At 33.2% G+C, this 72,089-nt stretch overlaps 5 protein-coding genes across 10 annotated transcripts; 2 read left to right on the forward strand and 3 right to left on the reverse strand.

The window, feature by feature from the left end:
• Nucleotides 1-18,974: 18,974 nt before the first annotated feature.
• On the forward strand, nt 18,975-21,621 carry LOC105252172 (E3 ubiquitin-protein ligase RNF14). Of its 2 annotated transcripts, none has more exons than XM_011259445.3 (5): nt 18,975-19,510; nt 19,590-20,466; nt 20,544-20,772; nt 20,930-21,102; nt 21,168-21,621. In XM_011259445.3, exons 2-5 carry the CDS (start codon nt 19,606-19,608, stop codon nt 21,432-21,434), a joined length of 1,530 nt encoding a protein of 509 aa, XP_011257747.1. In that variant the 5' UTR covers nt 18,975-19,510; nt 19,590-19,605; the 3' UTR covers nt 21,435-21,621. The 2 variants fall into 2 exon arrangements, with proteins under 2 accessions (XP_011257747.1, XP_011257749.1); XM_011259447.3 differs by having other exon boundaries at nt 19,603-20,466.
• Nucleotides 21,622-22,418: 797 nt separating this feature from the next.
• Nucleotides 22,419-25,578, reverse strand: LOC105252173 (tubulin alpha-1 chain). The gene is made up of 3 exons (XM_011259448.3): nt 25,376-25,578; nt 23,994-24,216; nt 22,419-23,642 (listed from the first exon to the last, which is right to left on the reverse strand). Exons 1-3 carry the CDS (start codon nt 25,376-25,378, stop codon nt 22,513-22,515), a joined length of 1,356 nt encoding a protein of 451 aa, XP_011257750.1. The 5' UTR covers nt 25,379-25,578; the 3' UTR covers nt 22,419-22,512.
• A 2,195-nt stretch (nt 25,579-27,773) lies between these two features.
• LOC105252174 (protein arginine N-methyltransferase 9) lies at nt 27,774-32,132 on the forward strand. Of its 4 annotated transcripts, none has more exons than XM_025407390.1 (7): nt 27,774-28,458; nt 28,540-28,666; nt 28,807-29,208; nt 30,193-31,182; nt 31,298-31,445; nt 31,617-31,718; nt 31,785-32,132. In XM_025407390.1, the coding sequence occupies exons 1-7, from the start codon at nt 28,302-28,304 to the stop codon at nt 32,130-32,132; spliced, it is 2,274 nt and encodes a 757-aa protein (XP_025263175.1). In that variant the 5' UTR covers nt 27,774-28,301. The 4 variants fall into 4 exon arrangements, with proteins under 4 accessions (XP_025263175.1, XP_011257751.1, XP_025263176.1 ...); XM_011259449.2 differs by having other exon boundaries at nt 27,774-28,448; XM_025407391.1 differs by having other exon boundaries at nt 27,774-28,448; nt 28,825-29,208.
• A 2,739-nt stretch (nt 32,133-34,871) lies between these two features.
• Nucleotides 34,872-45,253, reverse strand: LOC105252178 (DNA (cytosine-5)-methyltransferase PliMCI). 2 transcript variants are annotated; one of them, XM_025407387.1, is made up of 17 exons: nt 45,161-45,253; nt 44,790-44,878; nt 43,578-44,150; nt 43,107-43,470; nt 42,696-43,019; nt 42,455-42,607; nt 41,840-42,296; nt 41,554-41,747; nt 41,054-41,471; nt 40,511-40,834; nt 39,244-39,395; nt 38,773-39,107; nt 38,560-38,671; nt 37,230-37,379; nt 36,991-37,157; nt 36,072-36,312; nt 34,872-35,816 (listed from the first exon to the last, which is right to left on the reverse strand). In XM_025407387.1, exons 1-17 carry the CDS (start codon nt 45,161-45,163, stop codon nt 35,421-35,423), a joined length of 4,452 nt encoding a protein of 1,483 aa, XP_025263172.1. In that variant the 5' UTR covers nt 45,164-45,253; the 3' UTR covers nt 34,872-35,420. The 2 variants fall into 2 exon arrangements, with proteins under 2 accessions (XP_025263172.1, XP_025263173.1); XM_025407388.1 differs by lacking the exon at nt 44,790-44,878 and having other exon boundaries at nt 45,161-45,241.
• A 7,135-nt stretch (nt 45,254-52,388) lies between these two features.
• On the reverse strand, nt 52,389-54,692 carry LOC105252177 (protein ANTAGONIST OF LIKE HETEROCHROMATIN PROTEIN 1-like). Its single transcript, XM_025407389.1, has 3 exons — nt 54,327-54,692; nt 53,349-54,075; nt 52,389-53,257 (listed from the first exon to the last, which is right to left on the reverse strand). Exons 2-3 carry the CDS (start codon nt 53,838-53,840, stop codon nt 52,556-52,558), a joined length of 1,194 nt encoding a protein of 397 aa, XP_025263174.1. The 5' UTR covers nt 53,841-54,075; nt 54,327-54,692; the 3' UTR covers nt 52,389-52,555.
• Nucleotides 54,693-72,089: the final 17,397 nt, after the last annotated feature.

The following is a 72,089-nucleotide window of genomic DNA, read 5'->3' on the forward strand; positions in this document are numbered from 1 at the left end:
CACGATCGGGTTGTCGAATATAATCCATTGACTAATGTAGTCCGCAAAATTACATAGGTCAGCAAATATCCCCTCCATTGCACATGAAGAAAAATATAAAAGATTGAGATGTTTGACGATCGACATCAGTCTGCGATCGGATCTTGTCATCATGACTGCGCCAACCTTTGTGGATCTGCAAGGATTTATCGTTGGGAAAAATTTTGTCGTAAAGGAAGCTGCGGTTTTGAGAAAAGGATCCATACTTTCTCATTACATTTTTACATGTCCGGTACCATGGCACACGCTCACAAAATCTGAGAGATGCCAGGTTTTATGGCTTAAAAACCAGCATGGATTATCGTGGAATGATAGACACGTTTCATATTGGAATTCGAAACGTTTAATCACGACGGCGGTGATGGGTGCAACGGAGGAGGATGATGCGTCACCTCTCGTGTACGTTAAAGGCCATGAAAAACGGCAATGGCTGACCGATATACTGGACGATGATGCGAGAAACGATGTCATTATCGAAACTTTGGATGCAGACTATGAGGATGTAGCTTCTTTAAATAAGTTAGATGTTAAGAATACTATGCGTTGTGAAAATCATGTAAAAAATTGCGCTCTACAAAATGTATTTAAGATTTATAATTGGTGGTTGAAACATCATGATGATGATTCTTCAAATCCATACTTATAATAAATTGATGTTGCGATATATTTTTATCGTCTTTCTTATTCTCTCCTTTCTTTCCTCATCGCTATCTATGTATGTATCATGTTTTCATATGTGACACAGCTGCCACATATATTGTATTTCGATACTACATTGTGATACATTGTAATACATTTAAATATTTGTTCGATAATTGAATATAGTTTTGCGTTTGATTTTCGTTTAACGAGTGTTGATTTACGTTCATTTCCGTTTGTTTCCGTTTGATAGCCGTTCGTTTCCGTTCAATTACCGTTCATTTCCGTTCGACGACCGTTTGATAGCCGTTCGATGGTCGTTCATTTCCGTTTGATGATCGTTCGACGGTCGTTCATTTCCGTTTGATGACTGTTCGTTTCCGTTCGACGACCGTTTGATGACCGTTCGACGAGCGTTTTATTTCCGTTCGTTTCCGTTCAACGGGGCGTTTGATAGCCGTTCGATGGACGTTCGATGACCGTTCGACGGGCGTTCGACGATCGTTCAATTACCATTTGATCAGCGTTGACGCATTATATTATATCGTGCTAATTTGCATGGGAACATGCATACTTTTGTCTTACGACGCGTTTTTGGTAAAGCGATAATGTTACGTCCCTCTTCTAAAGTTTCGTACCGTTTGTCTGCTCGCAAAGTCGCGATATGATAATATTATATTATATTATACCGCGCTGAGTTGCGTGGGACCGTGCGTACTTTTGTCTTACGACGCGTTTTTGATATGGTGATAATGCGGCATCTCTACTATAAAATCCCGTGCCGGGACCTCGTTGCCGCATAAAAATTTATAAAAAAAAGTTAAAATGGATAGTATTCTTGAAAATTGTGCTGGATGGAAGCAATGCTTCTACGATCTACTGTGTGTCCTGCTGGTTAAGCTGGCCTTCCATTGGGAGGTAAGTATTGCATTTGCTAATATTTTATTTTAAAAAATGTGTATTTATATTAATTATATTTTTTATATTTTTTTATATAGTCTCAGTATGATATTGAAATCCCAGGCTTCGTCAATATACGTCGCCGGCAATGGGTTCGGGCGGAGCGGCGGAGGAGACGATACGACCTCTCCTTCATGTGGGGTGACACCCCGGAGAGTCCGCAGGATGAAGAAGATATTTTCGACCTGCGGCGGCTCTTCGGGGAGGAGCCTTACATGGAGGAGGAGATTTGGGTGCCCGGGGAGATTTTGGCACCCAATGGTGTACATAATGGTGTGGATAGATGTAAGTTTTTTTATAAATCTTAACTCTCTCTAACTACGCTTGTATTAATCCAATATCTTTTTTTCTGTTACAGGAGCGGCCCCCCCCCATATTATTAAATTTTAATTATTATATTTTATTTTATATTATTATTATATTTTATATTTAAATTTATATTTTATATTTTATATTTAAATTTTATTATTATTCTTATTATTATTCATAATTTTAAGTACACACACAGACACACAAATTGTAAAATACATACACACACACACATTCTTAATAAATTTTATATATATTTTAATTTAAAAAAAAATCTAATTATTTATGTGCCTCTCCTTGCGTTTTCATCCCTGCGTCTCTCTTGCGTCTCTTTCGCGCTATAGTTATAAGTATCGTTCTCTCTCTCTCATGCATTAATCTCGATTATCGTTCTCTCTTGTACACGTCGTCTTCGCGCTATCGTTCTCTCTTTCGCGTGCGCTAATTGTAAGTCTCGCGGTATTATCGTTCTCTCTCGCACGCGTTGTTCTTGCGCTATTGTTCTTTCTCTCGCACGCGCTAATTGTAAGTCTCGCGATATTATCGTTGTCTCTCTCGCACGCGTTGTCTTTGCGCAATCGTTCTCTCGCACGCGTTGTTTTTGCGCTATCATTTTCTCTCGCACGCGTTGTCTTAGAATATTATCGTTCTCCCTCTTTCATATACTCGTTGCTCACTTACCTTTGCGTTGTCCTTTTCATACCTATGCGTCGTCCTTGTCCCACGATGACGCCATCCTTGTCGCATGCTGATGACATCCTTGTCGCACTCGTAGCACTATCCTTTTCCCACACTTTGCGCTGTCCTTTTCCCACACGTAGCGCTGTCCTTCTCACACCACCGTCTTCTTTCCGCTGATCCCCCTTCACTGCGCGGACTCCCTCGTCCATCGCGTCGCGGATCTCCCTTGCCCGCAAGTGACGTCACCCCCCGCGCGCTGCGGTTCCTCCTTCTTCGCGCGTGACGTTACTCCCCCCGCACCACGGTTCCTCACCCCCCCTGAGAGGACCAGGGTTAAAACCCGCCTTGTATACCTACTTATATTATATATATATATATATATATATATATATATATATACACTTTTCGCAAAAATTAAGGGAACAAAAAAAAATTCCAAATTTTTTAGTAATTTTTGACAGGCTGTAAGTCAGTGAAAAATGGTTATATCGGCAATCTAAAAAAAGCAATCTGAAGCTTGAAGATTCTACTTTTTAGATCTTGCAGTCAAAAATTTCTACAAGTCGCAGTTCCCGTGCAATCCTTCAATAAAGCACGGAAAAAAATTTTTGCAAATTTTACACATTTTATTTTTCAGTCCACGGGCATGAAAAAATTTTTTCGAGCTTAGCCAATGCATGAATCAAATAGCCTGTTTATTCGGCTTCAATTTGGTTTTTTTAAAATTTGGATACGACCTTTTGTCTCCGAGATATTGAATTTTGAATCCAAAAGGATCCTTTTTTGTTCAACCGCCAATATCTCGGCAGCCATTGGTCGTACAGCAAATTTAAGGGCAGTTTTGAAATCTGGAATAAATTTCCTACAAGATTCTGTCATGATTTTCTGGAAAAAAAAATTTTCTTTTTCTACACATTAACATGAAGAAAGTAACGAAAAGTAACTTTTTCCCTTGTTTTGGAAAATCGACTGTATCTTTGTTCATACTGGCAACAAAGCTAGGGTTTGAAGGTCATTTTACAGCTAAATGTGCCATTAATAACCCTGTAAATTTTCAGACCGATCCACTGAACCGTTTTTCTGGACCGATTGATCGAAATTTCGAAAAAAATTAAAGGAACAAGGTTTTTGTTGCTAAACTTAGCGTAATCTTCTTAGAAATGAAAAAATTCATTTTTTCATGACTGTTTACACAATTCTTCGTCCATTACAGATTAATTTGGAAAAAAAAAAAAAAATTTTTTTTCGAAAAATTTTTGAAAAAATTTTTTTTTTTGATAATTCAAAAAATTGAGAAAAAAATACTCATTCATTTTGAAAGCAGTAGACTCAATTTGTATCTCGATTTCCGTTTTTAAAATTTAATTGCATTAATTAAAGTTGATACCCCTAAGATGTACCCAATACTCTTTCTACGAAATTTCGTGCAATAAATGTCTGAAGTCCTTAGCAAAGCTCAAAAGTGTTAAAAAAACAGTTTCTCTGAAAACTTGGCGACTTTTTTGTCAAAGAAAACCATTTAACAGTTTTTTTCAAAACTAACCTTTTTTTGTAAACTTATTGAAAAAATCAAATTTTCTGTAACCATCAATTCTCTCACCATGCTCCAGCAGCATTTATCTGCCCCACAAGTCGCTCAGCTTGTGACTCTTGTTCAAGAGAGTTACACATATCGGCAGGTTGGTGAACGATTTGGCGTTAGTCCTTCAGTTGTGTCCCGTGCCTATAACCGATACCTTGAAACAGGTGGGTATGAGCGACGCGCTGGACAAGGTCGACATCGGGTAACAACTCGTCGGGACGATCGGGCAATCATCCTTGAAGCTCGTCGAGAACCTTTTGTTCCAGCTAACATCATCGCTCAACAATTCCCGAACCGTCAACAGCAACAACAACAACGACGACGACGACGACGGCTACGAAACGTTTCTCGATCAACGATTAGGAATCGTCTCCGGGAAGCTGGATTGCGTGCCAGGACAGCTGCTCGTGGACCGATGATGAACGTTAGACATTGTAGAGCTCGTCTAGCGTATGCTCGCGAACATGTTAACTGGCGCATGAGGGATTGGGATAACGTTCTTTTCTCTGACGAATCTCGATTTTGTTTGTACGGTAACGATAGAAAACCTCGAGTTTGGCGTCGTCAGGGAGAGCGTTATTCACAAAACTTTATTCGTCCTGTGGCCGCCTACAATTGAGGATCAGTAATGGTTTGGGCAGGAGTTTCACGAACATCTCGGACTCCTTTGATTATTGTCCGCGATAACCTTAATGCTAGGCGTTACATCGATCAGATCTTACGACCTTATGTGGTCCCTTTACGGCGGAACAGGAGAAGATTTATCTTCATGCAGGATAATGCTCGCCCTCATACAGCGAACATAACCCGTCAATTTTTCCAGAGAAATGACATCACGTTATTAAGGCATCCTGCGATGAGCCCTGATCTCAATCCCATTGAGCACGTTTGGGATATTTTGGGCCGTCGATTGCGTCAAAACTACCCGATTTTAAACAATTTAGCCGCATTGGAGCGCGCTTTAATCACAATTTGGCGTAGGATTCCACAGCGGATGATTCGCAATTGCATTTCGAATATGCCTGACAGGTTGCGAGCTGTGATTCGGAATAGAGGCGGGAACACTCGATACTAAACACGACAAACACTTTTAGGAAATAAATTTGGAGTCTTTAAATACTGTGGAGCTGACGAACCACGGGGTTTCATTACTCCTAAAGATTCACACAAACACACACACACACACACACACACACACACTTTGGAGAATGAGTTTAGAGTCGTTAAATACTGTGGAGCTGACGAACCACGGGGTCTCATTACTCCTAAAGATTCATTTATACACGTGCATAAGCACAAAAGAAGCATAAATCCGACCGTGCAACCTCCACGTGGTATGTTTTGGGTAACGCTAATGCCGGCGGTCAGGAATCGACGTTTTTTCCGAAAAGTATCGTTTTTTTCTGCTTTGAAAGAAAACTTGGAAAAAAAATTTGAAAAAAAACAAAAATTTTTTTTGAAAATTTTTCAAAAATTCAAAAATTTTTCGAAAAAAATTTTTCTTTTTGTTTTTTTTCCAAATTAACCTGTAATGGACGAAGAATTGTGTAAACAGTCGTGAAAAAATGAATTTTTTCATTTCTAAGAAGATTACGCTAACAAGGAGAACACCAGAATTGGCCCCCTCCGATTTGGCTGAATTTTATATATATTATAGTTCAGCCCTCCCACTAAATCGTGGTAAAAGGATACGATGCGCCTCTCAAGTATTCGCGAGAAAAACGCGTTCAAAGATTTCTATGTTGGTAATGTACCGAACGGTTAGTGTTGTTTGACGAGCAGCGGCGTGGTGTAGTGAGTAAGGCCTCGGACTAGAATGTTACATGTTGCTGGTTCGAATCTTACTTTTATAATTTTTTTTATTGTATTATATTGTATATGTTTTATTTTTAATATTTAATTCTAAAAATTAATGTACCAAACAATTTTACAAAATTTAAAAATATTATTTATATTTTTATACGTTGCGTTTCTTAAAATTACAATTTAATTAACACACACACATATTTATTATTAATTGTAAATTATCATGCAATTTATATAAAATGCAACATGCAACATTCTAGTCCGACGCCTTACTCACTACACCACGCCGCTGCTCGTCAAACAACACTAACCGTTCGGTACATTACCAACATAGAAATCTTTGAATGCGTTTTTCTCGCGAATGCTTGAGAGGCGCATTGTATCCTTTTACCACGATTTAGTGGGAGGGCTGAACTATAATATATATAAAATTCAGCCAAATCGGAGGGGGCCAATTCTGGTGTTCTCCTTGTAAGTTTAGCAACAAAAACCTTGTTCCTTTAATTTTTTTCGAAATTTCGATCAATCGGTCCAGAAAAACGGTTCAGTGGATCGGTCTGAAAATTTACAGGGTTATTAATGGCACATTTAGCTGTAAAATAACCTTCAAACCCTAGCTTTGTTGCCAGTATGAACAAAGATACAGTCGATTTTCCAAAACAAGGGAAAAAGTTACTTTTCGTTACTTTCTTCATGTTAACGTGTAGAAAAAGAAAATTTTTTTTTCCAGAAAATCATGACAGAATCTTCTAGGAAATTTATTCCAGATTTCAAAACTGCCCTTAAATTTGCTGTACGACCAATGGCTGCCGAGATATTGGCGGTTGAACAAAAAAGGATCCTTTTGGATTCAAAATTCAATATCTCGGAGACAAAAGGTCGTATCCAAATTTTAAAAAAACCAAATTGAAGCCGAATAAACAGGCTATTTGATTCATGCATTGGCTAAGCTCGAAAAAATTTTTTTATGCCCGTGGACTGAAAAATAAAATGTGTAAAATTTGCAAAAATTTTTTTCCGTGCTTTATTGAAGGATTGCACGGGAACTGCGACTTGTAGAAATTTTTGACTGCAAGATCTAAAAAGTAGAATCTTCAAGCTTCAGATTGCTTTTTTTAGATTGCCGATATGACCATTTTTCACTGACTTACAGCCTGTCAAAAATTACTAAAAAATTTGGAATTTTTTTTTGTTCCCTTAATTTTTGCGAAAAGTGTATATAATATATATATATATGTGTGTAAATATATATACATATATAATGTGTGTGTGTGTGTGTGTGTGTGTGTGTGTGTGTGTGTGTGTGTGTGTGTGTGTGTGTGTGTGTGTGTGTGTGTGTGTGTGTGTGTGTGTGTGTGTGTGTGTGTGTGTGTGTGTGTGTGTGTGTGTGTGTGTGTGTGTGTGTGTGTGTGGTGTGTGTGTGTGTGTGTGTGTGTGTGTGTGTGTGTGTGTGTGTTGTGTGTGTGTGTGTGTGTGTGTGTGTGTGTGTGTGTGTGTGTGTGTGTGTGTGTGTGTGTGTGTGTGTGTGTGTGTGTGTGTGTGTGTGTGTGTGTGTGTGTGTGTGTGTGTGTGTGTGTGTGTGTGTGTGTGTGTGTGTGTGTGTGTGTGTGTGTGTGTGTGTGTGTGTGTGTGTGTGTGTGTGTGTGTGTGTGTGTGTGTGTGTGTGGTGTGTGTGTGTGTGTGTGTGTGTGTGTGTGTGTGTGTGTGTGTGTGTGTGTGTGTGTGGTGGTGTGTGTGTTGTGGTGTGTGTGTGTGTGTGTGTGTGTGTGTGTGGTGTGTGTGTGTGTGTGTGTGTGTGTGTGTGTGTTGTGTGTGTGTGTGTGTGTGTGTGTGTGTGTGTGTGTGTGTGTGTGTGTGTGTGTGTGTGTGTGTGTGTGTGTGCGTTTACGGCATTTATCAAAAGTATTTATATTACACATATGAATTATACTTCAAGATATTCTCAGTATTTACTATTAACCAAAATAGGCGGTCATTAGAGCAATCTTAGTATATTATATTTAATATATCATAGTATGTATCTCGAATGTTCTGAGAATATATGCATTGTACTTTTGCGATATTCTTCGAACATTCTTAGTATCTACATGTGCTGTTAGGGACACATTTAAGATGTCCTACGAGTGATGCTAAAAACTTAAATACATTATAATTTTTTGCTTTTCGAGTTGTTACCTGTTGGAAAAGCTTACAATTTTTATACATATATAATAAATTAAAATAAACTATTTTTTTGCTTGCTTCGTATATATTATACTCTTTTTGTTATATATTTCTTCACTTCTCCTCTTTATTTTCTTGCAAATACTACGCAAATAATCTCTTCTTATGATTTTACTCTGGGTTATGTACTTTACATATATGTAGAATAATAGCCAATGAAAAGTGCTCACACTTTACCTCGTCACCCTCCCCGCAATGGTTTTCCCCTCGCGAGTTCACGCTCCATCTCTATCTTACTATTATAAGGAGCGTTCCGTGTCACGCATGATGCGCAGAAAACCTATAGGGTGCTTTCCAATTGAGATATCCCTAGACACTTTTATGCACACGGCGACACAAGTCGCGTTCCAATTGCCGTAACTGCCGACACAACTTTACACATCCGTACTCAGCTCGAGGGCTACTAGTCAACTTGTGTAACCTTCTGTTTTCTAGGGACAAATGAAATATGCGGTTACAGACTGACGGCGATTATGTTGGCAATTTTCTTTTCGTTTTATCCTTTTTAATTAAAAGACAACCATTAAAGTACACCATACAAATACAAAAATGGACAATAAAAATATTAAAAGTATCATTGAAGTAAGTAATTCAAATTAATGAGTTTTTGTACAATTAATTTTTTTATTATATTTAATAAATAAAATAAAATTGTCTCTTTTGCATATTTGCAGGTTAGATATATTACTGATTAAATTTTCATTCATATTTATATATTAATATAATATGCATTTATATATTTTATTTATATATTATTTATATATTATATAATATTATGCAAAATTACCAATGAGATACTAGCAAAAGAGACAGACATAGGCCTCGCATGTAGTATCTCTCTCTTCACCGCGGGCTGACGCCTGTCTACACGCAATGGTCAATCCATTTTATATATCGATGCTATCACCCTCAGCATGGATTAAAAAATATCAAGATGGACATGGTTATGAAGAATCCTAACCCTCCACTCGAAAGTCGCACATTAACTTTGTTCCAATTGAGTCGTGCACATCGCTACACTTTGTGCCTTCCTGTGTATGTTTGTGTTAAGATGTGTTAAACAATTGGAAAGCACCAATAGTTTACGTTACGTATATTATAGATTTTTTTTACATAATGCATGAAACGGAACGCAGCCATATCTATATATGGAGTAAGGTGCTGTCTCCGTCACTTCGCTGGTCTGGAGGGGGAACTTAGAGGAGTGCGCACCGCGTACGGCCGTGCCAAGTTCCCCTCTAAATTCCCCCGCCATACCGGCGGAGTGACGGAGACAGCATCTTACTCCATATCGTTCTGTCCTTTAGAAGACGCGGACAACTCCACTCACAAAATGCTGGGCCTATATTATATATGTTTATGATTTGCACCAAAGTTTGCACTAATTCAGTTCAGTCACAGTATATACAGTAGCGCAACTCTGGCAATTTCAGCGTGGGTAAAAATGAACTGCACATGCGCGGACTTGGTATGTAACCAATATCATTCTGTCTCGCTTGCTCTCTCTTTTTCTCTCTTTCTAACCTATTATACACACACTATACAGGGCGAGACATCTGACATACACTATACATCGGAACATATATTATGCTAAGTGACTGATTTGAAATTGTATATTCCAAATGAGTCATCCAGTATAGTGTATGTCAGATGTCTCGCCCTGTAGTGTGTATGTATAAAGGTCATTCTACAATGGCCGTAGCATAAGATTGTAAGGCGTAAGGGCCTATCCAGACAAACTGCATAGGTGCATATACATAACATAAGACCATATGGACCAATGAGCATCGAGTATTAAATCGCTATATTGACTTACATAACATAATACTCGATGCTCATTGGTCCATATGGTTTTATGTTATGCATATGCACCTATGCAAGTTTGTCTGGATAGGCCTAAGATTTAAGAAATTGATCAATTACAGTCAAATATTTAAAAAATACTCGACTGTGATTGGTCAATTTTTTGAGTTTTACGCCTTACAACCTTATGCTACGGCCATTGTAGAATGGCCTTAAAGCGTCGTCTACACTACAGTCTACAATAGCATCTACAATAGCCATTGAAATATATACCATACTGGAAGGCGCACAGGCTACCCCCTCCATTCGACAAAACGGTCAGACAAGGCAGTGACTCGGTACCGGATTTCTCTTTCTATCTCGTCTACTCTCTTAGCTGAAAACATTCGCCTTGCGCACACATATATACATATAAGACAATTTGTTATCTGTCAAGCATGGGAAAAATTTGTGGCCTAAAAAATTGTTTAAACAGCAACGATAGCAGTATGGAATTTTCTTTTCACAGGTATTAAAATTAAAACTGATAAATATATTATTTATGTTTTATAATGTATAAATATATATAGATATATATGTATAATTATGTGCGTGTGTGCATGTGCTTGTGTATGCAAATTTTATAGTATTCAATAAATATTTTTCAGCTTTCCTATGAAAGATAATAAAAAATATAAAAAATGGATAATGTCTATACCAAAAGATTTGTTGGACTTGCCCCTAAAACAGCACACATATATATGTAGCAAGCATTTTTCACATGATTCCTATGTATTACGAACAGCAAGAAATGTATTATTCAAAGATGCAAGTCCATCAATTTTTTATGTAACATCTAGCAATGATGCAGATAAAGAGAATATTGAGGTATGGTTTATTGAAAATATTTGAATTTATTATTGTAAAAATAAATTTTTTCCCAGACACTGTCTATAACAGACACATTTTCAGGATCTCTAGGATCTTCTTTCAATTTTAGATATATACACAACTTTATGTATATTATATATATTTAGTTACGCTTTTATACTTGTATGTACATATTGTAAGTTGGTAATGTAATATAATTAGAAGCATAAAAGTAAATATATTTGTCATTAAGGTTAATTTGTCATTCATTGCATCTCACAATAGACTACTACATTTGATGTCACTGAGAAATGAACAATATTGAGAATATACACAATATTGTTTATCCAAAGAGACTGGAGTTTATTTTATGTTACAAATGCTTTGAAATGTGCTTTTTCTCTTTCTTTTCAATAAATAGAAAAGCAGTGAAAGAACGCTTTAAGGCATTTGTAACATTACGTACAGATGTGTGTGATAGCTTTAAATATTTTAATAATAATAGCTTAAATATCTTAATATTTTTAATATGTGCGTGTGTGTATAAAATATTTATTTAATTTGGGCAGAGAAAAACAACTAAAAAAATATTAGATAAACAAGTGGATATTTGCATGCTTAATTCTAATGTAATAAAGACAGCAAGAGAACAAGAGCGAAGAGAAGGTGAATTATTGAAAAAAATACACATTTTACAAAAACGTTTACATCGTCGAGAAAAAACTATTAAAACAACACAGAACATTATTGAAACGTTAAAAACGAATCATGAACATAACACAGATCTGGAAAAAATATTACTGAATAATTTTAGTGATTCTAAGTTACAAATTATTTTAAATGAATATCATAATAATAATGTTGTTTCAACGCAAAGACGATACACGCAAGAAATGAAACAATTTGCATTAACACTATATTTTTATAGTCCTAAAGGATATGACACGCTTCGAGAAACATTGTGTTTACCACATCCGTCGATGTTACGAAAATGGCTTGGAAATTATAATTGTGAAGTAGGTTTTCTTTCGGAAATTTTTAAATATTTAGAAACAGAAATACCACAAAAGCAATTTTTGAAAGATGTAGCTTTAATATTTGACTCAATGGCAATTCGTACTCAAATTATACATGATATAAAAACCGATAAAAACAGAGGCTATGTTGATTATGGTGATATCTTAAATATTGATTCTCAAGATTTAGCTACAGAAGTATTAGTTTTTCAAATAGTTTTATATACAAATAAGTTTAAATGCCCAATTGCATATTTTTTTATTAATAAAATAAATGCAAATATGCAAGCACAACTAATAAAATGTGCAATTGAAAAATTATATGAAGTAGGCGTAATAGTACGTTCATTAACATGTGATGGAACAAAAACAAACCTTTCAACGTTTAAATTACTTGGATGTAATCTATCTACTGACAATATGAAAACCTTTTTTGAACATCCACAAAATAAGTCAAATGTTTATTGTATAATGGATCCATGTCACATGGTTAAATTAGCACGTAATGCCTTAGCAGAAACAAATATTTCATCTAAAGCTGGCTTAATCTCATTCAGTTATATAAAAAAGCTGCATACAATTCAAGAAGAAGCAGATTTAAAACTTGCTAATAAATTAAGTTATAATCACGTTAATTTTTCAAATAAGAAAATGAATGTACGTTTGGCAGCACAGGTATTAAGTAGTAGTGTTGCTGATGCAATAGATTTTCTTAGAACAAGTGGAGATAAAAACTTTATAAATAGTGAAGCAACAACAGAATTTATTCGTGTCATTGATAGATTATTTGACACGATGAATACAAGAAACGGTTTTGGTACAGGTTTTAAGTCACCTATGACGATTAACAATTTAAAATTAGTCAAACAATTTTTTTATGATAGCATCACATACATTTCAGGTTTAAAAATGAATGACATTAATATTTTTGTCCATTCTCGAAGTACCTTTGCACTAGGATTTGTTATAAATTGTCAAAGTTTTTACAATTTAGCACACGATCTATTGTACAAAAAAGTAAACGCTTTACGATATTTTTTAGCATATAAGTGTTCTCAAGATCATTTAGAATTATTTTTTTCATGCATAAGAGGACGGGGTGGATGGAATGATAATCCTAATGTATTACAGTTTAAATGAGCTTTACGGCAACTTTTGTTTCGTAATTCTGTACGTGCTAGTTTTAATGCAAATTGTTTAGGTGACACTTACGAAGTACCTGCTATTTTAAAATTTCGAACGCCAAAACGTACAATACATGATGATAATTGCATAAATATAAATGAAGAAGAATTGCAAGCCCTATCAAATTCAATAGATAATGTAAATTTATCGTTTCTTCAACAAAATATTTTATATTATATAACGGGTTCTATTATTCGTACACTTCTTACTGAAATACATTGCCATCATTGCATAAATATTTTAATAGAAAGAAATATGGAAAGATGTAATACATTTCATACTTATGCAATTAATATCAATAAATACAATTCATTTACTTCTTTTGTTAATCGAGGAGAACTTTATTATTCATCAAATGCAGCGTTTCAAATTGTTCAAACTACAGAAAAAGCTTTCAAAATAGAATTGGCTTCAGGTCACATACAGAATAATCATTTTAAACAAAATATTGTAATCAGAGTCATGCAATTATTATTGCCTAAAATAAAACAATTATTTATACCTGAACATCCTCTTCTTGATAATACGGGAAGTGAAGACTTGCATGAAATTCAAATAATTAAAGTAATAGCAATGAAGTATATAAAACTTCGCATTTTGACTTTTTGTAAAAAAATGACAGAACGACATTTAAAAGAACGTGGAACAAAATGCGCAAAATTGCATAAAACTATTTTATTTAGTCACGTATAATCGCTTCTTGTTCATCTTTATTTTGCTTCGTTTTTCTTTAGTCACAATGTGCATTGTGCAATATTTTAATTTTAGGCAATTATGATTTGTTATTTGATTTTATTTTAATTATATATTTTATTTTAAATGTATATTAATTTTGTTTTACTTTAATTTCAATTGTGATTTAATTGTGATATTATAATTAATAAATGTAACAAAATTATAATATTTAAACAAATAAAATATAGAAGTGTTTAAATGTATTAAGTTTTTTTATTTAATATATATGTATACATACATGTTATATATTAACTATTTTTATTAAACAATATACATTGTTTTTATTAAATAATTTTATAATATAAAAATAAATTTCAACATATAAATTTTATAATTATCCAACAATTTCATTTTAAAGCATAAAATTTTCTTTTTATGAAGGCGAATGTTTGTAGAACTAATAGTAGCTGTGAACACGTGACCGAGACTGTTGGTTAGATAGAGAGATCCGGGTCTGAACAGCTATCTCCATCTGACCGGTCGAGAACAAAGGCGTGCTCGTTCCAGTATGGTATATATTTCAATGACAATAGCAGTAGGATTAAAGGCTTTCGCCAGAGAGAAGACTGAGAGGGGTCACGCTGTCCTTTTTCAGGGAACGCTTTTTCCCCGCCATAAAGTGGCGCTAACTGGATCCATTTTACGGCCGGCGGTACTACGTGGCTGGATCCACTTTTCGCTGGCACGGTAAAACGACCGATTGGTTCATGTCCGTGCTAGATCCATAATTGTGGATATCAAAAGTACGAAACATATCATACATTTATTAATTTTTATTACATATTATTAACAGCGCGTGATCTGTTTTTACATGCATGTGTTTATGCATGCATATATATATATATATATATATATATATACATATAGTGTACGCGGGAGTATGTGAACAAGCGAGAAGGTAATAAGAGGGAGCGAAATGGCAATAAGAGTGAGCGAGATAGGAATAGAACAAGCAACGAAGACTCGAAAATCGAGTCTTTCTTGCAGTCTGGCATACTATTTCTCTCTCGCTCGCTTCTGTTATTGTTTCACTCGCTCTTACGTACTCATATACTGTCATATTCATCTCGTTATCAAGCTTGCCGTTGGCAAGCGACCGATGACAAATTGTGAGAAATAAATAAATTAATCATTTTAAGATATATTTATAAGGGTATGCGAGTAATTGTAATGGAACAATGAAAATTTTGCGACAATGACGACAAATTTTAAAACAACATCAAACGCGGTATCAATCGGATAAATGTAGTTAAATGTATATAATCAAAATTTTTATTATCAGACCAATTAAAAATTATTCGATTTATGTCGTGTTTGATATCATTTTAATCGCAAGAATCTCAATAATTCATTAAAATTACTTTCAAATAGATAAAATAAAAAATAGGCGTTTCAGTTTTTATTTTATAAGATGTTTACATTCGCGAGGAAGCCGAGTCCGCTTATCTTTACGACCTATCAAGTGCGAGAGCGATAGCGAGAGCGAGCGAGATGACCTATCATCAAAGAATTCCGAAGTCTCTTACAATCGGCTTCTTCACTTTCTCTATCCATTCGCAATTTACGAGATAATAAACTGTAAACTGAAACTCCTATTTTTTATTTTATCGATACGAAAGTAATTTTAATGAATTATTGAGATTTTTACGATTAAAATGATATTACTTTTGATGAAAATAATTACTTTTATGTACAAAATAATGAGAGGAATCAATTGGTGTAAAGAAAACATACAGTTGTTTTTAAGAAAAAATATGGAATTGTTAATTGCAAATTACATATTTTTTCTTAGAAACAACTATGTGTTTTCTTTACACCAATTGATTCCTCTCATTATTTTGTACATAAAAGTATGAAGGTAAGATAATCGAAAAATGAATGGTTTACTAGATATTTTATGGTTTATGTAAAATTAAGAAATTATTTCAAGCCTTATAACTCAAAAAGTACTTAATAAAAAGGTACTTAATTATAGTGTTTTGGAAAACTCTCGAGATAAGCTACAAGAATATGCAATGAAAAATAGGGGGTTCCATTTAAGATTTCAAACTTGCCCCCCCTCACCGCCCAGGGGGAGGGGTGGAGGGGCTGATTTTAACGTCATTGTACGTCCCCCTCGAAATGACGAAATTTTGATTTTAACCATTTTTTCGTAGTGTGCTTATTTTTCGAGTTATTTGGCTGCCTAAGTTAAAATGGGTCACCCTGTATATTGTATAATAATATCTATTTTTTATATTGTATAATAATATCTATTATATATTATATATATTAATACATTTTCTATGAAGAATATACAATCTACTTATCTCTACGGTATCTATTAAATTTTTATTACTAGACATTGTATTAGCGTCAAGATGCTGGAATTTGCCTGTTTAGAATTATGCGCAAGGGTACTGCGCACTTGTTTTTGACGCTCGACGCTTGACGCTAAACCCTTTCATCTAAAGATGTCTTAAGGCGTCTTTAGATGGAAGCGTTTAGCGTCAAGCGTCGAGCGTCAAAAACACGTGCGCAGCACCCTTGCGCATAATTCTGAACAGGCAGATTCCAGCATCTTGACGGCTAAAACCGCTAAAACAATGTCTAGTAACAAAATTTTAATAAATACGGTAGAGGTAAGTAGATTGTATATTCTTAATAGAAAATGTATTAATATATATAATATATAATAAATATAATAGATATAATAGATATAATAGATATCATTATACAATATATATTATAGAATTGCGCGATTAGTAGCGTATTACAACATAACCAAACAGAAGGAATAATTGGCATAAATATATGTTTTCTAAATACAACATGAATATTATTTATTACAATGTATTCTTTGTATAGGATATAACGTGTGGAGTGTGCACGTAACTTTTTTTTGTTTCTTAAGATGCGGCCTCATTGACGCTAAAAAGTAGCGTCAACCATTGGTTGAACAATGAAGCAACTATACTTACCTCCTTGTTCAACCAATGATTGACGCTACTTTTTAGCGTCAATAAGGCCGCACCTTTATATTCATAATTAATAATGCTGCTGCATTCTAATAATCATTGATGATAACGATAATTAACTGACATTTTATTGATAATATTTGATAATAATGATAATATTGATAATATTGATAATAATGATAATATTTGATAATATTCCGCAATTTAGATGATTTACTGACTGCTCCAGCGTTTCAACAAATCACTAGGCACACTGCGCATGTCACACTTTTTGACGCTTTAACGCTCGACGCTAAAACGCTCCCATGTAAAGGCACCTTTAAAGGCCGCTTTAAGCGGCCTTTTCATTGACGCTAGAAACCAGCGGCAAATGGGGATCTAGTGACTAAATTTGCCGCTTGCCTTAATGGAGGGAGAAGTGGCGGCAAAATATGCGAGACAAACATACTTTCTTTCACTCTAACTAATTGCACTAGTGTAACAGTGCAGCTAAAAAGAACAGACCCACAATAACACATTACTACACTTGAATTTTGCGACACGCTGAAAAAGTTGAAACTGTCTGAACTTTATTTTATTGACGTTGAATCTAGAAAAAGTCTAGTGATTTTAATTTGCCGCTAATTTCTAGCGTCAATGAAAAGGCCGCTTTAAGGTTTGTTCTTTTCAGCTGCACTAGTTCTGCACTAATTCTGAACTAGAACTGACGAATACAGTAAAAATTTCATTGCGGAAATGTAGATAGAAACGAAAAGAACGCTACAGAGTGTAGAAATCAACATGGCGCAACATATGATTCCGGATATTGATTAATATTTAGATACATAATTTTAAGGGTGGCACCTGATTGACCACGTCGCCAATTGGCCAATTCAAAATAGGATTCTCTGATTGGTTAATCGTTGCTGGTTACCCTAAGGCACTAAATATATGAGTATTCTATACTCCGCCATTTTTAATCCATCTCCCCACCCCATATAATCTCACTAACCTATCTACTATAATCTCAGCTTAGCGACGAGGCGAGTGACACGAGAAACAAGGAGGGGGAATGGATTAAAAATGGCGGAGTATAGAATACCTGTATATTTAGTGCTCTAGTTACCCTAGGCACAGATCGATATAATTGGCTGTGGTCAATCGCAACGTGGTCAAACGGGACGCTCCCAATTTTAATACCTTCCAATTTACAACTAATATTTCCATCTTTATCAATTAAAATATTTCCAGCTGCATCTCTTGTAATATATGCGACACTTCTTTTCTCCATATCGATAAAACTTTTTTTTATACGACTAAAGTTCTAATATAATTAATATAATTAATATAAATTAAAAATATAAATTCAAAAAGCTAAAAAAACATATATACCATATATTCTCTTTATATTTACTTTTTTTTAGTTATGTTAATAATTAAGATTTTTTACTATATATGTTTATCTGTCGCTATTGTTATTGCGTATATAAAAAATATTATTTATCACAGTATTTTATACTTCTATTAGGGTGCTTTCCAGCAAGCAACACAGGCGACACTGTGTCGCTACAGTGTCGATACAAGTGCTTTCCAACTACGACACAAGTCGACACAATCGTACACAGCAAAAATGCTGTGTTCGCCTGTGTCGTCGTTTTGTAGCACCCCAGTGAGTGCCAACATAACATTTCATATTTGGTATCATTAATTTTTTTAAGAATGGTATTGCGTGATAGAAGATAACCAAACTTTTATATTCGCTAAAAAGACGACTTAAAGACATCTAGACGTCTTTAAGACGACATAATGTTGTGTGGGAACGTTCTGAAAATTTAGACCTAGTGACAACTATTAAAAGTGACTGCCCTGCACTCTAGTGGCAAAATAAGAAAGCTAAAAAGCGTTCCAGCTACAAGTCGACACTGTGTAACACTGTGTCACACAGTGTATCACTGTGTTACCATAGCTGGAAAGCACCCTTAGATTACTAACAATTTTATATATATATATATATATATATATATATATATATATATATATATATACAAGTATATGTAAAAATATTGATCAATAATATTTTTATATGCGCAAAAATAATAGTAAAAGACGAATATAGAGTGAAAAATCTTAAGTATTAACATAACTTAAAAAAGTAAATATAAAGATAATATAATTTTTAATTTTAGGTTAAACTGTTATTCTCGTTTTACCTAAGCTGCCATATTGAACTGCACTAACTCAAGACCTGGGGCAGGCAGTTCAGTGAACTGCTGTACTCAGTTCTGTTTGCACTATTGGAAAGAACAGTCATCTTTGACGTCACTTCTGCTAAAAAGAACGCCTCAGTGTACACTTTATGAACTAATACAGAAAGTTCAGCTGGAAAGAACAAACCTCTAATGTATATACTGTGGTTCAGTGCAGTGTATCAGTTCGGAGCGTGGAATCAGTTTAATTGATCTTTAAATATATGCACGAATTTTAGCTATTTATTCATAAAATATTACTCGATGTCATTTTCTCATTTTTAATGGCATTTTCTGCACAATTATTAAAATTAAATAGTTTAATTATCTGTAACTAATTCGCGAAAGTTCAGCAAATTCAAATTATCCAAAGACCGATGAGCGCATAACCTTCTTAAAATATCATTAACAGCATGTATCATTTGTCATAATTAAATCACAAAAAGTGCCACAATTGAAAGACTTATACTTAATAAAATAAACGTTTAACTTTTATCGTTGGTAAGTGAAAAAAGCATGCATTTTTCTTTTTTACTATTGGATCAAGTAAGAAATATATAATCATAATATAATATATCAGTTTCAACTTACAGTCAATGGATTACGAGAAACAAAAAGATGAAATTACTGCATTGGAAAGTATCTATAATGAAGAAGAATTTTCATATCATGAGGAAAACAGCCGGTTTGATTGTACTTTTAAAATTTTTGTAAACCTTCCAGCAAAATATCATTTAACATACAAGGATTTGAGACATGAGACAGAATCTAAACAAGAAGTACAGATATCATATTTGCCACCCTTAACATTACACATTACATTGCTGGAGGATTATCCATCTGCATCTGCTCCAATGTTTACATTATGTTCCTCTTGGTTGCGCCCAATAGTACTATCTAAGCTATGCAAAAAGCTCGATTTATTATGGGAGTATAGCAAACAGGAAATTTTATTTACATGGATGGAGTTCCTTCAAAATGAAACACTCAAATTTTTGAAAATAAAAGATCATCTAAATATGGATTATATGTATACATCTTACAAAAAGACATTGGAAAAATTACAGAATTTACAAATAAATAAAGAAATAGACGAACAATGTAACAAACAATGCAACAGTGGAGTCAACAAAGAGAATAGGGAAAATATATCAAAGAAGACCAATGTCATTGATAAGAGAGCCATTTTAGATTGTCCCATCGGTAAAAATCCTATTCAAGTATTGATCGATTACAATGAAAAATGGAAACAAATTGAATTTAAAAAGAATTTTTATACATGTAACATCTGTTTTACTGACAAGTTGGGAGAGCATTGTACCCAGTTTTTGCCTTGTACTCATACTTTTTGTAAAGATTGCATTAAAAGTTACTTTGAAGTAAAGATTAAGGAAGGAAGTGTACAGAATATCTGTTGTCCTGAAGAAAAGTGTAAATTTGAGGCTACGCCTAATCAGGTAACTATTTTTCTTTATATATTTTTGTTGCTTAATATTGAAATTCTGTCATAAAACATTGATTGCATCTATTGTAGATAAAAGACTTAGTAAGCTCAGAGTTATTCTCAAAGTATGATTCTCTATTGTTAAGTACTACATTAGACACTATGACGGACATAATTTACTGTCCAAGACGACACTGTCAATATCCAGTCACTTGCGATCCCGATGATCACATGGCAAAATGTCCCGTTTGTCAATATGCATTTTGTGTTCGTTGCAAGATGGTTTATCATGGAGTAGAACCCTGCAAGATTAGTTCAGGTATGCATATAATCTTACTTAAAATAATTGTATTGTATAATATACAAAATATCCATATTATTCGTTTTTATATCGCTTAGTTTCAAAAAACTTGTACATTAGAGAATATATTATATTAATTTTATAATTCAGTAATTTTATGATTCGTTAATAATAGCTGAAAAACAACGATTACTCAGTGAGTATCAATCAGCCAGTAATGAAAAAAAGGCAGAAATGGAAAAACGTTATGGCAAAAGACAACTTCAAACAATGATAGAGAATACTATGTCTGAAAATTGGATTAATGACAATAGTCATAATTGTCCTCACTGCAAAACTGCGATCGAGGTATTAAATTCGATTTACGAAAAAATTTGTTGCAATCAATTATACATCTTTGTATATTGTTACAGAAATCAGATGGCTGTAATAAGATGACCTGTTCGAATTGCGGCACATATTTCTGTTGGTTATGCGGTACGCGGCTTAATCCCGAAACACCCTATATACATTTTCGAAATCCAGACTCCAAATGTTTCAATATGTTGTATCGCGGTGTAATACCTGATGAACCAGACGATGATGATGATTTCGATTTTCACGCCGAATATTTAGATTATTATTCTGAAGATGAAGAATATATTTACGATGAAGATTTCATCTTGGAGCTGGACGATTGAATCAATTTCATTAAATTTTGTAAATATGTGATCCATATATTTATGAAATATATCTCATAGATATTGGAATATTTTCTTTTCAGTTTTGTCGTTATAATTAATTAGATATTTTGCGCAAACTGCATTGTAACAAATTTTAGTTAATTTAATTATCTCAAGATTGCTATTGTAAAACTAAATATTGCAAAATACAAATTATTTTTTAATTATAATCGTTAGTATTTTTATATTTTTTAAACTAAGAACAGGCTTTAATATTTTATAGAAAGAAATGATACAAATGATACGTTGACGAGTTGTGATACAAATATAATCGTATTGATTCTTTTTAAATTTTTCTTTATGTATTCAATTAGAAAAAAGTAAAATTAAATAAAGTATTCGAAAATATATAAAGCTACTTTTAAAAATTTATTTTGATTGATATTTTATTATTAATTTATATAATTTTATTTTTTTAATTTTCATCTAATTTTTTCCCTTAATATTACATCTTTAATTTTCCAATTTTATTATTTTTTATCTTGCCCCATTGTCATTCTTTATAAAATAAAAATTTACATTTCTTTATATATAATTCTAATTCTTTTCTAATCTTCTTTCTTATACCAATTAATTCATCTCAATAATACATCTCATTAATATTTATATCAATATAACTTCATATTTTTTACTCTATTAAATCTAAATCTTTTAATATATACCTATTAAAAAAATCAGTAACTAAGAAAATCTTAATATTACTTTTTAGATTTCACCTTTAATTATAACCATAATTTAAATAAAATATATTAATTCGATATATCACAATTTAAAATAAAATATATTAATCAAAATAAACTTTTGAAAATATTTTTATATATTGTGTACAGAATATTCTTAATGGAAGTGAACATTTATAAATATGCAGATTATACGTTTGCAATAATTTAATAATTTATTTAAATTTTTATTTGACAAAAGTATAGGTATATCAATCAGTGGTAAGCTAGCTTTGCAAATGGATTATTCTATTTCAAAATGCATGGAGACATCTTAGACAAAGCTGTAACACAAGCAGACAAATAGTATTCGCGTCTTAGTATTCCTCAGCGCCTTCTTCACCCTCGCCTTCCGCCGAATCCATTCCAACTTCTTCGTAATCCTTCTCTAGTGCTGCGAGATCCTCACGCGCTTCAGAGAACTCTCCTTCTTCCATACCTTCGCCGACGTACCAGTGAACGAATGCACGCTTGGCATACATCAAATCAAACTTGTGGTCAAGACGAGCCCAAGCTTCCGCAATAGCAGTAGTGTTCGACAGCATGCAGACGGCGCGCTGGACTTTTGCAAGATCACCGCCCGGAACAACAGTCGGCGGTTGATAATTGATGCCGACCTTGAAACCGGTGGGACACCAGTCGACAAATTGAATAGTACGCTTCGTCTTAATAGTGGCAATGGCCGCGTTGACATCTTTGGGCACGACGTCACCGCGATAAAGCATACAGCAGGCCATATATTTACCGTGACGCGGATCACACTTGACCATCTGATTAGCTGGCTCGAAACACGCATTTGTAATCTCCGAAACAGACAGCTGCTCATGATAGGCTTTCTCGGCCGAGATGACAGGCGCGTACGTGACCAGAGGAAAATGGATTCTCGGGTAGGGTACCAAATTGGTCTGGAATTCCGTCAGATCAACATTCAAGGCACCGTCAAATCGTAGAGACGCCGTGATGGAGGATACGATCTGGCCGATCAAGCGATTAAGATTCGTATAGGTCGGCCTTTCAATATCCAAGTTGCGACGACAAATGTCGTAGATTGCCTCGTTGTCGACCATAAATGCGCAATCGGAATGTTCAAGGGTAGTGTGCGTTGTCAGGATAGAATTGTACGGCTCGACTACAGCTGTAGAGACTTGTGGTGCTGGGTAAATAGCAAACTCGAGCTTCGACTTCTTTCCATAATCGACGGACAGACGTTCCATCAACAAGGACGTGAAACCAGAGCCGGTACCACCGCCGAATGAGTGAAAAATGAGAAAACCTTGCAAACCAGTACACTGATCTGCAAGCTTGCGAATACGGTCGAGCACAAGGTCGACTATCTCCTTTCCGATTGTATAATGACCGCGAGCATAGTTGTTTGCAGCATCCTCCTTGCCAGTGATTAATTGTTCCGGATGAAACAATTGACGATAAGTTCCAGTGCGAACCTCATCTGTACACAAAGATTGAAAAATTAAAAGTGAAATTTTTTGCAATTTTTTGCAATTTATCAAATATAAGATAATGTTGAAAAATTACGAGGGGTAAACCGCTGATCAAAATTATGTACACTAATGCCTATTAATGCCCAATTCTTGCTAAATTTTTATTAATGTCTAGTAATTACATTATTGCTAATTTTTTTTATTAATGCCTAGTAATGCTCAAATAATGTCCACTGATGTCCAAGAAATGCTAGTAATTCCCAAACAATGCCCAATAAGTCTAGCAATGCCTCAAATCTGTACACTGCAATGCCCTCAGCAGTTTACCCCTCGAAAAATTACATAGATGAAATACATACCAACTACAGTAGGTTCCAGATCGATGAAAACAGCTCTGGGTACATGTTTGCCAGCACCAGTCTCACTGAAGAAGGTATTAAAACTATCGTCTCCACCTCCGATAGTCTTGTCAGAGGGCATTTGGCCGTCCGGTTGAATGCCATGTTCCAGGCAATACAACTCCCAGCAAGCATTGCCAATTTGTACACCAGCTTGGCCAACATGGATTGAGATACATTCACGCTGAAGTAAATCACATATACATTAGTATATACATTAATATATCTTAAGTTCTTCAACTTGGATAGATAAAAGAATCATAATAAAACTATATTTGTCTTTAGCATTTACGTGAAGAACACAGCCTGAAATAAATCAATACAATAAACTTTCCAAAAGGCTCATCGAGGTCAATGTCCTCGTAATGCTCGTACATTAAAATATGCGAATAGTTTCAAGCTTATAGCACAGATATTTATATAATAACATATAGTAAGACATATAAAGATCAATTAATTAGTATAATAAGTAACATTAAATTCTTGAAAGTCGCTAATAGATAAAATAAAAGACGTAATTAAATTCGATCACACTGGTAATTTTATTGATTTTATTGATAAAGAATCACAATGTTTCGATAGGTTTTGGTCCTTTTCGAGTGAAAGTAATTTAGTTAACTATTATATCGTGAGAAATAAGGAAATCACTTCATCAAGATTATCATGTCAGCCTCTCCATCATGATAATCTTGACAAAGTGATTTCCTTATTTCTCACGATATAATAGTTAACTAAATTACTTTCACTCGAAAAGGACCAAAAAACCTATAGTCGAAACGTTGTGATTCTTTATCATCAAAAAAATTGCCAGTGTAGTCGAATTTAATTACGTCTTTTATTTTATCTACTGGCGACTTTTAAGAATTTAATGTTACTTATTATACTAATTAATTGATCTTTATACATCTTACTATATGTTATTATATAAATATCTGTGCTATAAGCTTGAAACTATTTGCATATACTATTTATAATAAATATAATAGTTAACTAAAATTTACTAATATTTATAATAATATAATATTTATAATAATAAATTAACTAATATTTATAATAGATATAATAATTAACTAAATTACTTTCACTCGAAAAGGACCAAAACCTATCGAAGCGTTGTGATTCTTTACCATCAATAAAATTGCCAGTGTGGTCGAATTTAATTATGTCTTTTAGTATAATAAGAATCGTTTTTAAGCAAAAAGACGACGCGATCTAATTTTAGAGAAAGTGTAACCGGCCGGCGTTTAACCGTTAACAAAATGGCCGACATGAAGGATGGGCGGCGTCACTTGATTTATGATTCTACGATGAGCGAAAGAGTGATAATTATCGACACGACTTACCATCTTGTATTACAATTTCTTTTTCGTCTTCCTTCAGAAAAAAAGAGCCAAGTAGCCGCCGCAGGAAATCGATAGTTGGCGAAAGCAAGTAATGGAGCTTCTGCTAACAACTATAGAACGTCGACGTCCGAGCAACTATTGGATATTGGACGTGCGACGCTTCCTACGCTCTATTTATACCCCCCTGGAATCGACCGTTCCAGAGTGCGCTGATTGGTCCGCGGTGACCTCGCGTCGCGCTGCAATTGGCTGTTGACCGCATCACTCATCATCCCCGATAGCCGTTACTACGCGTCAACGATGTAGCGCCGAATCGTATCAACGATTTCAGTATTTTATCCGATAATACGATCGTTTCAAGTCCCAAACTCATTTATATGATCGTCGAAATGCACAGAAATAAATGTTCCTGTGCGCCTATTCGGCCAGATGTGTATTTCTACAAAATTTCTCAGCGAAATTCCGCTTTACATTATACAGATATGTATATGTGATGTTGCTAGGCAAAGAGAGAGAGAGGAGCGAATGTATGCGACATTCGTGTCAATTGCACCATATTTGGGCCGCATCTTTCTCGAGGCATGACCGAGTCGTTTTCTCAAACGTTTCTTTTTTTGGTAGAATGGAGACTGGTCGCGGAAACGCCCATGAGTCTAATTAAGGAGATGATTAAATTATATTAATTAGCAAATTAGTCTTTTATTATATCTGAATAAATTCTTTGTTCCATTCCTTATATGCTTAGAGAGCATTGAACGAGCATTTTCGCGATCTGATTAATCTCTTTGCTCGAATTCATACTGCAAGTATATATAGCCTATTCTGTCGATAAACAGTTACGTTGCTTGCGTGCAGCATGATGACTCAAGCTTGCTTGAATTTTACTGCAAGAGTATAGAACACAACATAAAATATATAAAAATTAATAAATTATTAAAATATATAACACACGTAGAAAATATGTCATAAATTATTTTAATTGATGTATTGTCACGATTCTTAATTTAGATTAAATATAATTTGTAATCATGTAAGGATATAGAAGAGAAATGTTATAAATTGCTATATTATGTATATATTATCGTTAAATATCGATTTATTTAGTAGATTTTTCTAAAACATCTCTGAACACATCAGAAATGATTTTAATTGGATTATTGGAAATATAATATTCGGATATAAAAGAAAATTAGAAAAATTGCTTTGTAGAGCTTTATGTTCAGCCTCTTTTGTTTGTTTTGTATATACATATACGTTTATATACTTTGGGTTACAAGCAGTTCGATTTCTCTTTCAAAATGTTTTCGATTAATAATCATTGTAATGCACCCCAGATAATCAAATATGATTAATCATATTCCCAGACAACACACATGTCCAAAAGACATCTAAAAGACGACTTAAAGACGTCTTAAAGTCTCCTAGATGTCTTTAAAACATCTTTTGGCCTTTTTGTGCTGTCTGGGTTGCTGCCATGTAGCCAATAGTTGTATTATTGTTAACAATTCTCAGTAATATATATGACAGCAATCTCACAGACAAATTGACTATTTGGAAAGTTTTATGTTCGATAAATAGATTAAACGATAGCATTTTATATATCAAATATATTTTATGTTAATTAATAGCTTAACCTCCAATTTTACAATATCGTTCTGAGAGATTAACGATGTCTTTTCCGCCCATCAGAAAGGTCAGCTCATGTTTAAAATTAAATTGATAAATGTATAATTGATATATTATGTGTATGATTAATAAAGGAAAGCGATCTCTCTCTAGATGATTAAAATGTATAGAGGAAATATTACAGATTGAGCTTATGTACTCTCGAATATACAGGGTGTCTCAAAACACATAATCAATCTTTCAAAGACAGATTCCTGGGATCATTTGGAGACGATTTTTCCGCAGTGAAAATGTCGATGAAGGCCATCATTTTTTGCATGTTCCCAATTTTTGTCATCATATATCTTTGCAATTAAGCCTTAAATTAAAACTCAACTAAAGTAAACTCTATTTAAAATTAATCGAAGAATATGGTTTTGTTAATATTTTATTTCTGCAAAGCTTAGTTTACGAAAAACTCCTTATGTTCAATCACTTATAATTCGAAAATTATTAGTGCCTCGACATTTTCGTTGAGGAAAAATCGTCTTCAGATGATCCCAGGAATCTATCTTTGAAAGATTAATTATGAGTTTTGGGACACCCTATATATTAAAGATTCAGATTATGAAATTAAAAATTAAATTTTTTTATACATGCGAATATTGTAACGTTGATGATATTGCTTTCTTCATAATTGACAAGAAAAGAACAAGAGAAATTTATGTTCGTATATATAAAAATACACACACGTGTGTGTGTGTGTGTGTGTGTGTGTATGTATATGTGCATATGATGCATGTATATATGTGTATACTTTTATTGAACGTGACATATCTATTATCTAGCGGGTATGTCTTAATTGAACATATCAGAGTGTAATACATTATTGTAAGAGACGATTGAATTAGATCGTATATCGTGGAATTAATTTGAAAAACGATGATATTTGCGCAGTACATCGAATCTGATGAATCTAGAATTCATTGACATTGCTCAATATATACTTTCGCGTGTGTGTGAAATAACGTCAAATACAACCATTTGTGCCTAATATCTTTTATCTTAAAAAAATGTGTCAATACACACATACACACACAACATTTGTGATACAAATCGAAATAAATAAGTTTTAGGTTAATTTTACATTTGGTATCTGGTATATCAATAGCACGTAATTAAATTATTACATAGTGATAATAAGCATATATTTTTGACGTAATAACGATCAGTTTTAAGTTTTATAAAAACAAGGTGACTCTGTTAAGAGATACATTGTAAGCGAAATAAGGAACTTGATGCAAAATGCAAGCAGAAGTGAATGACATACTGGAAAAGTCGTTGCAAAAAGCTAAGGAACACGATAGGACTGGAAATGTTGGAAGAGCTTATGCGTATTATACTATTGTTACAGAGCTATGTCCTTCAAGAAGATCAGAAATCGAAGAAACATTCACAGATGTACTATGTGAGATGCAGTATATATAAAGTGTTTAATATCTTTCTTATATAGAGTTATAATAGTAATAATGAAAAAAATATATATAATTAATTTTTAGGTGAATGGGGAATACAATTAGCAGAAGATAATAGATTTTCAGACATTGTACGCTGTTATAAACATTCCTTGGATATTTATCCAAATAATTCTCGTATGCTCAATAATTTTGCAGCACATTTATTACGGTAATCATTTCAATTTCAATTTCAATTTTATTATGTATTAATGCTAGTCTTGTTCTCATTATTTTCATAATAAATTATTAAAATTATTTTTTTAATCTTTAAAAAGTAAAAAAATATATTGTTTATATATATTACTAAAGGAATAACAATCCTATAAGGGCGATAGAATATTTAAGAAGAGCTTTGAAAGTTGATCCTAACTTTCTACCAGCAGAACGAAATCTGCAAAATGCATATAGCATGGCAGTAGATAGATGGCACTTTACAATGCTTAACGATAAGTGGAGAAATAATGCTTTTGAGAGAGCTATACGCAAGAGAATCAACCAAGGATATGATACAGTATTGGATGTAGGAACTGGTACAGGTCTTTTGAGTCTATACGCAAAAGCCGCAGGAGCCACAAAGGTGTATGCATGCGAATGTTCTGAAATAATGACACTAATTGCAAAAGAAGTATTTGAATCTAACAATGCAACTGATATAAAGTTAATACCAAAACTATCATTCGATCTTAAAATACCTATGGACATTTCAGAAAGGTTTGTATATCCAATAATAATTATTATACAGGGTGCGCCAAAAGTCTGAATACACCTAAATATCTCACAAACGGTGCATTTTAGAAAAAAAATGTTTCAGGCAAAAGTTGTTTGGTTTCGAGCGGGCCATAAGATGGTACCATTGGTTTGATCTCGAAGAGTCATTTGAAGGTCACTTCAATTTTTTAAAATGGAACACCCTATATATTTTTATATATTCTTGTAGCTCATCTCGAGATCTTTCCAAAACATAATAAAGTATTTCTTCATTGAATACTTTTCGAATTATGAGGCTTGAAATAATTTCTTAATTTTGCATAAACCATAAAATATCTAATAAAATATTCATTTTTCAATTATCTTACCTTAATATTTTTATGTAGAAAATAATGAGAGGAATCAATTGGTGTAAAGAAAACACAGTTGTTTTTAAGAAAAAATATGGAATTTGCAACTAACAATTCCATATTTTTTCTTAAAAACAACTGTATGTTTTCTTTACACCAATTGATTCCTCTCATTATTTTGTACATAAAAGTATTAAGGTAAGATAATCGAAAAACGGATATTTTACTCATATTTTACTCATTTTTTTATGGTTTATGTAAAATTAAGAAATTATTTCAAGCCTCATAACTCGAAAAGTAGTCAATGAAGAAATACTTTATTATAATGTTTTGGAAAGCTCTCAAGATGAGCTACAAGAATATATAAAAATATATAGGGTGTTCCATTTAAAAAAATTGAAGTGACCTTCGCGTGACCTTCAAATGACTCTTCAAGGTCAAACCAATGGTATCATTTTATGGCCTCCTCGAAACCAAACAACTTTTGCCTGAAACATTTTTTTCTAAAATCCACCGTTTGTGAGATATTTAGGTGTATCCAGACTTTTGGAGAACCCTATATATGACTTTGATATTTTATGTTGATTTAATTATTGTATTAAATGCATTGATTAATATTAAAAATATATAATTCTAGAGTAAAATTAATAGTGACTGAAACATTTGATGCTGGCTTATTTGGAGAACTTGTAGTACCATCTATGATTAATGTACACATGAACATTTTAGATATGAATGGCATGGTAATACCTATGGGTGCGACGGTTTTTACAACAGCTATTGAATGTGAATACATTAGATACAGATCATCGGTGATTTTTGATAGAATAAAAGATAATAGTACTTTAAATTTTAATAAAGTGTCTGTATTATCGGATGACGAATATTATGATACAGAAAATCTGGAAAAAGTTCAAATTAATTATGTCACAGAGCCGCAAGTTCTCTTTAATGTAAATTTTAACAATTTATTGCAATTGCAAGAATTTTATAAAGATGGAATAAAACAAATGTTACAAACGAAATGTAGATATGATGGCATCATAGATGGTCTAATTGCTTGGTTTAAATTACATCTGGATGAAGAAATTACACTGGATTCTTCAGATGGAAAATCTTGTTGGCAATTGGCTGTTTTTCCGGCAGTACCTATTGTATGCCACGAAGGCGATATCTTGACGATAAAAGCGGAAACATCGAAGAGTAAACTTAAATGTTCTTATAGCACAGGCAATGTGCAATCCAGCGAAGAGTGTAAATTTTTATATCGTTTGCCAAAAGAAGTCATTGTCTTCCTAAATGACTTTAATTATGTCAAATTGCTCACAGAAATCGCTAAATATCAAGAAAATAAAAAAATTAAATATATTTTGGATACTTCGCCTTTTCCAATCTACGGGTTAACGCTATTAAAAGAATGTAAAGATAGTGAAATTTTATACTACAAAACTGACAACGAAACTCTTCGTTTTCTGATTGAACAAGTAGCCCGAGATAGTGGGCTTCAAGGAAAAGTGCATATAATATCAAATTATGATGAAATTCCATGCTCTTTAGATACCATACTTGTTCATAATTTTGACATTAAAGGCGAATTGAAAGATCAGGATAATTATGGAATTTTCAAGTATTATACCTATATTATATAACATTTTTATACATTTTTTTTACATTTTCTTTTACATGTTTTATTTAATTATACGTATTAAAAATTCTTATATGTCGTTTATTTTTTGTTTCAGGTATTTCCTTAAACCAAATGGTATGTTATTGCCAGAAAAAATTTTTCTTATAGGACAATTAGTGTATTCAGAAGATTTACCAAACATGGTTTATGTGCAAGATGTAAATCTCCAAACATCATCCAATACTTCTATTTATATTGATACAGTATGAGATACAAAATATTTTAATATAATTTTAAATTATGTCTATGTATGTACATGTGTGTGTGTATGTGTATGCATTCCATAAAAGAAAATATTAGCAAGACATTATCAAAAACAAAATTACAAAATTTATTTGTAAAGTTACAATAAAATAAACATATTTTCTTTTCAGAGTTCAGATAGTGAAGACAATCCAGCTATGCGAAATAATACAACCAATAAAATAAATAAAAGTACAAACTATATAATTGCAGAACACATTAATAAATATAAGGCAAGTCACTTGAGGGATTTTATTTAAGATTAAAACTATTACTTAATTTTTATTATTCTATTGCAGATCAATCAAATATTTGATTTGAATTCGAGTTTGTATTCATATAAGATAATATCTGAGGCACAAACACTAATAGAAATGAATGAAACGGAGACTACTGAGGCAATCATAAATTTCGGACAAATAAATTGCACAAAAAAAAAAACTTTACCAAATGCCTTAATATGCTGGTATAAGATTCAGCTTAGTCCACAACATATACATGATACAAAAAAGAATGATTCTTTTATGAATCATACTGCAATCGTTTTTGAAGATGAATTAAGAAACATTATTTTAAAAAATAAAGAAGTAAAAATTAAAATCCACCAGATAAAAGGTTTAGTGAAAATCACAGTACTAAATTTGTAAAAGAATATGTAAAAAAAATAAACTATTTTGTAATTTTGTACATTTTCTTATAAAATATTTTTTTTTATTTCAATATATTTTAATACTATTTTTTATACCCTTTTAGTTGCAAAATATATATGAATATATATTGTAATAACTTATATGTTCATATATATAATCTATATTAAAAGAAAACATTTAAAATATAGTGTAATATATTGCAAAGTAACACTATTTTTTTGTCAAATTGGAACAAAAAAAAAGAATATAAGTAATATTAAACATTTACAAGGCCACTTTGTTAGAAAGTCATATATTTTTCATGAACTATTTCACAAATCTTGATGAATTTATTAACAAAACTTAAACACTACCGAGTAATCCAAATAGAGAATAACAGATTTGTTCCTTCAAAAAATAACTCTATATTTTATAAAAAGCCAAAACATCTTTAAAGATAATCCTTTATAAGGGTTTAATCAAATATATAATTATAAACTTACAAATTATAAAAGTAAATATATAATAGAATATGAGTTGATATTGATTCATTTCAAACTATTTTCATGTTCAGATTTTTTATAATGTTCTAAAACTTTTAAAAAGGATTATCAATTATCTTTGCCTGTTTCAATCTATTAAATATTTAAATGACAATCAATGCATTAATGGCTGCAGAATAAACTGCTTTGTAACTGTTGTAAAATTCGTGAATCTGATTAATGTATGTTCTTTACACTAATCAGATTTACGAATTTTACATCACTGTGAGGTTTGTCAGCTTCTCTAATGGAATTTTTAAATTTTAATTAGTTTTTTTTGTAATGTACACACTTCTAATGCAAATATTCATAAAAGGAAGAGGAAAAAATAAAACAAAAAATCTAACAAAGTTCTTAAAATAGTTTATTTATTTGTTAATCAAATATTCACTGGCTTTGTAAACGAATAACTATGTAAATTTATTGCATAGATAAAAATATATCGCGATCAAGCAGAGAAACAAATTATATTAGAGAAACAGATTTGAATTCTATTCATTGCGATGTTTATTTTAACAAGATATATAAGTAGAAAGAAGAAAAAATATAAAAATTGATTAAGGCCGGTATTCATAGTCCGATTTTATATTAGAGAAGATCGTCTTAAGTTCGAGCTTGAAATTCTACGCAGCTATTTGATTGGTTGAATGAAGTCTTAAGTCAACCTCGGACCAGACTTAAGACAATCTTAAATACGAGATCGGACTATGAATACCGGCCTAAGTTGCAGTTATATAATATTATTTTAATTCTGTTTCTCTTTTATACATCCGCTTATCATTTAATGAATTGTAAACATATAAATAAAGATGGGTGCACATAAGTGCACATAAACAAATAAAAGCAAAGTTTTCGAAAGTTATTATTTACAAAAGATATTCCAGAATCATGAAAGTCTTCTTGAACAAATAAATCTTAATAGATTTACCTTTAGCGAAAAATTAAGTTAAATCCGAATTACTTAATATTAAAATGCAAAATTAAGTGATATAAATATATGTAACATTATACTTCAGTTTAAGTTTTGCCTTAACATTTACATTTCAATAAATACTGTCTCTACTTTATTTTATCTAAACTAATTAATTGTATATTAAAATCACAATAACTTATTAAACTACAGCAATAAAAAATATGAATTAGAAGAAAGATTTATAGCTACATATTGGATTATAGTTAAAATGATAATAATAGTAGATACATTCTGTATGTGTGTGTACATGTATACAGAATGTCCCAAAAGTCCCGGACCGGTCGAATATTTCATAAACTATGCACTTTAGAAAGAAATGTTTCAGACAAAAGTTGTATAGCTTGAAGGGGGCCATCAGATAGTGGCAATGATTTGACCTTGGAGAGTCATTTGAAGGTGATATAAAGGTGATATAAAGGTCACCTTCAATTTCTTAAATGGATATTTTTTATTATATACTTGTGTTGCTTATCTCGAGAGCTTTCCAAAACACTAAAGTATTTCTTCATTGAGTACTTTCCGAGTTATGAAGCTTGAAATCATTTCTTAATTTTAAACCATAAAATATCTAGTAAACCATTCATTTTTCGATTATCTTACCTTCATACTTTTATATATAAAATAATGAAAGGAATCAATTGGTGTAAAGAAAACATACAGTTGTTTTTAAGAAAAAATATGGAATTGTTAATTGCAAATTACATATTTTTTCTTAGAAACAACTATGTGTTGTCTTTACACCAATTGATTCCTCTCATTATTTTGTACATAAAAGTATTAAGTTTAAGGTAAGATAATCGAAAAATGAATATTTTACTAGATATTTTATGGTTTATACAAAATTAAGAAATGATTTCAAGTCTCATAACTCGAAAAGTACTCAATGAAGAAATACTTTAGTGTTTTGGAAAGCTTTCGAGATAAGCAACACGAGTATATAATAAAAAATATCCATTTAAGAAATTGAAGGTGACCTTTATATCACCTTCAAATGACTCTCCAAGGTCAAATCATTGCCACTATCTGATGGCTCCCTTCAAGCCATACAACTTTTGTCTGAAACATTTCTTTCTAAAGTGCATAGTTTATGAAATATTCGACCGGTCCGGGACTTTTGGGACACTCTGTATAACTGCATATTTAAAAAAGCTAGAAATATGTTCAGAAATGGTTCATAAAAATTAATATGTAAATATTAATAATACAAATTATATTACGAATGTAAGTAAAAAAATCTCTATGTGGGATTTGTACACAATATTGAATTCATATGATTTTTAATGAGAATAATGTTTATCCAGTTACAACATATCCCATTTGTAAATCTATTTCAACATTTTTACATATAAAATCTGCAATTAAAAATAAATCTAACTACTATAGATCCCCTTTATTCTGAAACAGCTGTGTGTGCGCGCGTATTGTACATATGAATTTCTTTCTATAAATTAGAATTCTTTTCTTGCATTGCTTGTTTATTACATATGTCACATGAGTGTTTTTAATATGTCTAGAATAGGAAAGCGAATGAAAAATCGATAACATTTTTATCTTGCACACAAATTATTTGAATAAAAGATCCTAAAATAGAGCAATAGCTCAGTCTTGAAAGATTTTAAGATAGAGGGGAATCTACAGAGTATGGAACAAGATTTTATCCTTATCAATACATATTAGATCAGATATCAGAGTATATAATCCGAGTTACTTAATACTGAGCACTATATTTTAAGAGGTACAAGTGGAACCATAATATCCAAGCACATCAGCCGACGAGAATTTTTTCTTCATCTATGACGAATATCGTCTATGTCGACTAGTCGCATTTTTGCCTCTATTAGAACTAGTGCTCGCGCCATTGTTAGTAGTTGGTGTGTGGCTGTCAGATATGGCATTTGTGACAACTTTGTCATTTTTGTCAAGACTCCTGTTGCTCCTTGTCATAAACGTATTAGCACAACTTTTTGTAAATTCGAATTTCGTATTTGACGATATCGTTGTGTCACGTATGCACTTTCGTATCTCTTGTCCAATAGCAGCTCCCAATGGCGGCGGTACTGCGTTACCAACCTGTCGATGTTTATCGAGTATCGTACCATAGAAACGAAATGAATCTGGAAATCCTTGAGATCTTGCGCATTCTCTAACGCTTACAACTCGGTTTTGCACTGGATGTAAAACGCGGCCCTGGAAATTAATTGTAATGAATCCATCTGATTGAATTAAAATTATAATACAGAAACTGTACAAAATGTAGTTCTCAATTCATGTACATTTTAATTGAAGATCGTGTAGTAATTATTCTAGATTAATTTAAAATAGATCACGCTAAAATCTTGCTATTAATCATATATTTTTTATCGATAGTGTTATAAATTTCTTAAAATTATAATTGATAAAGTTACATATCATTTTTTCGGATTCATATTATTTTCGGCATACCTGTTTACCCATCGGTTCTGGATTGGTAACAGTTGTACTGAAAAATCCATCCCATTCGAGTCTCCCATATAAACCTGACCAATGGTTATGTCGGTTTCCGGTATGCGGCAAACACCATGGAATTAAAGTATTAAATTGTTTATCAGTAGGATCACATAATCGACCAGTATTGCAACTGCATACTCCACGCAATGCACCTGTTGAACTTTTCCCAGCTCTCTTATCATGATGCATGTATTCCCTATAAAAATATTAAAATATTAATTTAGACATGATATATTACATATTATATTAATTTTTATTTAATATATATTATGTATTATAACATATATTATACAGGGTGTAAATGAATACCTGTTACAAACTTCTGGGGTATATAGAGGGTTTAAAATAGACTAACTTTTAATAAGGAATTCATGTCCAGAAACATACCATTTGCGAGTTACAGACTGGAATTGTTGGTTCAGTATTAGGAATAATTCTCATAACTTTATTTGTTTACATTACACTACAAATGTTTAGCAATGTCAAAACAGATGGTTACTATAATTGCTCATAATGATTGCTCATAATGACGACCATCAACTTCGATGCAAGCATTGCACCTGCAAAGCATGTTCTGATACACTTTCAGTTCCAGTCTGCAGTTCGCAAACGTTTCCGGACATGTGTTTCTTATTAAAAATTGATCTACTTTGAACCCTCTACATACCCTAGAAGTTTGTAACAGATATTCACTTACACCTTGTATATTATATATATATAATATATATAATTGTATATTATATAATATATATTATATAATTATATAATTATTTGATTGAGATTTAATAAATTAATTACAGTGTATAATTAAAGAAATTTACAAGAATAATTTAATAAAAAAGAAAGAGATATATATGATAGACTTTATACATACAACTTCTTGGAGAAGGTACCATCGCTTAATCGTACTGCGATATTTGGTAAATCACGCCAATCAGAACCAGTTGCAGTTGGAATATGAGACATTCGTGCCTCTACAAGCGGAGCCATTTCTTTACATATGTGATCCCGTAATATCGGCTGATATTGTTTACCTCTCATCTTAAATAAAATCAAATGAATTCTAACATTTGTTTTCAGAAATATATTAAAATGCAAAGTTTTTTTCTTTACCTTTCTTTGAAAATGTGTTAACGGTTCACTACCATAAGACATCTCTTCTTTATTCCAACCATTTTTAATGTCCGGTAAATCGCACATAGCATCCTTTACAGTAATCGTTCTAAACGGAGCGGAGTCCGTCCAAACACAATTAGATAAATACTAAAAAAACACATTTCATTATCAGAAAAAATATATTATACACACACACACACACGCGCGCGCGCGCGCGCGCGCACGCGCGCACACACACACACACACACAATATTTAATTAGTTTATGATAAATTAGTGCAATTAGGTCAAAATGTAGAAATAATTGCGCTTTACAATAGATATATGACAAATATATATCAAAATTAGTTTTGTATTGATAATATAATATATAATATAATATATTTATATATATATACAGGGTGTTCCAAAAGTCCCGGACCGGTCGAATATTTCATAAACTATGCACTTTAGAAAGAAATGTTTCAGACAAAAGTTGTATGGCTTGAAGGGAGCCATCAGATAATGATTTGACCTTGGAGAGTCATTTGAAGGTGATGTAAAGGTCACCTTCAATTTCTTAAATGGAACTCCCTATTTTTTATTACATATTTGTGTAGCTTATCTCGAGAGCTTTTCAAAACACTATAATAAAGTATTTCTTCACTAAGTACTTTTCGAGTTATGAGGCTTGAAATAATTTCTTAATTTTGCATAAACCATAAAATATCTAGTAAAATATTCATTTTTCGATTATCTTACCTTAATACTTTTATAAAATAATAAGAGGAATCAGTTGATAATAAGAATCAATTAGTAATAAAGAAAAAACATAGTTGTTTTTAAGAAAAAAATATGTAATTTGCAATTAATAATTACATATTTTTTTTAAAAACAACTATGTGTTTTCTTTACACCAATTGATTCCTCTCATTATTTTGTACATAAAAGTATTAAGGTAAGATAATCGAAAAATGAATATTTTACATTAAAATTGCAATTATTTCTACATTTTGACCTAATTGCACTAATTTATCATAAACTAATTAAAATCATTGATACCTCGGTAGCAAAATACAGGTACTAATATAGATTAATACAAAATCGACAGCAAAATATATATCATTACAGAAATAAATGGGGGCAGTGAGTTAGATGGCAAAACAATTAAACCATGGATTCTGGGATCGAGTCGCCCGCCTTATTATCCTTCCCTTCTCGGAAGAACATACTTTATTCTAAATATTCTCTATTCTATACTTAACTATAAGCAGGACTCACCCGCTCCTTGCCAAAATAAAAAGGCAGAGACAGACAGATATAAATGCAAAACATATAAAAAATACTACCCTCTTGTTATCCACCACTATATGCACTGAGCAACATCGTTTATTAAACACATGCATTGGTTCTGGATATTTTGGAAGTATCTCTCCAGGTGCAGCAGCTAAAATTATCATCCTAAAAAAATTTGATAAATTATAGTGAATAGAAAAAGTCTGTGAAATTATAGTGAATAGAAAACATCAAGCAACATAGTAAATAAAGAAAAAGGAACAAACCTTCTTCTTGTTTGCGGTATCCCGTAATTACCAGCTTGAAGGATACCGAATGTACACTGATAACCCATACGAACGAGGCATCTTAAAGTTAATTTTAGCACCATATATCTTTTGAAAAACACAAAATTTCGCACATTTTCCATTACGAAAAATTTCGGTCGATAATAGTCACAATAGGCTAAACACGAAACGACAAGAGAACTTTTAAATAATGAATATTGCCGCAAATTAAAGCGATTCATGCCACTGAAACCCTGACAGGGTGGTCCACCACATAAAATTTCAACGTCTCCTTTCTGAGGAAGTTTTTGACCATTATCATCTGTAGAATCGCCCTGAAAAAACAAAAATATTTTGTGAAGCTTCCAGAAAGAAAAATTAATTTAGTCTATTTCTATTTTTTATAAAAATTCTTTTGTAATAAAATAATAATAAAACAAGAATTAGAATGCAATATAAAACGAAGCTCACATTCATCACTTTTCGTAACAGTGTATTGCAATCATCTGAGAACACTATAGTCTTTGGGTTATTTAAACGATATGCATATGCTGCAGGTTCTTCTTTCTCAATTGCCCATAAATTTTCGGCTATTCCGGCTTGATGCAATCCTTCGGATAATCCTATTAAACGTGTGATGGCAGTTATAATTTTGTTTATATATACAGGGTGAGCCATTTTAATCCATCCACGGGAATATCTCCTCAGATAGGGGCGATAGCGGAAAATGCCTCAGACAAAAGTTGTATGACTTGAAGGGGGCCATAATATGGTGTCATTAGTTTGACCTTGAATAGTTACTTGAAGGTCACGGAAAGGTCACCTTCAATTTTTTAAATGGAACCATTTATTTTTTATTGCATATTCGTGTAGCTTATTTTGAGAGCTTTCCAAAACACTATAATAAAGTATTTCTTCATTGAGTACTTTTCAAGTTATGAGGCTTGAAATCATTTCTTAATTTTACATAAATCGTAAAATATCTTGTAAAATATTCATTTTTCGATTATCTTACCTTAATACTTTTATGTACAAAATAATGAGAGGAATCAATTGATGCAAATCAAGAAAATGCATAGTTGTTTTTAAAAAAGAAATATGTAATTGTAAATTGCAAATTACATATTTTTTCTTCGAAACAACTATGTGTTTTCTTTACACCAATTGATTCCTCTCATTATTTTGTATATAAAAATATTAGATAAGATAATCAAAAAATAAATATTTTACAAGATATTTTATGGTTTATGTGAAATTAAGAAATAATTTCAAGCCTCATAATTTGGAAAGTACTCAATGAAGAAATACTTTATTATAGTGTTTTGGAAAGCTCTCAAAATAAGCTACACGAATATGCAATAAAAAATAAATGGTTCCATTTAAAAAATTGAAGGTGACCTTCCCGTGACCTTCAAGTAACTAATCAAAATCAAATTAATGACACCATCTTATGTCCCCCTTCAAGCCATACAACTTTTGTCTGAGGCATTTTCCGCGATCGTCCCTTCCTGAGGAGATATTCCCGTAGACGGATTAAAATGGCCCACCCTGTATATACAATATGTACCAAAAAATTAAAGATATAAATATATATATATATATATATATATATATATATAAGCATATAAAAATTAAAGATATAAATATATATATATATATATATATATATATACATATAATATATATATATACATAAGCTTATAATGAAAATATATATGCTTTAAAAAAAAATATTTACCTCCACAACCAGCAAAAAGGTCTAAAGTCCTTAATTTTCTTATCACAACAGGATGATCTATAGGTTTGTCAATAACTGGTTTATTTTCAGTCTCTCCTACCTTCTTTGCTTTTGATTTACCCTTTCCTTTTCCTTTTCCAGATTTACCTATATTAATAACATTATAGGGTGGCTCATCAAAGGATTTTTCTTTAGCATTATATGCTTCAGTAAAGTAAAATCTGTTTGGACCACCCAAAGACCATTCTTCAACAGATTCACTTAAATTTTCAGAATATGCTAGGTAACATTTACCAGCAACTTCGGAAAACTTTACACTGCATACTATAATAACAGACAAAGAATAAAAATTAATTATTTTAAAAAAGTATAAAACTTAGAATAAAATAGATGTGTAGAATTTATTTTACATTTATAACAGTATAATATCGTATTATACAATTCTGATACATCAACTATTAATTAATAATATTAAAAATATGGAATATGAAATGACTGAAAAATTTTTTAACAAGGCTATTTTTTTAAATTGTCATAACTTACTTTCTTCACTCCAATAAACCATATTAAGGTCTGCTTGCTCCATTAATGTTACATCTCGATGAGTATTCTCTGGTCTGTACATTTTGTTCACTTTAATATAAATGTCTGAAGATGATACTATTAAATCAGTTGTACTGGCATAAATTGCATTTATATAACCAATGTGGAAAGGTTCGGGTGTATCAACATTTGAAAATTTTGCTTTTTCCGATACTTTTCTATAAAATTCTGGATACATATCTTCATCTACAACTTCCTTCTTTGGTTTCTCAGCTTCTTGATACATTTGTTTATATTTAAATTTGAAAGCACTTGGGTACAAAAACACTGCACTGCCAACTCTATATTCTTCATCTTTATATCTCACTACTCCATAAATCACTTCTTTGCTGCTCTTTTCTTCTATACGCTCAAAGACCTAAATAGATAATTTAAACAATTTTTGTAATTTAAATTTTTCGAGACATTTAGAATATATTTTTTTATTAAAATTTTTTTACCTTAGGTGTATTATATTGTTCTAATGCCCTTAATCGAGCACAAGCGGGACAAAATCGATGACTATTTTCTTTTCGCGGACATTCCGGATCTGGTAACGAATTCTCAAATCGAGCTGTTTCAGGAGTATATCTCATCTGATAGAAGAATGTTTTACCATCTGTATCTTTTATTTCATCATCTATATCCATATTACCTATAATAAAATTATGTATATTATATAAATATAAAAATAAAATATTGAAAAAATCAAATTAATAAGTAATTTTGTATATCTGACATTCTTACCTAATTCAATCCAATTATCAGGCATTTTCTTGTGAATAACAGTTGCTTTTGAGCTAACAGATGTAAATGGTACATCATCACAATCGTCACTTAAAAATAATTCTATAGGATCTGAAGTTTCACCAAGGATGGTATCGGTACCTCTACGAAGCCAGTTTGCATGAAATTGTTTTACTCCACTTTTATTCTCCCACATAAACATGATTTTATAAATGTGTAAAGGAATTGCTGGATTCCTTGGCTCTACCAAGACATAATCATTTATTTGGATTCTTTCATTTCCAACAATAACTGATTTATAATATGTCTTTTGCCCATCAATAATTTTATCTTGTTCTTCCCATACTATGTTTTTTTTAAGTTCTTTAAAATCTTTTTTGGGTTTCTCTTCCACTTTTTGATTTTCTATTAAACTATCATATTGTTCTTCATTTTCTGGATCAGAATCATCTGCTTCCTACATATATAAAAATTTTTATATAAAAATATTTAATTAAATATTGTAACAGAAAGCTATGGAAAAATATTGAATTCATTTATAAATATTTATTATTTCTGTACCATTTTAATAACAAGTAACTAATGTAACATACAAATTAAAAATTTTGTTTATACCTGGATTGCCATATTTGGACATCTTCTCCTGATGCATGCTTGTTTACTTCTTCCACTTCCTCCAAATTTCGTCATATCTTTACAAGAAGTACAAATACCACAGTCAGGTTGTTGACAATTTTCACAAACACCACATCGTTGTCGCTTAGGTCCCTAGCATAAAAAAAAATTTCTTAACTTTATAATTGACAATCATAAAAATGATATAATATACATACTGTTATAATAACAATATACATACTGTCGGTATTTTATCATCATGTTTAGCAAGTTGATCAGTGAAAATATTTTCAAACATGTTGCTAACTAATTTGGTTGTTGTAGCCTTTGTCCAGGCAGGTTTCTTTACTTTTTGCTCACGCCTCGTCCGACGAATAGCCGCTTTTTTGCCTAATGTAACACCAGCAAGATTTGCAAGAGATCGCATACAAGGAGTTGTAATAAGAAGAATATCTTCAACATCGGCAGAATCATCAAACGATGAAACTTGATCGCAAATAAATTGTGCATGACGCAACAATGCATCTTCTGTGAATTTTGTCATACCCTTAGGAGGTACTACAGTCTGCAATAAAACAAAAAATAGCATGAAAGATTTATTGAGAAAATAAATTAAAATATGATGAATTAAAATATATGATAATAAACTTACTTGAAGTTTATTTAGTAAGTCTTCATAGGTTGGACTAATTTCATCTAGCAAAAATTCTATAACTAATTTACTCATATATATCTTCTCTTTAACAACATCCATGAATGGTGCATAAGCTTCAGATGGTTCCATCAAAATATATTCAGCAAATGCAGTATTAAAACCTATCAATGCCAACTCTCCTCCATCAAATCCAGAAACATACCATTCATTTATTGGCCCCATATCTTTTGTTGGTACACCTCCTTCAGGAGAAGGATCTTCTTCATAAATAGGTTTCATGTATCCAGAAAAATACAACATCACATTTTTCTCTATGAGTCCAGTGTCAAAGGCACACAGATGCCCATTCTTATCATATACACTGAAAAGAATTATCTTTCCATCAATTTATATAATATGAAGAAATGCTTTATACATACATAATCACTATATATGTTTAAAATAAATAATAAAATACACAAAACTCACCTAAAATAAGTTAATTTATTTTGTGGTCTCTCATCGCTTTCATGTATAAAAGATTCATCTCCTGTAAATAAACACAGTTTAGGATCCGTTAAAGCTATCTGTTCTTCCATTGCACCATTTGGATGTCCCTGATATAACTTTGTTTCATCGTCCAATTTCTGTTTACAATAATCGCATCTTTCAATTATAGTAAGTGTTTTCTTAACTTGAGATTTTAATTGAGATATTTCTTCGTTGTTTTCCATTTTCATTCTTTTTTCTGCATTTTCTTCTTGATCTTGATTTATTTGTGGATTGTGATTTTCTTTATCAAATTCTACAGTACCATTTTTATTCGCTTCTACTTTTATTTCATGTTGTCGATCAGACATTTTTGTCTCATGGTTTGTTTCATTGTTTAACTTTTTTCTTTTTGCTGATTGTATAGCAAATAAATCCAATACGGATGGAGTTGCTTTAGCCGTCGAACCATTTGCTTCAATTGATTCTTCTATATCAACAAATTTTCTGCTACGAGACATTCTTCTATTGCTGGAACCTGGTTCGTCCTCTGGCACAGTGGGTGGCATAATTCTAAGTTTATAAAAAATATTTATATTATTATACTTCAGTTCATAGCTTATTGTTCAGAGACGATATATTAACAATAAATAATCATATTTTTAAAGATATGAAATATGAATATGTATTATTTGCAAATACTTAAAAAAAAGATATATGCATCTAGAAAACAGATATACATATAAAAATATAAAAATATAAAAAGATACACATAATATAAAAAGATACATATAAAAATATAAAAAGATACAGCTGAATACTGAAAATAAACTTGATTAGTGTTTCTTCTTTTGCTTATAAATTAATATACTACAGTACATACATATTGTTATATATACTATTATATTTGCAAATAGCAATATCAATATATCTAAGATATCATTAAAAACACATAAGTAGCAAAATCAATATATCTTGTAAGATATCATTAAAAACACATATTTCTTTGCTTTATGCATTACATGTAAAAAGAATGTTTACAGCTGCAATTATTCCTCACATATGGCATCAATTTATTCACTATATTATTATTATATTATTACACTCGATAGAACGATGAAAAAAAAAAGAGATACGAAACAAGTGATAAATTGTGTGGTCAGTTGTCAGCTCGTGAATGAACGGTAAAGAAAAACTCTTAAGGACGCTCACCTCGTGAATGACGTCGTGATCGATGAAACGTCGTCCGGTTTTTTACAGATTACGAGAGAATGTGGGTTGTGGCGCGCGTATTTATCGATCTAGAATGAGATTTCATTGAACGTCAGCTCGGCGGCAAAACGTGTGTGTACTATGAACCGCATGTCTTGCTTCACGCACGCACGTACGCACGCACGTACGTTGTACGTACGCATGCATGCATGCACGTACATACACAGATCACATTGATAGAGAAACAAATAACGCCGTGGATATTACAAGTTTCGATTCACGCGATAAAGATTGAGACAGACGCGTGATGAGCGGGTAGAATCTTTCTTTTCACAGAATCGCGCATATATACGCGTATATACGTTACTTACCATATTACGTACTTCTACAGTCGTACATTATACGCCGTGGCGCTCTATTCTGTTTCATTCCCGCCAATGTTCTCAGATAGAAAGGGATTAAGCCCCGTATCACACTGGGCGTTATCCAACTAGCAATACAGAGGACATAGGCCCGATTTCACCAACGCGAGTTAGGTTGTGTTCGAAAATAGTTATATTTACTGGCAGTAAAACCGGGGCAGTTGGCAGCAGTGAAAATTACTGGTGCTGCGTTTTTTAGTGCGTTCGAAAATATGTTTGGTCGGTGTTGGGAAAAAAGATAAAGTTGGCAATATTGAAAACTCCCAGTGCTGCATTTCGTTTCTCCTACTGGGATCACTAAGATTAAAAAAATTTGCTACTTGAGATATTAAAAGAGATAAATAAGTAGTAAGTAAATATAAGTAATAAGTAAATATATTTTATAATAATATGTTTAATAACATCACATATTATTATTAATACGAATTATTATTAATAACATCATATATTATTATTAATACGAACGTGTGTTTTATATTAATAATGCTATAATTATAATTATAATTATAATAAAGTGACATAATTTACCTAAAATGTGATTTAAATTCAATATTTGTATGTCTGGTAACAACATTTTCCAAATAATCTGTTATTTTTGGTTACTATTTTCCTTTTACCTCTATTGTTATTACCTCTATTTTTGAATAAAATATTTTGTAATTCTTCATTATTATCATCACTATTTGAAGAAGAACTACTCGAAAATTCAAAAATGATGTTTTCGAGTAAAATATATTGTTCCATAATAATAATTAGTGTAATTGCAACACTTTCATATATTGTATGTACACTGCGCGACAACGATTTGTCCATGACCCCTCTCTCGCGGGGCAAGGGGAGCGTACCGACAGTCACGTGCCGTGCAGTAAAATACCGTTTCGTCAAATATCGTATCGTGTCGTTTAATATCGTTTATGTTACCGTTACGTTCCGGGCCGAAATTTAAGTCCTAGCGTGACGTGGCAATTTTGGCCGTTTGATATCGCGTACCGAAAAGCGGGATTTGCGCGGAAAACTTCTTCGCGGGCACGGATTACCATAACTTAGAAAAACGACTCCGCAAGAATATTATACAACGCAAAATCTCCGCCGAACCATATATTACCGTTATCATCCATTTGAAGATTCTATTGTTCGAACATCGAGTCGTTATTGCCGAGTATCAAAGATCGCGCACATAAGACCGTTGAATAGAGTAAACAGTTTCCGCATAAACATTCTTGAAGCTACCGTTAAGCACAGCCTTTGTTTTCTGTCAAATATATATTGTGCAATATCATCGCCGATTACCGTAAGGGAAATTTGATTCGATTCATATCGAAATTTTATAAGATCCGTCTGCCGGCAAATCTATACTAAAATTATATTCATTTGTTATCTATTAGTCGTCATCAGCCGTTATTAGTTATCTGCTCTATAAGTTACCGTCAATTACCAACGAAAGTTTCGATTTTTATCGAAAACTTGGCGAGAGGCTCATGCCTCCAGATGTGTTCTGAAACCATCCGTGTCGGTTGTAGTCTGAGCGTAAACTCGATTTCACCACTGATTACCGCTAGTTACCGCTGATTATTGTATGAGATATAATTGAATCTATATCGAAATCTTTTGGCGAATCTCGTGTTCTTAAGAGTGTTCGGAAATTCGACTGATTATTGTGCCTTGAGTGTTATAGAAAATTTGACCGTTAATTATTATCTGATTTTCCGTGATACTTTATATACGTTTTCATATCGCCCTTACCGTTGTATTATAAGAGCGTATTATAAATAGATCGTTCCCGTTACATCTATATGTGACCTTCGCGTCAGCCGTTACAAATCTTAATTCTTTTGGTCTGCGAAACTCGCATTATCAGTTATTTACATGCCGAAACTTATCTTTTCTTTCTTTGTGGTTTCTTTCATCATTGAATCTTGTATATTATATGCTATTATCCTCTTATGACCGTTGGTGAATCGTTTCTCTCTGTATTATTATTGTTTAATATATCTTAAGTCTGTGTAATTGATATAACAGTGCGTATCGTTATTTCTCTCTCCCGAATATCCTCTAACCAGATAGCACAGTGAATTCTAACAGTAATCTTTAAGTTTTCTCTTTTTTAAATTGTAATTCTTTAGGAATTCATAGATGAATACAATAAGAATGATTGTGGAAGTTACATGCACCATGATTGAATTCTTGAGAACTTCTTAAAGTATTCATATAGTATTCATATAATATTCATATAGTATTTTTGATATGATTTTGATATGATGAATATAGTATTCATATAGTATTCATATAGTATTCATATAGTATTCATATAGTATTTTTCTATTTCCAAAAATGAAACTTATAAATGTAAACTTTATGAATTCAATGGGAATAGTATTTGGAACACTAAAAGAATATATTAAATCTAAAAAAATAATTGATTTCCATATTTGCAAGAAAATATTTATTTATATTAAGCCAAAATATATTTGAATCATTAAAATATACATGTATATTTTGCTGATTCAAATATATTTTTGCTTAATATAAATAAATATTTTCTTGCAAATATTGAAATCAATTATTTAAATAAATATTTTCTTAATTTAAATAAATATTTTCTTATAAATATTGAATCAATTATTTTTTTAGATTTAGTATATTTTTTCAAACATAAGGAATTTTGTAGGAAAAATTAATACACAATATTATTAATATTTTAACTTTTTTTTAATATAACTTTTTATTTAAAATTAAATGTATGTGCATACAATATATATTATATTTTTATATGCATATATAATTAAAAAAAGTAAATATATATGTAATATAGTAGAGGGTTTTATAGAATTTCTCAAAAATGAGAATCTATATCTTGGTTAAATGCACCAAGTAAAATATATGCATATGCCGTGTTTTTCGTTTAAAATTTCGCGTACAATTAAAAAGAATTTTTCAGGCATTTACCATCCGCTGTGGCTCGTAGACGCTAGTTTTCTTATCATGTTATTTAATATATAACGAGCCTAATTCCTTTCGATTTAGTTTAATTCACGCGCTAGCTGAAATGATCGCGTTTCATTTTCCATAGTTATAAACAAATAGACGAGGGTAGTATCGGTGTGGGGCTGAATAGCTCAGTGGTAAGAGCAGTCGCCCGGCAAGCGAAAGACTCGGGTTCGATTCCCGATTCAGCGACTTCGCCCCGATATTTTTCTCGTCTACGTCTCTTCAGGGGGGGGGGGGGTAAAGAGGGTTTTATAGAATTTCTCAAAAGTGAGAATCTATATCTTGGTTAAATGCACCAAGTAAAATATATGCATATGCCGTGTTTTTCGTTTAAAATTTCGCGTACAATTAAAAAGAATTTTTCAGGCATTTACCATCCGCTGTGGCTCGTAGACGCTAATTTTCTTATCATGTTATTTAATATATATCGAGCCTAATTCCTTTCGATTTAGTTATATATGTAATATAATAAACAACTTATATTAAACGCTGTAATTTAATTAATGCATATAAATACAACTTACTTTTATTTTCTATAGTAGTTGGTTATTCTTCAGTTTCGTCTAAAACTTGTATTGTGATACGTGAATGACTTTGATAAATCTGTAAAATATATGTATGAAATTATATAACAATATATTATACATTAGAAAGACTAAAGGAATAAGACATTCTATATAAAAGTAATATATAAAAGTAATATATGAATATATAATAGAAGTTTGTATTCATATAATCAGAAATTGCCTGTTGAAAGAACATGAACTACATGCAGACAAATATTTATCCAAATTTATCAATAAATAGAAATTTTGATTGACTCTGTTGGCAAACTAGACCAACTAAAACAGCTTGTTTACTGAATGAATAAACAACAAAAATAAAGACTGTATGCGTTTATTTCGAGGTTAGGTAGTAGGAATATATTTAGTTCAACTAATACTTACCATTCAATAACACCCAATTATTAATATAATTATGCGTGGCACTGTACTTTTGTCTGATATAATATATATAAATATATTACTACATTATAAATATATTACCACTTTATTGCAAAATACATATATGTAGCACACTGCACACTGCACGAAATTACAAGATAAAGTCCGAACCAAACACACACAGTCTCGCGCATGCGTGGAAAAATAATAAGTAATTCCTTATAAATTCTCAAAGTATTCATAGTACTGTCGCAAAGTATTCATTAAAATGAATTTATAAAGAATATTTCAAGACGAACTGATTATGAATAATTCTTCAAGAATTCTTCAGATATTCATTTTTCTAATTCTACAAGTATTCTTTAAAATGATTTCCCTATGAACTTATGTTCACCTTTGTGCTATCTGGGTAGCGTGTTCTCTCTCTATATAATCACAAGAACCCTGCCTCTCTGCCATATACTGAGCTGAACTACCGGACATTACCGTTACCGTATTGATATCGTGGCGCGGTATTTCCGCGCCTGGCGCCCATATTCAAGCTCCTTTTAGGAGATCTACCAGATACCGTACGATACCGTATGTGCTTGAGATACTAATACCGTTGATTACCGTAAAGCGGCCTTTTCATTGACGCTAGAAACCAACGGCAAATGGGGATCTAGTGACTAAATTTGCCGCTTGTCTTAATGGAGGGAGAAGTGGCGGCAAAACATGCGAGACAAACATACTTTCTTTCACTCTAACTAATTGCACTAGTGTAACAGTGCAGCTAAAAAGAACAGACCCAAAATAAGGTTGCCGTCACATGCGGCGTAACTTGCGTAACTTGTGCCGACCAATCACATCGTTTCATTTAAGTATCAGCTTCCGCTTAGTTATTTTACGTTCTTTATGCTATTATCATTACGCCGAATCCAATTTCTGGCGGAAGAAACGCTGATATATGCGTATTTAATAATTGTGCGGCGTTTGTTAATTATTATTAATCCATATATATCAGCGTTTCTAAGTATAAATAAATAAAGATGAACAAGAATAATCAAAACAGGGTAAGTTAACAAATATCGAATTTATTATATAAAACTTAAAGCGTTCGATTATAATAACCGATCCACTGCTCACGGCATGTGACAAAATTTACAATTGTATATAAGTAGGTCTTCGCACTTTTTGCATTTGAAATCTGTTTTCTCTTTCTCCAATATTTAACGTATATTTATTTTCTTGTTTTAAATGCATGAATTTGAGAATTTTAAGCAATATGAACATCTTAATGCATTGTTTTTTTACATTGCATGCTTAATCTTTTCAGTACAAATGTGGGTATTGTGGATGGCTGTTTAATTTCACTACTAATTTTTTCGAGCATGAATGTTTCAAGCATTATGTGGAGAATAAGGATCGCATATGTGTAGATGAAAATTTTGTTGTGACAATATGTTATGACAGTATGTTTACTGCATTCTTGTATTCTTTGCATATATATTTTATTGTATCATTTTATTTTATCATAATAATTGAATGTATTTCTTTGCTTAATAATCCAAGAGAATACAAAGACTGCGGAAGGTCCTGTGTGTGCAGATTCTTTGGATGAACTCTTGATTGAAGCAGTGAAGGCAAGAAAGGGACTTTACGACTATCGTATACCTGTTAATGAAAGAACCAATTTGCGTAAAAATGCATTGTGGGCAGAAGTGTCTAACACTCTAGGAGATACTATTAATATCTTTTGTGAATATATATGTATTTTATACATTATAATTAAATAATGAAATTAAATTTTTAGGGGCTTTTAATCCAGAGGAGGCTAAGGCCCGCTGGAAATATTTGAGAGATAATTATGCAAAAGCTCGCAAAAAGGTTAAAGGCTACATTCCCAGTGGATCGGCAGCCAATACTGCTAGTGGACAAAAGAAGTCCAAGTTCAGATTTTACGACCTTATGACATTTTTGAACAACTTTCTTGAGACACGGCAGTAAGTTCTTTCTCTTTAATGTGCAAAAATGTTTCACTTTTTTTTTGTCAATTTGTAAAGGAAAATAGATATAGAAGACAATTTTTCATGTTCAATACACTCACATAGGATGCTATATGTATATATAAATATATATTTATTTCAAGACTGTGAGCTCATTGCCAGACATTGATGAAAGTGAAAAATATGGAACATTAGAGTCACACGAGGATGATAGTAACAGTGCTTTGGGATTCACCAATAATTCTCCTTTAACGCAGACTACCATTGATGCTTCTCCACCGATACTGACTTCCACTTGTGTTCCTCTACGAACGCCTACACCAACTCTCGTTCCTCCAAGGACCTCAACACCCAGAAACGTCTCTCCACAAACGCCATTTAGTACGACTTCGCGAATACCGGCCACAAATGCGAAAAGTTAGTATATTTTCTTCTGTGTCCCTTGATGATATTAACTACACGTATCGAAATATGTATCGCTACAATAACATTGTTGCCTTGTTTTCAGGACCGTTGCAAACTGTTGACAACTATTTCGATGAAACCCGTTTTAGTTTAGAATAAAATAGTTTATTAACAATGAAAAGATTAATAATAATTTAATTTTAATATTAAAATTTTAATAAATTAAAAAAATAAATAAATAATATAATAAATATAATAAATTTTAATAAAATGTATATTATTTACGTTTCAGAGCAAAAGACTGATGTCCTGCAAACAGCTTTAATAGAAGCTTTAAAAGAGCCAACAACGCAAACTGTTGATCCGTTAGATGGGTTTTTAGCACGGTTGGGAGAAGGCATGCGAAGGTTGCCATATCGCGACAGAGCTCACCTGGAAATACGATTTTTGACGTTGCTCGCTGAAATAGAAGATCTTTATCCATCAACGCGTTATTAATTAAAAGGTTTTTATTTTTATTTTTATTTTGCTAAGCTGAATACAGTGACTCTTGACACGTTTCGTATCTCTCGATATTCTTTTCTGGAATGATCCATCCGTAGTTCTAAGTCTACATTTATCGTATTATTAAGAAAGTTCTTGTTAGATTTTTTATTTTGAAGTTAAATATGAATAAGTTTATTTACACACATTACGCTTATATTGATAAAAAAGTTGGATACTTAAATGTAATATAATGTGTACATACGTGTGCATGCGCAAGAAGATGAATGAAAATTGCAAACAATGTAAAACGATATTGTGATCTATGTAATAATCTAAGAACTTTTGAGAATGATAGCTCGGTTAATTTAGGTTTAAAATCCCGTACGTAGAAGAAACGTTACTATTATTCAGTTATTAACTGTATATATAGATGGTAGTGGAGTTGCAACTTAATACAAATGTATCAATATCTTATGAAAATAAAACATAAAAAATATCTATTTATCTTTATTGTTAATATAAATACAACTATCTTTTTAAAAATCGTTGAGCAGAACTTTTTCCCACTGCCAGGGTACTGCCCCGTTGTTTTCGAAATATGTAGCAAAGTCATCTCGAATTCTAGAGGCAAGTCGGGTATAAGCGTTAGTTCTGTTAGCATTGTTCATTTCTTGCAATGCACCGCTTGTCATAACTCCCCCTTCACTGAGAATACGACAATAACGTCTTTCGGAGAGTGGCAATTTGTTTTCATTGTGAATCACGAAATTATGCAAGCATACAGTCGCTTGAACAATTTTAACTGCGGTGGAGACAGATGCGATTATCGGTCGACGATAAATTCGCCATTTCGCTGCCAAAATGCCAAACACACTTTCGATCATTCTTCGTGCTCGACTAAGACGGTAATTAAAGATTTTTCTTTGACGATTTAGACGTCCACTTCGTGGATACGGTTGCATCATGTAATGAGTCAAAGCGAATGCCTCATCCGCTACTAATACGAACGGTAATGCTGGGCCGGAAGCTTCAATTGGTCTCGGTTGTGGCAAATTTATTTGATTTTTTTGGAATCGCTGACCAAAGTTTGAATGCGTGAAGATGCCACCGTCGCTCTGTCTGCCTTCTCCACCAATGTCAACTAATGTAAAACAGTAATTGGCATCACAAACCGCTAATAAATTAATGCTATGATTCTCCTTATAATTATAGAAAATTGAGCCACTATGAGGAGGTGACTGAAATAGAAAATGACCATTTTCATCTCTTAAAGTAAATATAAATACAATAAAGTAAATATAAATATAAGTATATTTAAAATCGATTTACCTGTATTATTACGTGCTTCCCATCTATCGCACCTATGCAATGCGGAAAATTCCACTTTATTGCAAAATCATTCGCAATTCTCAGCCAATTCTCTTCCTTTATTTCAGGGAAAACTGATTTGTGGAGAGTATTCCACAATTCCTCACATGTCTCAGAAATAATTTTTGAGACAGTGTTTACTCCAATCCGAAAAGAATAGGCTATTGAAGCCATACTGTCCCCAGACGCTAAATACCGTAAACATACCAAAAGCCGTGTACGGCTTGATATTGGATCTCGAATGACATACTGCTTTTCAATGAATGGCCCAACAATACTCAACAACTGATGGAACATCTCTGTGGAGATTCGACAATAATTATAAAACATTTCGTGATCTTCAAATTCCATTTCTCTGACCAGATTGTCACTGGCACCTTGTAAAAATCTTTGTCTTTCTCTAAATATCGGGCGCACCCACATTCTATCATGAGCTTTTCCCTCTTCAATCATCAATTTCTATATTGCAAACAGTTTTAATATATGGCGTTTCCCAACTTTCCGATGTTGAAGTGTTTGCTTCATCTTCTTCCATTTTCGCCATCGTTTCCATATAATTAATAATACTATGTCAGGATCCATTATTACTTACGTACTTGCTATACGTACTTTTCTCGCTGTCCTCCTTGATGTTCGTATCTATACTTCTAGCAGAACTTGACCTTGGCTTCTTAAAACTTGCCGAAGACTGCTTATAAAAAAGCAAGTTATATTATAGATAACATTTGTAAAAAAAACATCGGTATATACATAAAACTAATATTACAGATCAATGCAGAAGTAATTAAATTACAAGTTGGAACAAACATCTCTTTCAACATAGTTTATCTTTTTAAACATTAAAGAAAGGACAAAAAGGACATCTGCATTAATCTTTCTTCTTATGGAGCCTTAAGGAGATTAAATTTAATATTTTGATTATTAGAAATATATTATTACCTTAAAAATGCTGCTAAATGCAAAGCTGTCCTGCATCGACTACTACGCATTCGTCTTTTACGTTTATCTTGCCGGTTTTTATTAAACATGCGCATTTTACGGAACCAAAAGTATTGGTTCCCCATGAAGCGCACTTTTTGTAACGCGTAGGTTACCAAAACCAATCACAAATCATATTTAGCATTTCTATTAGAGCATACATCGGAAACTCTAATCTTCGATTGGTTGTATTAGTTACGCGTTCCGCGCAATACGCTCTATGTGAATGCCGACTTTCAGAATGGCGTAACTTTTATTAAATTACTAGATAACACTAGAATACGCAGATTACGCTTTACGCAGGTTACGCCTCATGTGACGGCACCCTAACACATTACTACACTTGAATTTTGCGACACGCTGAAAAAGTTGAAACTGTCTGAACTTTATTTTATTGACGTCGAATCTAGAGAAAGTCTAGTGATTTTAATTTGCCGCTGGTTTCTAGCGTCAATGAAATTGCACCTTAACCGCCAAACTTACACGCTACCTCCTCGGGATCGGCGTTCCCGAGACGAGCAACGGCGTCGCAGCCTTTTAAAAGCACTTTTATCGATAATAGAGGATTCAGAATATGGATCTAAAACTTTTTGACAATGCCTCTTCAATCAAAAGAAACCTGAGAGCAGCCATCTCGCTTCAATAGACGCTTTTTTTTATTGAGGAAAAGCAGGCATTGGCACAAAGCCATACAGCACAGACTATATAGACATTCATCTTAACGAGTAAAGATATTACACTGGTTATAAGTTATCTATCGGAGGTAATGTAGTAACTATAGGTTTGTTTTTTATTCCTACACTGAACTGAACTAGTTCTGCACTAGAACTGAGCTAGTGCAAGCGAGAACTGAGAGTGCAGACGGGAGTAGAAAACGATACAGTGTAAACTAGTGTAAAGCAGTGCAAAAATATGGCGCGTCACATTAATAACATAATTTTATCAAATATTTACTGTGTCTGCTTTAATAAATATTAGATAATTCTAATACCTTCAGAAATGCATGTTACGTGTCCAGTTTGATCCATTAAAATATTTCCTATAGCATCTTTTTTTATTCTTGCTGTTTCTGTATTTGCCATATTGTTTTTTACTGTAAATATTATATATACATATGTTTCAAATAAAATTATTAAAATTACTATTAGAATAAAATTATTAAAATTACTATTAGATTTCACAGATTAAGATTTTCTAACCTTACAAATTTTATATTTTACTCAACTGGTAACGATTTTTACTATATAAATTGTGAACATTATATATATATATATATATATATATATATATATATATATATATTGAAATATAAATTTTGTAAAATTTTTTTGATCCAAAAAAACTTCTACTTTTATACTTACATTAACCTTTAAATTTTGAAATTGCCGGCTATATTCAGTACAGGAATAAAAAACACCTCCTTGGTTGCTCTACACTGCTTGCATTACCTCCGGACCTAGTGCAGCCAGTTCAGTGAACTCGTGCACTAAGTTTTCCTGCACTGGAATAACGAACGGTATCGGTTACACCCATTGAAATATATACCATACTGGAATGAGCACGCCTTTGTTCTCGACCGGTCAGATGGAGATAGCTGTTCGGACCCGGATTTCTCTATCTAACCAACAGTCTCGGTCACGTGTTCACAGCTACTATTAGTTCTACAAACATTCGCCTTCATAAAAAGAAAATTTTATGCTTTAAAATGAAATTGTTGGATAATTATAAAATTTATATGTTAAAATTTATTTTTACATTATAAAATTATTTAATAAAAACAATGTATATTGTTTAATAAAAATTGTTAATATATAACATGTATGTATAAATTGTCTTATATGTATATATGTGTGCGCAAGGCGAATGTTTTCAGCTAAGAGAGTAGACGAGATAGAAAGAGAAATCCGGTACCGAGTCACTGCCTTGTCTGACCGTTTTGACGAATGGAGGGGGTAGCCTGTGCGCCTTCCAGTATGGTATATATTTCAATGGTTACACCAGTTCTGGAATAACGAACGCTTTAGTGTACACTTTTTGAACTAGTGCAGCCAGTGCAGAAATAAAAAACAAACCTTTTATAAGTATAGTTCGGACTCAAATGTGAACTAAAAGTAAAAAAAGAAAAAAACGAGATACAGTAAAATACAGTAAAATACACTGGGAAATATGTTTGATATGTAGACATTATTAATTAAATAAAATGACTTTGTATTAAAAGAGTCATTTGTGAGTATATTATTAGTCCCGACGCAGAGGACTATACAGTAAATATTTAAATAAATATTTAGATTATTCTTGTAAATATCACAATTATTAGTTATACATTTTATAATTATTGAAGTTGTAAACAAAATTTATACAGCCTAATTCTATTATTAAATATATTACTTAGAAATATATATTATAGACATATCAGTCTTTCTATTTCTTAATAAATTATAATGCGTAATATAGGTACTGTAAATATTATGTGTAACATATCCAAAAGGCTTGTAACCTAATGAAATACTTAGCGAAGTATGTATAAAAAGCTTATTATATATTATTAAATATAATCTATATATATGTACACTCCGCGACAACGATTCGTTCCGTGGCTCCTCTCTCGCGGGGCAAGGGGAGCGTAGAAGTGACCAATCAGCTGGCAGCGTGGCAGTGGCTGATTGGTTAGAGGCTACGCTCTCCTTGCCCCGCGAGAGGGACCACGGAACGAATCGTTGTCGCGGAGTGTACATATATACACCCATATGCACATGTATACACACGCAAACACAATTATATATATATTCACACGCATACCCATACACATACATACACAAGAGATACATAGAATAATATAGTTCAGTTCAATAAGTTCAGATATTATATCCAATAGCATTCACAAAGTGATCGAGTGCTAACACAATGTTTTCATCTTTTAGACATTCCAACAGAGACTTGGCTGGAAAAGGTAGAGTATTTATAGAGCTTATTAAACGATTAATTAGTTGTGTTCTTTGAGAATTAAATTGTGTACACTTCCAGATAACATGATCAAGAGTTTCTGGAGTATCACATATTGAACAGTTGGGCGACGCGACTATTAAAAATCTAAAGAGGCTCTCATTAAGAAAGGTGTAGCCACATCTCATCCTACAAATCAAAGTTATTCCCCTGCGAGAAATATTATAGGGATGGAACAAGGAAGATCTAGTATACGATAGACAATTTTTCATGTACTAGGAAGCTCTCTCATTTCCCGACGACCTACAGAATTCGATGAATAAATCAAATTGTTCTGTATTCCAAACAGATTTGAAATCTCCCGTAGAAGTGCAAAATTGATAATCTATTCCCAATTTCGGAGCCATTTTGGCAAGTGTGTCCGCAGCTTTATTTCCTTTGATGTCACTGTGGCTGGGCCACATCCAAATTAGATTGGCAGATCCATTATTATCTGAGAATAATTTCATTCGATGTCTAATTTCGTAAATTAGATGGGAGGTTTTGTTGCTAAAGCTAATATTTTGTAAAGCCGAAAAGACTGATTTAGAATCAGAGAAAATTGTTATGCTGGTAAGGTGGAGCTTAGCAGCTTAAATGATGGATTCGAAAATTGCTATTGCTTCTAAGGAAAAGATAGAAGCATGAGAAGTCGTTCTAAATTTAAATTTAAAGGAGTGATCTAGCGAGATTATTGAAAATCCAGTGAAATCCAAGTTTTCGAACCATCTGTAAAAATGCAAAAGAAATTATTAATTTTATTTTGAAAGAGTTCCCTAAATAATGATTCGTTATTTTTTGCAGATTTATCAAAGTTAATTCCCGTTATATAGGTTGACACAGGGTTAGAAAATGATGGATTCATACGGTTTGGTGTAGCATAACGGTCTTGAATCTGATTTAATTAAGTGAGAGATAGATGACAGTTTTGAAAAATTGTTTAGAATGATAGACGAAGTAAATTTATCAATAATAATAGGGTCTTCTTTAATTTTCTGAAATTCTGTTAAAATGGGTAGGATTAGATAATCCGATTGAGAAATAACCCTAGACATCCAATTTTTACATAAAAAATCAGCTCTGAGAGTTAGAGAGGTTCTTTAGATTCTGCTAATATGAAATTGAATGGGGTAGACTGAGTTCTAATACAATTTTCACAGCTTTAAATTGTATACGATCTAATTTGATTTTTTTGAGTTTTTGTTATACCATGTAATATAAAACTACCGTAGTCTAGTCTAGATCTAATAAGAGCAATGTAGATAATTCTCAACAAGCGGGGATCTGCTCTCCACAACGTGTGTCTGAGAGCTAAGAATTGTTAAAGGGCATTGATACATTTTCCAAATGTGAGATATTTGGTGTTGCCAGTTTAAATTAGAAGAAAGAAATAAACCTAAAAAACAAATCTTCGATGTCTCATAAATTGTGGTATTTTTAATCTTAATAGAGAGAACTGACCTATCCCCGGAAGCACGACATTTGATAAATTTACATAACTTGATTTTTTCTATCGAGAGTTCTAAACCAAGGTGTAATAAAGAGTCCGAGACTTTATTCACAGATTTTTCAAGAATGCTTTTGCTGCGATTTAAGTCATCCGATGAAAAGAAAAGCGCAATGTCGTCTGCGTATTGGATTATTTGGCAGCCCGAATCACAGCTATTTTCAAGTTCCGATACATAAATATTATAAAGAAGGGGGCTCAAGACGCTACCCTGAGGGAGGCTTTTGAATGCCCATAGTATCTCATCTATATCCTCATATGTGCAATGTACCTGTCTTTGGTAGATGGAACTCCCAATGAAGGCGAGAATATTCGGTGGTAAACCCCACTTTATTAATTTTTGAAAGAGGATGTCCGGTAGTACATTATCGTAGGCACCATTAATGTCTAAAAAGGAGGCTAATAATGTTTTATTTGTTTGAAAAGATAATAAGATGTTGGATTGCAAAATAGTTAGGTTATCAATACATCCTCTGCTGCGTCTGAAATCAAATTGTGACTTGAGAAGGAGATTATATTCAAAAAACCCCAACTCAGTCTGTTAGCGATCATTCTCTCGAAAACTTTACATAAGCATGAGGCTAAGGAAATGGGGCGAAATTTTCCCCTTGTTTAGGGATGAAAAAAACAAGGAACTTTTTCCATTCCTCTGGAAAGACACAGCAGACCCATAGCAGATGCATGTCCTGATGCGCCCCCTGAGAAAGTAGACATAAACTACATTGTTACGCTCGGTAACAAACGTAGTAGATGGTTTATATCCATGATATGTTTTTGTCCGGACTACTTAGATATTCTACTATCTGAACTAAAAATAAGACTCCAACGAGATGAGTCAGACAAGGATCAACAATCGATTGCTTTGAGGCTGATGGCAGAGAACTAGACGTGAGCGCTTACGTCTGTCGTAGTCGTAGACGTAAAGTAAGACAGAGAAAAACGTATGCCGTACAAGGCCATTGTCACAATGGCCTTATACGGCATACGTTTTTCTCTGCCTTACTTTACATCCACGACTACGACAGACATCTAGTTCTCTGCCATCAGCCTGACTTTGGGTCTGTTCTTTTTAGCTGCACTGCCACACTAGTGCAATAAGTTGAAAAGAGACAAACATACTTTATTTCACTCTAACTAATTGCACTAGTGCAGCAGTGCAAATAAAAAGAACAGGCCCTTTTTTTCACCAACGATGAATATCTCGTGGACTCGTGCGGCGGCAGGCACGAGGTCTTGCGATCCAGCCCCCGGCATACGAAAGCTTCTCCGAAGCGAAGTGTCCACGTCGTGACCGTGTGGCGCTGGCAACATTCATGCCGGTTAATATATATAGCATGTCGAAAAGACTGCGTTCGCTTTGGACGTTTACGTATTATAAATGACTATAAACGTGTTACTCTATCTTTTTTCCGTATATAACGAAAGATATATATAGAATTAATGAATTTTTTAAAACTTTTTATGCTATCTGGGCTTATAAATAAGAAAAAGATAACAAATATTTTGTTCCATATATGTTCAATGAAATGTAATATAGGATAAAGTAAGAAATAAATTTTTTTATATTAATAATATTGTTTTATTTATTTACGTTTTATAATGTTTAGTCGATTTTTTAACATGAAAATTCATTTTTTTCTGCTCATGATTAATTTTTTGAATATATTGACGCATACGCATACTAACATAATATTCAATTATGTGCGATAGAATAATATCGCCGTGCTCTTTGCATGAGAAGGATATATCCTCTACATAAATATTATTTATAATTAAATCATATACATTGGTACATTTGCAATATTTAGAAAAAAAAGTTTCTAAATATTGTATGAAATTATACAATTTCAAATTTGGATGTTTAAAGTGTCCATCTGTTTTTATATTTGCCAATGTAGCTGCAGGAAATGCAAGAAAAAACTATGTGTTACAGGATTTAACAACGAATCCTTACATGTAGTACATGTTATCATGTTTAGTAAGTGATTGCATAAATATCCTGTTGCGCAATAAACAACGCAATCAATAATGTCAGGATGACAATAATTATGATCACTAAATACAAAATCGAAATTCCAGTTATTGTTGTTATTAACAACACAGTCCAGTTTTTCTTTAGGTAAAAAGGATGTTTTGTCTGTTGAGTGAATTTTGATATAGCTGTTTTATATCAGGGATAGAAATCAACGGTTCACATGGTTCAGAAAGTGAACAATTTCCATATTGTGGTGGTTTAAGTACAGCAAATGTACTTAGGATTTTATACAATTGAAGGAAAGTGAGAGGGATGATCATTTAATCCTGCTGCTTATGCTACCAAAAAACGCTGGAATGCAATTAAGAGACACTAATAAAAAATCTAACTAGAGATCTAACTAGAAATATGGGCCTAAATTCATCGAAAATTAGAATATACATTACAGAACTATGTACATTTATACATTATATACATTATATACTTTATATACACTATATACACTATATACACAACTATATACACTATACATTTACTTTATTGTAAGTATACATTATTATTATACATGAATGAGTACACACACACACACATATACAGGGTGTCAATTAAGTCCCGGGACGGCTGAATATTTTCTCATGTAAGGTATTTTTGAAAAAGGTCAAGGTCATTTCTGAAGTAATTTTCAACGAGGAATTCAACGGTGACCTTCAATTTGACCTTGAGCTTGACCTTCAAGGTTATTTGAAGGTCAAAGTGTTTTTTTAAATAGGAACCCCTATTTTTGATTGTATATTCTTATAGCTGACCTCGAGAGCTTTCCAAAACACTATAATAAAATATTTTTCCCTCAAGCATTTATCGAGTTATGATGCTTCAAATCATTTCTTAATTTTACATAAACCGTAAAATATCTTGTAAAATATTCACTTTTCGATTATTTTACCTTAATACTTTTATGTACAAAATAATGAGAGGAATCAATTGGCGTAAAGAAAACATATAGTTGTTTTTAAGAAAAAATATGTAATTTGCAATTAACAATTCCATATTTTTTCTTAAAAACAACTATATGTTTTCTTTACGCCAATTGATTCCTCTCATTATTTTGTACATAAAAGTATTAAGGTAAAATAATCGAAAAGTGAATATTTTACAAGATATTTTACGGTTTATGTAAAATTAAGAAATGATTTGAAGCATCATAACTCGATAAATGCTTGAGGGAAAAATATTTTATTATAGTGTTTTAGAAAGCTCTCGAGGTCAGCTATAAGAATATACAATCAAAAATAGGGGTTCCTATTTAAAAAAAACACTTTGACCTTCAAATAACCTTGAAGGTCAAGCTCAAGGTCAAATTGAAGGTCACCGTTGAATTCCTCGTTGAAAATTACTTCAGAAATGACCTTGACCTTTTTCAAAAATACCTTACATGAGAAAATATTCAGCCGTCCCGGGACTTAATTGACACCCTGTATATATTGCTACGCCCGCGGCGAGGACTTCGATAAATATCGAAGTCGCGCACGAAAAGATCGGCCGCTCACGAGTCGCGCGAAATAAATAGACACTTTTAAGAGGAACTTGGAACTTTAATGCACAACACAGAACAACACAAACGGTAACACAGAACGTAATATACAATATTAGCAAAACGGCTCGGCTCGATACAGAAACGCGTCCGCACAGCCAGACAGTTGGCTCCAAACTCAGCTGACAGTCGTTGTTTGTAAACAATCTTCCTGCCGACGGGATCCAGACAACGGCAGGGCCGTGACGACTCGGGCGCGCGCATAACACTGCCCCTCCTCTTCAAGATTGTCGTCCCGACAATCAGCAAGGGGCTCGACGACCACTGCGGACTTCCAGGGATCCCGAACGATATCCTGCTCTCCCTGAGCTGCTGCTCCCGGTTACCGAGCATCGTTCCGATCAGGCCCCAATCCTCCGGGCAGGCTCCCAGCCGATTCCTTCCAGAGCCAGGCTCTCAAGAATCGTCTCCAGGGCAGCCTCCCTTTCCAGCCGTCCTCTTGTTTCCCCGCGCGAGTCCTTTTCAGTCCTTCTCTTCCCGTGACTTTCTTCGGTCAAGAGGGGGGAGGGTATCTATGTGGACCCGTCGCCCAAAAGGACTCCCCAAGTCCCTGCCTCGGCATTCGCCTTCCGGCCCACGGGAAAACCACGGCTCAAAAACCGTGGGCGAGGCAGTTTTCTCTTTGGGAATTTACGTTGTTAAATCTCCATCTTATGACTCGTGTCAGTTTTCCTTTTCCATTCAGAAAACACTTTCACCTGTTGAATAAAATAACAAGAAAACGCAATAACTGAGAAAAACTTAATTCCTATCTTAATTCCTATTACGGGCTTTTTATCCAAACTTTCTTTTCGGGCCTCGGATGTAAAACCATTTCCTAATCAAAAAAACAAATTTGGGAGTCCCTCCCACAATTCTTCGAGGAATTCTCTACCAATGACAATTTGTTCAAGGAAATGATTAGAACCGATACGACCATCATTAAAACGAATATTGGAATTCACGAAAATTGCCATCCAGGCATTCTAAAGAAAGAATTAACCCCTTTCCGAGATACATCCGAGCCCGCCTTACTTTTACTCACACCAGTAGCGAATAAATTTTATTCAATCTTTTTAACATTTAAACATTCTTTACAAGCTACGCGTGCGATCTAGCCGTTTTTTTAAAAATTGGAGCGACTTAGCTGTAGCCGGCTCCCCTGAAGAAGCTCGTGTCGGCGCAGCATCGCGGCGATCTCCTCCTCACGTCGCGCCTGCTCCCTGCGCATCCGCCGCATCACCATCAGGACGGAAGACTCTGTCGCCGCTGTCTCCGTCACCGCTGTCTCTGTCGCCGTTGCCTCCGGCGCCCGCGGTTCCATCGCTCGCGCCTCCTCCTTCTTTTTATGGCTATTATCCTGCCGATGGGATCCAGACAACGGCAGGGCGTGACGACTCGGGCGCGCGCGTAACAATATATATATATATATATATATATATATATAGGATATATATATATATATATATATATATATATATATAATTCCTCAGGCCGTTTTATCGTTATATATATATATATATATATATATATATATATATATATATATATATATATAACGATAAAACGGCCTGAGGAAGTCGACGCTCGTCTCACTGATGACTCCTTGTCCTATATATATATATATATATATATATATATATATATATATATATATATATAGGACAAGGAGTCATCAGTGAGACGAGCGTCGACTTCCTCAGGCCGTTTTATCGTTATGTAGCAGATAGAATTAGTCCGAACAACGTCAGGGCCGAATTGCTGCCGTTGAAAAATTCCTTACGCGAGATTAATTCGAGTTGCGAGAAGTGCGCAGTAGAATGCGACGGCCGGCCGACCTACTTTGTTCGAGCTACAATAATATTAAGTGCTCTCTCTCCCGGTTAAGCGCGGACAGTCAAATTTATTGTCTTTTCTTTTTGCGATTATTGTTGCTTGTAAAATTTTGTGTAAAGTAGCTTGTGATACGACGAACTCACACACAAAGGCGATCGCGATATTTGATAGCCGGCAGATGTGTTGCGGCATCGACTCGCGTATCTCTGCGACGTGATTCGTTATTCTAGTTTATTGTTCATGTTTTTGATATTTTATTACCGCTAATTGTTCGCGCTCATGTTCGATCGTTTATCTTGTGTAATTGCTTATTCGCTCAATTCTTCCGTTATTACCGTAATTCTGCATTTGTCTGATCGACTCACGTGAATAATCGATTCTATTAACATCACGTTTGGCGAATTTAACTACCGTTATTATTTAATATTTTTGGTTTACAACAGATGGATATCATTACTAGAAGCATCATCGCGGTATTTATTACTAGTAATTCAAGCGGAATTTGTAGCTGCCGAGACCCTGTGATGTCTCATTTAGCGCAATATTCCAAGACTTTCTTACGCTGCTTTTTCTATCGCGTGACACGTGATGCTGCGGTAATCGCGCTCGAATGCCGTCCCGTCGCTGCCGGAAAAATTTGCTATAATCGATTGTATAACATCTTGCAATATCTATGTGAATTTGTCCCGTGTTGAACTTTATCTATTTGTTAAATATATTTATTCTTGTTATTCTAATATTTTGTCTTATTTGCAGCCACCTTATTATTCTCGATCCTTCCTTGTTAATTATTAAAACGGACCCCCTCTACCATTTCCGAGACGGGGCTAGCCGAGCGTCCATCGCAAATTAATTGAGTAGCGTTTTCCGTGCTTAGTATATCGAGATATCAAATTACTTTTTTTGAAGTGGTGCGGATTACCACACCTGGCGCCCAAAAACTTTTGGAGATAAAATTGAGTACAAAAAGGCGCCGAAGGTGTGCCGTGGGCCAACAACACCGGCCAGATCTCATTATCAACCTTAATTAATAAAATCTACGGTCACAATATATATACTTAATACATATACAGGGTGTCCCATTTTAATCGATGACTCCGAATAACTTTTTTAATTTTGATTGTAGGAAAAAATGTTTCAGACAAGAGTTATATGGCTTGAAGGGGGACATAAGATAGTATCATTGGTTTTATCTTGAAAAGTTGTTTGAAGGTCACATGAAGGCCACCTTCAATTTTTTTAATGGAACCCCCTATTTTTTATTACTTATTCTTCTAGCTTATCTCGAGAGCTTTTCAAAACACTATAATAAAATATTTCTTCATTGAGTACTTTTCGAGTTATGAGGCTTGAAATCATTTCTTAATTTTACATAAATCATAAAATATCCAGTAAAATGTTCATTTTTCGATTATCCTACCTTAATACTTATGTACAAAATAATGAGAGGAATCAATTAAAAGAAAACACATAATTATTTCGAAGAAAAAATATGTAATTTGCAATTAACAATTCCATATTTTTTCTTAAAAACAATTATGTTTTTCCTTTACACCAATTGATTCCTTTCATTATTTTGTATTAGGAGTACAAATAAGTCTCCGCCGTTTGACAAAAGATGGCCTCACCAGTAAGTTATGGTTGAAATTGTCAGATGTAAAACGTCATATCGTAAGGTTGGACATCTGGCAACATAACCTTGTAATATTAGCGATTTTGTATTAGCATCACATAATTTTTTTCGTGCGAAAATGTCGAGTTTTGAGCCGAATAAGCGTCATTTGCGGGAACTTTTGATTTACTTCTTTAATTTGAAGAAATCTGCAGCTGAGGCGCATCAATTGCTTGTAGAAGCATATGGTGAGGCTGCTTTAAGTGAGAGAAGTTGTCGTGATTGATTTCATAAGTTTAAGAACGGTGAGTTTGACGTCGAAGACAAAGAACGTAGCGGAAGGCCGAAAGTATACGAAGACGCAGAATTAGAAGCATTATTGGAGCAAGATTCGTGCCAAACGCAAGAAGAACTTGCACTTACATTAGGAGTGACTCAACAAGTAATTTCACATCGTTTAAAATCGTTGGGAATGATTCAAAAGCAAGGAAATTGGGTTCCATATGAACTGAAGCCGAGAAACGTTGAACGCCGATTTTGCACATGTGAAATGCTGCTTGCCAGGCATAAACGAAAGGGTTTTTTGCATCGTATAGTCACTAGTGATGAAAAATGGATCCACTACGATAACCCAAAGAAGAGGAAATCATGGCGACCACGTGGCCATGCTGCCAAAACTGCCGAAAACTCATGTTGTGTATTTGGTGGGATCAGCTTGGTGTTGTATATTATGAGTTGCTCAAACCGAACGAAATCATTACTGGGGCTCTCTACCGAACACAATGATGAGATTGAGCCGAGCACTCAAAGAAAAACGCGCCCACTACTACTCCAGACACGACAAAATTATTCTCCTGCATGATAATGCTCGTCCACATGTTGCGGCGCCGGTCAAAACCTACTTGGAAACACTCAATTGGGAAGTCCTACCCCACCCGCCGTATTCATCAGACATTGCCCCTTCGGATTATCACTTGTTCCGATCGATGGCACATGGCCTGTCTGAACAGCACTTCACATCATATGAAGATACCAAAAATTGAGTCGATTCGTGGATAGCTTCAAAAGATGAAGAGTTCTTCCGGCGCGGTATCCGTATACTGCCAGAAAGATGGGAAAAAGTAGTGGCTAGCGATGAACAATACTTTGAATAAAACATAAGGTACCGTTCTTTCACAATAAATGCTCAATTTTTGATAAAAAACGGCGGAGACTTATTTGTACTCCTAATACATAAAATTAAGGTAGGATAATCAAAAAATAAATATTTTACTAGATATTTTACGGTTTATGTAAAATTAAGATATTATTTTAAGCCTCATAACTTGCAAAGTACTTAATGAAAACTAACTTAATTATAGTGTTTTGGAAAACTCTCGAGATGAACTAAAAAAATATGCAAAAGCATATAGGGTGTCCCATTTAAAAAGTTGGATGTGACCTTCACGTGACCTTCACGTGACCTTCAGGTGACTCTTCAATGTCAAACTAAAGACACCATCTTATGTCCCCCTTCAAGCCATACAACTTTTGTCTGAAACATTTTTTCCTACAATCAAAATTAAAAAAGTTATTCGGGGTCATCGATTAAAATGGGACACCCTGTATACTGGGTGATCCCGAAAAACCTCCCGTCTATAAAATGATGTATTTCTGACATTATTCTAAGACAATTTTTTTTTTACCAAAATTTGATTTGAAGCGTAGTTTTTGAGTTATAAGCAAAAATAGTTAATAAATCACGCGTCGGGTACAGAAGACAGGCAGGAGCGGCCCGGTGCGCCGCGAGCGCGGGCGCAGCTGATCGCCCGACAGGTAATTACCATGCATGAGTCACTAACTATTTTATCTTATAACATAAAATTATGCTTTAAATAAAATTTTGGTAAAGAAGAAAATGTCTTAGAATTACATCAGGAATACATGTTCCTAAAAATGTTAATTATTTAAAGTTATTCCGAATCGCCGACCGTCGAACGCTGTAATCAGCTGATTGCTACACGCGATGTGCGTATGGCGGAGTGTGTGCGTAAAAGAGAGAGAGAGGGGAGGGAGGGTAAGAGGGACAGACATTCACACACACGCATGCACGTACGCATACACTTTTTTCTCTCTCTCTTTCTCTCTTTTACAACACTCATACACTCTGTCATTCAGTCACTCATTCTCTCACTCACTCACTCACTCACCTGCTTACTTATTGCTCACTCACCTTGTAGTAGCGTAGCGAATCTTCATGCTACGTATTGTTGTTAACTGCTGCACGGTTATTAGATCGCTGCACTGCTGATTGTTAGAGATGCGTGACACATCGAAACTTTCTCGCTTCGAAACACTCTTACACTCGATTGACACAGATTACGCGATAACGAGTTTACTGTTTATTACTCACTCGATTCATATCGTTTTATCGATACTAAAAATTACTTTAAAAGAAACGCGAATGCAAAGAACACATGACTCGACGCGAAGCGACGGAGATTGCGGAGATTGCGCGACCACAAGGGTTATGTTGCCAGAAACGCGACACGCGACATCTAACAATAAACGACTTGCGCGTGGCGCGTGATTGACGCAAGATAAGACGAACAATCGGCTAAAACCTTCTCATTTCTCATTGCGAATGCGGTAGAAAACATGAAACGTATAATGACGTACTTAAAAAAATTAATTATTTATTATAAATAACTATTTTTAATCATAATAAATAATTATTATTTTAAAAAGCATGTGTTATACGTTATTACATTTTCGAAACTATTGCATTCACGATGCGAAGGTTTAAGTCAATCGCAAGAATAATGTAATTAACAAATTATATTTGAGAAAATTTATTTTTATTCTGCTCACAATGAAATGTTCCAACGTGAAAATGTATTAGTCGCTCTGAAAAGAGCGGATTGATTAAAAAAAAAATTTAGAGCAGATGCTCAAAATGCCCGCCATCTATTCTAACGCAAGCTCTCATGCGTTTTAATAAATTTCTTTCGATGTTTTCCATTATTTCTTCGTCAATATCCCAAGTAGCAAATCGTAATCTTGTCTCTAGATCTTCGATATTTTCAGGAAGCGTTTTATAAATTATTTCCTTACAGTATCCCTATAAGAAAAAATCTAGAGGGTTGAGATCCGAAGATCTTGCGGGCCAACGTATCGGGCCGTACCGACTCATCCAGCGTCCAGGAAAATTCTCATTTAAGTAATTCGTAACGATTCTGGCGTTGTGTGGCTCAGCACCGTCTTGTTGAAAGATAATATCGTTTATTTCAAATAATGGCACATCTTCCAGGAAATGTGGTAGATTTTCTGTTAAGAAATCGACGTAGGTTCTTCCAATTAAAATGTCTGGAAGAATAACTGGACCAAGTATTTCAGTGCCCATTATTCCAGCCCATACATTAATCTTTCAACGAGTTTGAAAATTTCGTGACTCTCGGATTTTCTTCGTTCCAAAAGTGCATATTATGCACATTAAAAATTTCTTCTTGTGTGAATAGCGATTCATCGCTGAATATCACACGAGAGGAATATCTGGGATCTCGATCGACGTTTCGCAGAAAATTTTCGCAAAACGTTCGTCTTGCAGGATAATCTGCTGGTCGTAAATGCTGCACGCGTGTATAATGAAACGCGTGCAACTTTTCTTCTTTTAATATTCTTTGTACGGTTGTATAGGATAAATCGTGTTCTCGACTACCCGAATACTTGTTTCGGGATTATCCTCGAAAGTACGTATAACTCTCTCTGTGTTCCGTACATTTCTAACGTCGCGATTTCTCCTAGCGTCGTGTTTGTTCGGCAGGACACTGCCAGTATCGTATAGTCTTTGAGCTGCTCCAAGTATGACATGACCCGCTGGATGTCTTCGGTTTGGATATAATTCGGCGTATCTTCTTGCAACAGGATTCTGCTGCCCGTGACACTCGCCAAGTGCCATCAGCATGTCGTAGTATTCTTGATTTGTGTACGCTGCCATATTTTCTTCGCGCTTATTGATAATCGCTGATAATCGCAGGCTTATTGATTGCATCATCGATCGTGCGTTTAATTTATACGATCTTCGCTGAGGGTCTGCACCCTTCCTCGCTTCCCGCGACCAATCGCAGATGTCGCGCACGCTTATTAGCGATTGGTCACCACACAACGCCAGAATCGTTACGAATTACTTAAACGAGAATTTTCCTGGACGCTGAATGGGTCGGTACGGCCCGATACGTTGGCCCGCAAGATCTTCGGATCTCAACCCTCTAGATTTTTTCTTATGAGGATACTGTAAGGAAATAATTTATAAAACGCTTCCTGAAAATATCGAAGATCTAGAGACAAGATTACGATTTGCTATTTGGGATATCGACGAAGAAATAATGGAAAACGTCGAAAGAAATTTATTAAAACGCATGAGAATGCGTTAGAATGGATGGCGAGCATTTTGAGCATCTGCTCTAAAATTTTTTTTAATCAATCCATTCTTTTCAGAGCGACCAATACATTTTCACTCTGTATATATACAGGGTGACCCATTTTAACTTAGGCAGCCAAATAACTCGAAAAATAAGCACACTACGAAAAAATGGTTAGAATCAAAATTTCGTAATTTCGAGGGGGACGTACAATGACGTTAAAATCAGCCCCTCCACCCCTCCCCCTGGGCGGTGAGGGGGGCAAGTTTGAAATCTTAAATGGAACCCCCTATTTTTCATTGCATATTCTTGTAGCTTATTTCGAAAGCTTTCCAAAACACTATAATTAAGTACCTTTTTATTAAGTACTTTTTGAGTTATAAGGCTTAAAATAATTTCATAATTTTACATAAACCATAAAATATCTAGTAAACCATTCATTTTTCGATTATCTTACCTTCATACTTTTATGTACAAAATAATGAGAAGAATCAATTGGTGTAAAGAAAACACATAGTTGTTTCTAAGAAAAAATATGTAATTTGCAATTAACAATTCCATATTTTTTCTTAAAAACAACTGTATGTTTTCTTTACACCAATTGATTCCTCTCATTATTTTGTACATAAAAGTATGAAGGTAAGATAATCGAAAAATGAATGGTTTACTAGATATTTTATGGTTTATGTAAAATTAAGAAATTATTTTAAGCCTTATAACTCAAAAAGTACTTAATAAAAAGGTACTTAATTATAGTGTTTTGGAAAGCTCTCGAGATAAGCTACAAGAATATGCAATGAAAAATAGGGGGTTCCATTTAAGATTTCAAACTTGCCCCCCCCCTCACCGCCCAGAGGGAGGGGTGGGGGGCTGATTTTAACGTCATTGTACGTCCCCCTCGAAATTACGAAATTTTGATTCTAACCATTTTTTCGTAGTGTGCTTATTTTTCGAGTTATTTGGCTGCCTAAGTTAAAATGGGTCACCCTGTATATATACAGGGTGGGGCATTTATCTTGAGACAAGATAATATCTCGATTGGAGTAGATTATTTTGAAAAAAGTTTTAGACAAAAGTTGTATGGTTTCAAGGGGGACATAAGATGGTGTCATTAGTTTAATCTTGAAGAGCCACCTGAAGGACACGCGAAGGTCAGCTCCAACTTTTTAAATGGGATACCCTATATGCTTTTGCATATTCTTGTAGCTTATCTCAAGAGCTTTCCAAAACACTATAATTAAGTTAGTTTTCATTAAGTACTTTCCAAGTTATGAGGCTTGAATTCATTTTTTAATTTTACATAAACTGTAAAATATCTTGTAAAATATTCATTTTTCGATTATTTTACCTTAATACTTTTATGTACAAAATAATGAGAGGAATCAATTGGTGTAAAGAAAAGACATAGTTATTTTTAAGAAAAAATATGTAATTGTTAATTGCAAATTACATATTTTTTTTCGAAACAACTATGAGTTTTCTTTACACCAATTGATTCTTCTCATTATTTTGTACATAAAAGTATTAAGATAAAATAATCGAAAAATGAATATTTTACAAGATATTTTACGGTTTATGTAAAATTAAAAAATGAATTCAAGCCTCATAACTTGGAAAGTACTTAATGAAAACTAACTTAATTATAGTGTTTTGGAAAGCTCTTGAGATGAGCTACAAGAATATGCAAAAGCATATAGGGTATCCCATTTAAAAAGTTGGAGCTGACCTTCGCGTGTCCTTCAGGTGGCTCTTCAAGATTAAACTAATGACACCATCTTATGTCCCTCTTGAAACCATACAACTTTTGTCTAAAACTTTTTTCAAAATAATCGACTCCAATCG

Source organism: Camponotus floridanus, unplaced genomic scaffold (assembly GCF_003227725.1).
Source record: "Camponotus floridanus strain SB8 unplaced genomic scaffold, Cflo_v7.5 scaffold172, whole genome shotgun sequence".
NCBI lineage: Eukaryota > Metazoa > Arthropoda > Insecta > Hymenoptera > Formicidae > Camponotus > Camponotus floridanus.

What these genes read in the sequence shown, in the direction of transcription:
- LOC105252172 (XM_011259445.3), top strand. Translation starts at nt 19,606, where the DNA reads ATGGATTACGAGAAACAAAAAGATGAAATTACTGCATTGGAAAGTATC. An exon ending in ACCCTGCAAGATTAGTTCAG is followed by an intron (nt 20,773 to 20,929) that starts GTATGCATATAA and finishes CGTTAATAATAG; the next exon opens with CTGAAAAACAACGATTACTC. An exon ending in ACTGCAAAACTGCGATCGAG is followed by an intron (nt 21,103 to 21,167) that starts GTATTAAATTCG and finishes ATATTGTTACAG; the next exon opens with AAATCAGATGGCTGTAATAA.
- LOC105252173 (XM_011259448.3), bottom strand. An exon ending in TCTGGAACCTACTGTAGTTG is followed by an intron (nt 23,643 to 23,993) that starts GTATGTATTTCA and finishes CTTTGTGTACAG; the next exon opens with ATGAGGTTCGCACTGGAACT.
- LOC105252174 (XM_011259449.2), top strand. Translation starts at nt 28,286, where the DNA reads ATGCAAGCAGAAGTGAATGACATACTGGAAAAGTCGTTGCAAAAAGCT. An exon ending in AACATTCACAGATGTACTAT is followed by an intron (nt 28,449 to 28,539) that starts GTGAGATGCAGT and finishes ATTAATTTTTAG; the next exon opens with GTGAATGGGGAATACAATTA. An exon ending in GATAATTATGGAATTTTCAA is followed by an intron (nt 31,183 to 31,297) that starts GTATTATACCTA and finishes TTTTTGTTTCAG; the next exon opens with GTATTTCCTTAAACCAAATG.
- LOC105252178 (XM_025407387.1), bottom strand. An exon ending in TGATAATTGGATTGAATTAG is followed by an intron (nt 41,748 to 41,839) that starts GTAAGAATGTCA and finishes ATTTTATTATAG; the next exon opens with GTAATATGGATATAGATGAT. An exon ending in CAGAACCGATGGGTAAACAG is followed by an intron (nt 35,817 to 36,071) that starts GTATGCCGAAAA and finishes ATTAATTTCCAG; the next exon opens with GGCCGCGTTTTACATCCAGT.
- LOC105252177 (XM_025407389.1), bottom strand. Translation starts at nt 53,840, where the DNA reads ATGATTGAAGAGGGAAAAGCTCATGATAGAATGTGGGTGCGCCCGATA. An exon ending in GGAAGCACGTAATAATACAG is followed by an intron (nt 53,258 to 53,348) that starts GTAAATCGATTT and finishes TTTCTATTTCAG; the next exon opens with TCACCTCCTCATAGTGGCTC.